General features: G+C 47.5%; 1 protein-coding gene across 1 annotated transcript; it reads left to right on the top strand.

Annotated features, from left to right (window-relative positions):
* The first annotated feature begins 19,440 nt into the window (after positions 1–19,440).
* LOC123066067 (lipase-like) lies at positions 19,441–41,462 on the top strand. Its single transcript, XM_044489227.1, has 8 exons — positions 19,441–19,902; positions 19,982–20,076; positions 20,169–20,272; positions 20,368–20,468; positions 23,611–23,714; positions 40,019–40,453; positions 40,579–40,710; positions 41,156–41,462. The coding sequence occupies exons 1-8, from the start codon at positions 19,660–19,662 to the stop codon at positions 41,313–41,315; spliced, it is 1,374 nt and encodes a 457-aa protein (XP_044345162.1). The 5' UTR covers positions 19,441–19,659; the 3' UTR covers positions 41,316–41,462.
* The last annotated feature ends 30,627 nt before the right edge of the window (positions 41,463–72,089 follow it).

Genomic DNA, 72,089 nt, shown 5'->3' on the forward strand with positions numbered 1-72,089 from the left:
CGAAGCCGGAGAGCTGGACGATGGCGCCGACACCAAGATGATGCGACTGGAGCCCGAAGAACTCCAGGGGAACGCGTGGAAGAAGGTGCTCGCCGGCAGCTCGAACCCGTGCTCGAAGTGCGTGTGGAAGACCACGCGCTCCTGCCCCTCGGGCCGAGGCCTCTGCTCGCCGTGCGGCAGGCGGACGCCGACGTCTGTCTCCCGCGGCAGGCACCGCGTCGCCCGGAGTTGGGTGATGTCCTCGGTGGTGACATTCGAACCCATCCAGGAGCCCGATGGCAGCGCCATGATCAAAGGAAGGAGGAAGAAGATGAACGGCGAAGGAGTTCTGCTCGGAGCAGCGGGCGACGCAGTGCGTCAGTTGCAAAGAGCGGAGCGAGGGCAAAGGGATAGGAGGATGCGAGCGAGAATAATGTCCGCCGCCCCTTGCCCCCTGATTTATAACCCTCAGTTTGAACGTGGGGAAGTGGGGAAGTGGGATCATCTGCACACGCCCATTCCACTACCCCGCAATAAGTGCACACGTACACGTGCAGTTACTGCCAAGGGAAGTGCAACCGACCCCCGGACGCTGCAATAAATCCACGCGCGTGGGCCAAGGGCGCGCGGCGGCGGGCTCCAGCTCGTCGCCCAGTCCCGTCATGTGCGTGGCCTGTCAGGACCCTCCGACTTCCGGGCACCACATGGCGCCCACGCGAAGCCCGAGGGATCGCCCCAAGATTCGACGGACTCCTCGGTTCCCGCCACGACCGGGATGCCGCGATCCGGTTTCCGAGGAAACTGGCACACAGTGGGTGTTGCCGGACCCGGCGCTCGCAGAATCCGCCTTGCTTAAGAGGGAAACTACGAAGGCCCACTCATCCAAACACGGCGGACCTTCACAACTTCGGGGACTACTGTCGGGGGAATGGACCCCGGGCAGGCAACGGAACCCGGATCCTCTTCAAAAACAATGGGGCCGGCACCGCCCCTCAAAACCGGCACGCGCTTGGCCGGGTCGCTCGACCCAGCCAAGCCCCGCAGGCCGGCCAGACTCGCCGACCCGGCAAGTCACGTCAACTCGGCCCCAACAACTAGTGCAAGACAGCCAAACCCGGTACGACCGAAGCTTCCTCGACAAGCCAGCGCCACCCGTGGTGTGCTACGCAACCCAGCCGCGGGTCAGCTCCCGTCCCATCCAGGCCGTACGACGGGGACGGGTCTTCAATCACAATGACCGAGGCAATAGTGCCCCGCCCATGCCTCTGGTCAGTCGGGCCATGGCAATAGTGCCCCTCACCTACCCGCTGACCAGGGCCGGCGTGGCTACAGTGCCCCCGCCCTCACCGCTGACGACAACAAGCGGCAGCCTGACGGAGAGCACTGTACGCGACTCGACTCGGCCACGCCCTAACGATCGACAAGACGTTGCACAGTCCCCTAGGCACATGGGGCCCGCACCTAGGGGAACCTGGCGAACCACAAGCCCTCAGCGGGACCCAGCCTGGGTCCCTGGACACTGACAATACAGACCCACCGACTTGTAACATTGCCATTGTATCCCCGGGGGGTTGGTCTATAAAACCCCCCGGGAACCCACGATCATGAAAGAGGTGCAAGCAGGCAAGAAACAGATACGAGAGAAAAGCAAGTAAGCATAGGACTAGCCACCAAACAGCAACACCGGAGAGAAGGAGCAGCCCAAGCCTTGGCCAGCTTCCTTCCTCCTCCATACAGCTCCAGGAGCAACATTGTACTATCGATCGTCCAACTACACTCAGCAGGACTAGGGGTATTATCTCTCCTGAGAGCCCCGAACCTGGGTATGTCCAGCGTCCCACGCGCGCTCATGCCAACCTCGCCTCTGGAGTCCACCAGCGCCCTCGAGCCTCCTCCTCTCTTTAGCCATCCCTTGGCATCTGCCGTGCGCCCACCAAGACACCTTCCATAAGTGTCGGAGGGGGAAGGAAGGAGGAGGGGGAGGGAAGGAAGGGGGAGGCCGAATCCCTCCCCTCCCCCCAATTCGGCCTACATGGGGACGCAACAGCCCCTTAGGGTCTGGTGTGTCCCCCTCTTGGCCCATTAGGCCCATGTAGTTTGTCGGGGGTTGCCCGGAACCCCTTCCGGTGACCCGATACGTACCCGGAACACTTCTGGTGTCTGAATACTATCGTCCTATATATGAATCTTTACCTTTCGACCATTTCGAGACTCCTCGTCATGTACGTGATCTCATTCATGACTCCGAACAACATTTGGTCACCAAATCACATAACTCATATAATACAAAATCGTCATCGAACGTTAAGCGTGCGGACCCTACAGGTTCGAGAACTATGTAGACATGACCGAGACACCTCTCTGGTGAATAACTAATAGCGGAACCTGGATGCTCATATTGGCTCCCACATATTCTACGAAGATCTTTATTGGTCGAACCATTATGACAACATACGTTGTTCCCTTTGTCATTGGTATGTTACTTATCCGAGATTCGATCGTCGGTATCTTCATACCTAGTTCAATCTCGTTACCGGCAAGTCTCTTTACTCGTTTTGTAATGCATCATCCTGCAACTAACTCATTAGTCACTTTTCTTGCAAGGCTTCTTATGGTGTGCATTACCTAGAGGACCCAGAGATACCTCTCCGATACTCGGAGTGACAAATCCTAATCTCGATCTATGCCAACCCAACAAACACCTTCGGAGATAACTGTAGAGCATCTTTATAATCACCCCGTTACGTTGTGACATTTGATAGCACACAAGGCATTCCTCCGGTATCCGGGAGTTGCATAATCCCATAGTCGGAGGAATATGTATTTGACATGAAGAAAGCAGTAGCAATAAAACTGAACGATCATAATGCTAAGCTAATGAATGGGTCTTGTCCATAACAACATTATCCTAATGATGTGATCCCGTCCATCAAATGACAACTCATATCTATGGCTAGGAAACTTAACCATTTTTTATTAACGAGCTAGTCAAGTAGAGGCATACTAGGGACACAGTGTTTTGTCTATGTATCCACACATGTATCAAGTTTAGGGTTAATACAATTCTACCATGAATAATAAGCATTTATCACGAAATTAGAAATATAAAAGAACAACTTTATTATTGCCTCTAGGGCATATTTCCTTCAGTATCCCACTTGCACTAGAGTCAATAATCTAGTTCACATCGCCATGTGATTTAACACCAATACTTCACATCTTTATGTGAATAACACCCATAGTTCACATCGCCATGTGACCAACACCCAAAGGGTTTACTAGAGTCAATAATTTAGTTCACATCGCTTATGTGATTAACACCCAAAGATTAGTAAGGTGTGATCATGTTTTGCTTGTGAGATAAGTTTAGTCAACGGGTCTGCCACATTCAGATCCGTATGTATTTTGCAAATTTCTATGTCTACAATGCTCTGCATGGAGCTACTCTAGCTAATTGCTCCTTCGTTGAATACATATCTAGATTGAGACTTGGAGTCATCTAGATCAGTGTCAAAGCTTGCATCGACGTAACTCTTTACGACGAACTCTTTATCACCTCCATAACCGAGAAACATTTCCTTAGTCCTCTTAGGTAACTAAGGATAATTTTGACCGATGTCCAGTGATCTACTCCTGGATCACTATTGTACCCCCTTGCCAAACTCATGGCAAGGAACATAATAGGTCTGGTACACAACATGGCATACTTTATATAACCTATGGCTGAGGTATAGGGAATGACTTTCATTCTCTCTCTATCTTCTGCCGTGGTCGGGCTTTCAGTCTTACTCAATTTCACACTTTACAATACAGGCTAGAACTCCTTCTTTGACTGATCCATTTTGAAATCCTTCAAAATCGTATCAAGGTGTGTGCTTTGTGAAATTCCTATCAAGCGTCTCAATCTATCTATATAGATCTTGATGCCCAATACATAAGTAGCTTTACCGAGGTATTTTATTGAAAAAAAATTCTTATTCAAGTATCCTTTCATGCTATCCAGAAATTCTATATCATTTCCAATCAACAATATGTCATCCAAATATAATATCAGAAATGCTACAGAGCTCTCACTCACTTTCTTGTAAATACAGGTTTCACTGTAAGTCTGTATAAAACCGTATGCTTTGATCACCTCATCAAAGCGTATATTCCAACTCCGAGATGCTTGCACCAGTCCATTGATGGATCGCTGGAGCTTTCACACTTTGTTAGCACATTTAGGATCGACAAAAACTTCTGGTTGCATCATATACAACTCTTCTTAGAGATATCCATTTAAGGAATGCAGTTTTGACATCCATTTGCCAGATTTCATAAAATGTGGCAATTGCTAATATGAACTTGTCGAAAACCTTCTGCGACAAGTTGAGCTTTATAGATAGTAACATTACCATCAGCGTCAGTCTTCTTCTTAAAGATCCACTTATTCTCTATGGCTTGCCGATCATTGAGCAAATCCACCAAAGTCCATACTTTGTTCTCATACATGGATCCTATCTCAAATTTCATGGCCTCAAGCCATTTATCGGAATCTGGGCTCATCATAGCTTCTTCATATTTTGTAGGTTCGTCATGTTCTAATAACATAACTTCTAGAGCAGGATTACCGTACCACTCTGGTGTCGATCGTGTTCTGGTTGACCTACGAGGTTCAGTAGTAACTTGATCTGAATTTTCATGATCATCATCATTAGCTTCCTCTCTAGTTGGTGTAGGCATCACGGGAACGGATTTCTCGGATGAGCTACTTTCCAGATTGAGAGAAGGTACAATTACCTCATCAAGTTCTACTTTCCTCCCACTCACTTATTTCGAGCGAAACTCCTTCTCTAGAAAGGTTCCATTCTTGGCAACAAAGATCTTGTCTTCGGATCTTGTGATAGAAGGTGTACCCAATTGTTTCCTTTGGGTATTCTATGAAGATGCACTTCTTTGATTTGGGTTTGAGCTTGTCAGGCTGAAGCCTTTTGACATAAGCATCGCAACCCCAAACTTTAAGAAATGACAACTTAGGTTTATTGCCAAACCACAGTTCATACGGTGTCGTCTCAACGAATTTTGATGGTGCCCTATTTAACGTGAATGCAGTTGTCTCTAATGCATAACCCCAAAACGGTAGTGGTAAATTGGTAAGAGACATCATAATCGCACCATATATCTAATAAAGTACGGTTACGATGTTCGGACACACCATTATGCTGTGGTGTTCCAGGTGGCGTAAGCTGTGAAACTATTCCACATTGTTTTAAATGAAGGTCAAACTCGTAGCTCAAATATTCACATCCGCAATCAGATCATAGAAACTTTATTTTCTTGTTGTGATGATTCTCCACTTCACTCTAAAATTCTTTGAACTTTTCAAATGTTTCAGACTTGTGTTTCATTAAGTAGATATACCCATATATGCTCAAATCATCTGTGAAGGTCAGAAAATAATGATACCTGCCGCGAGCCTCAACACTTACCGGACCGCATACATCAGTATGTATTATTTTCAATAAGTCATTGGCTCACTCCATTATTCCGGAGAACAGAGTTTTAGTCATCTTGCCCATGAGGCATGGTTCACAAGTATCAAATGATTCATAATCAAGTGATTCCAAAAGTCCATCCATCTGGATGGAGTTTCTTCATGCGCTTTACACCAATATGACCTAAATGGCAGTGCCACAAATATGTTGCACTATCATTATCAACTTTGCATCTTCACCGCATCACTATTATGAATATGTGCATCACTACGATCGAGATTTAATAAACCATTCACTTTAGTGTATGACCATAGAAGGTTTTATTCATGTAAACAGAACAAAAAATAGGATCGTGTTTATTCACTTAAATGAATAGCCGTATTGCAATAAACATGATCCAATCATATTCATGCTCAACGCAAACACCAAATAACATTTATTTAGGTTCAACACTAATCCCAAAGTTAGAGGGAGTATGCGATGGTGATCTTATCAACCTTGGAATCACTTCCAACACACATCGTCACGTCGCCCTTAACTAGTCTCTGTTCATTTTGCAACTCCTATTTCGAGTTACTAATCTTATCAACTAAACCAGTATCAAATACCCTGGGGTTACTATGAACACTAGTAAAGTACACATCAATAACATGTATATAAAATATACCTTTGTTCACTTTGCCATCCTTATTATCCGCCAAGTATTTGGGCAGTTCCGCTTCTAGTGATCATTTCCTTTGCAGTAGAAGCACTCAGTTTTAGGCTTGGGTCCAGCTTTGGGCTTTTCATGGGAGTGGCAACTTGCTTGCCATTCTTCTTGAAGTTCCGTTTCTTTCCCTTTGCCCTTTTCTTGAAACTAGTGGTCTTGTCAATCATCAACACTTGATGCTCTTTCTTGATTTCTACCTTTGTTGATTTCATCATCACGAAGAGCTCGGGAATCGTTGTCGTCATCCCTTGCATATTATAGTTCATCACGAAGTTCCAGTAACTTGGTGATAGTGACTAGAGAACTTTCTCAATCACTATCTTATCTGGAAGGTTAACTCCCACTTGATTCAAGCGATTGTAGTACTCAGACATTCCGAGCACATGCTCACTGGTTGAGCTATTCTCCTCCATCTTGTAGGCGAAGTAATTGTCAGAGGTTTCATACCTCTCGATACGAGCATGAGCCTGAAATACCAATTTCAGCTCTTGGAACATCTCATATGCTCCGTGGCATTCAAAACGTTTTGAAGCCCTAGTTCTAAGCCGTAAAGCATGGTGCACTAAACTATCAAGTAGTCATCATATCGAGCTTGCCAAACATTAATAACGTCTGCATCTGCTCCTGTAATAGGTCTGTCACCTATCGGTGCATTAAGGACACAATTCTTCTATGCAGCAATGAGGATAATCCTCAGATCACGGACCTAGTCCGCATATTGGTACTATCATCTTTCAACTTAGTTTTCTCTAGGAACATAATAAACATAGGGGAGCGACAACACGAGCTATTGATCTACAACATAATTTGCAAATACCATCAGGACTAAGTTCATGATAAATTAAATTTTAATTGATCATATTACTTAAGAACTCCCACTTAGATAGACATCCCTGAAGTCATCTAAATGATACGTGATCCAAATCAACTAAAGCATGTCTGATCATCATGTGAGATGGAGTAGTCATCAATGGTGAACATCTCTATGTTGATTATATCTACTACATGATTCACGTTCGACCTTTCAGTCTCCATTGTTTCGAGGCCATGTCTGGACATGCTAGGCTCATCAAGTTTAACCCGAGTATTCTGCATGTGCAAAACTGGCTTGCACCCGTTGTATGTGAACATAGAGCCTATCACACCTGATCATCACGTGGTGTCTCATCATGAAGAACCGTCGCAACGGTGCATACTCTGGGAGAACACTTATACCTTGAAGTTTAGTTAAGGGATCATCTTATAATGCTACCGATGTACTAAGCAAAATAAGATGCATAAAGATAAACATCACATGCAATCAAAATATGTTACATGATATGGCCATCATCATCTTGTGTTTTTATCTCCATCTCCAAAGCAACGTCATGATCTCCATCGTCATTGGCTCGACACCTTGATCTCCATCGTAGCGTCGTGGTTGTCTCGCCAACTATTGCTTCTACAACTGTCACTACCGCTTAGTGATAAAGTAAAGCAATTACATAGCATTTGCATTTCATACAATAAAGCGACAACCCTAAGGCTCCTGCCAGTTGTCGATAACTTCTACAAAACATGATCATCTCATACAACAAAGTATACCACATCATGTCTTGACCATATCACATCACAAGCAAGATCTATCTAGGTGATGCATAGCAACGAGAGGGGAGAGTGTGTCTACGTGCCCTCGTAGACCGAAAGCGGAAGCGTTAAGTAACATGGTTGATGTAGTCGAATGTCTTCGCGATCCAACCGATCAAGTACCAAACGCACGACACCTCCGCGACCTGCACACGTTCAAATGTTTCAGACTTGTGTTTCATTAAGTAGATATACCCATATCTGCTCAAATCATCTGTGAAGGTCAGAAAATAACGAATCCCATCACAAGCATCAATACCCATTGGACCACATACATTGGTAGGTATTATTTCCAATAAGTCACTACCTCGTCCCATTGTTCCGGAGAACGGAGTTTTAGTCATCTTGCCCATAAGGCACGATTCGCAAGTATCAAATGATTCATAATCAAGTGATTCCAAAAGTCCATCTTTATGGAGTTTCTTCATGCATTTTACACCGATATGACCCAAACGGCAGTGCCACAAATAAGTTGCACTATCATTATCAACTTTGCATCTTTTGGCATCAATATTATGTGTATCATTACAATCGAGATTCAATAAACCATCAACATTGGGTGTATGACCATAAAAGGTTTTACTCATGTAAAAATAATAACAATTATCCTCTATCTTAAATGAATAATCGTATTGCAATACACATGATCTAATCATATTCATGCTTAACGCAAACACCAAATAACATTTATTTAGGTTCAACACTAATCATTAAAGTATAGGGGGTGTGCGATGTTGATCATATCAATCTTGTAACTACTTCCAACACACATCATCACTTCATCCTTAACTAGTCTCTGTTTATTTTGTAACTCCTGTTTCGAGTTACTAATCTTAGCAACCGAACAAGTATCAAATACCCAGGTGTTACTATGAACACTAGTAAAGTACACATCAATAATATGTATATCAAATATACCTTTATTCACTTTGTCATCCTTCTTATCCACCAAGTATTTGGGGTAGTTCCGCTTACAGTGACCATTTCCTTTGCAGTAAAAACACTTAGTTTCAGGCTTAGGTTTAGCTTTGGGCTTCTTCACGGGAGTGACAACTTACTTGCCATTCTATTTGAAGTTCCCTTTCTTTCCCTTTGCCCTTTTTCTTGAAACTAGTGGTCTTGTCAATCAACACTTAATACTTTTCTTGATTTCTACCTTCGTCGATTTCTGCATCAGAAGAGCTCGGGAATCATTTTCGTCATCCCTTGCATACTATAGTTCATCATGAAGTTCCAGTAACTTGGTGATGGCAACTAGAGAACTCTGTCAATCATTATCTTATCTGGAAGATTAACTCCTACTTGATTCAAGTGATTGTAGTACCCAAACATTCTGAGTACATGCTCTAGCTGAGTAATTCTTCTCCATCTTTTAGGCGAAGTATTTACCTGAGGTCTCATACCTCTCAGCATGGACATGAGTCTGAAATACCAATTTCAGCTCTTGGAACATGTCATATGCTCCGTGGTGTTGAAAAACATTTTTGAAGTCCCGGTACTAAGTCGTAAAGCATGGTGCACTAAACTATCAAGTAGTCATCATATTGAGCTAGCCAAACGTTTATAACGTCTGAATCTGCTCCTGAACTAGGTCTGTCACCTAGCGGTGCATCAAGGACATAATTCTTCTAATGCAGCAATGAGGATAAACCTCAGATCATGGACCCAGTCCGCATCATTGCTACTATCATCTTTCAACTTATTTTTCTCTAGGAACATATCAAAAATAAAGAGAAGCTAGAACGCGAGCTATTGATCTACAACATAATGTGCAAAATACTATCAGGACTAAGTTCATGATAAATTGAAGTTCAATTAATCATATTACTTAAGTACTCCCACTTAGATAGACATCCCTTTAGTTATCTAAATGATCACGTGATCCCTATCAAACTAAACCATGTCCAATCAGCACGTGAGATGGAGTAGTTTTCAATGGTGAACATCACTATGTTGATCATATCTACCATATGATTCATGCTTAACCTTTCGGTCTCCAGTGTTCCGAGGCCATATCTGCATATGCTAGGCTCGTCAAGTTTAACCCGAGTATTATGCGTGTGCAAAACTAGCTTGCACCAGTTGTATGTGAACGTAGAACTTATCACACCCGTTCATCACGTGGTGTCTCGGCACGACGAACTATAGCAATGGTGCATACTCAGGGAGAACACTTGTACCATGGAATTTAGTAAGGGATCATCTTATTATGCTACTGCCATACTAAGCAAAATAAGATGCATAAAAGATAAACATCACATGCAACCAAAATATGTGACATGATATGGCCATCATCATCTTGTGCTCATGATCCCCATCACCGAAGCATCGTCATGATCTCCATCGTCACCGGCATGACACCTTGATCTCCATTGTAGCATCGTTGTCGTCTCACCAACTATTGTTACTACAACTATCACTATCGCTTAGTGATAAAGTAAAACAATTACATGGCGGTTGCATTGCATACAATAAAGCGACAACCATATGGCTCATGCTAGTTGTCGATAACTTTGTTACAAAACATGATCATCTCATACAACAATTTATATCACATCATGCCTTGACCATATCACATCACAACAAGCCCTGCAAAAACAAGTTAGGCGTCCTCTACTTTGTTGTTGCAAGTTTTACATGGCTGCTACAGGCTTCTAGCAAGAACTGTTCTTACCTACGCATCAAAACCACAACGATTTTTCATCAAGTGTGCTATTTTAACCTTCAACAAGGACCGGACATAGTCAAACTTGATTCAACTAAAGTTAAAGAAACAGACACCCGCCAACCACCTATGTGCAAAAGCACGTCGGTAGAACCAGTCTCATGAACGCGGTCATGTAATGCCGGTCCGGGCCGCTTCATTCAACAATAACACCAAATCAAAGTAGGATGTTGGTGGTAAGCAGTATGACTATTATCGCCCACAACTCTTTGTGTTCTACTCGTGCATATAACATCTACGCATAGACCTGGCTCGGATGCCACTGTTGGGGAATGCAGTAGTTTCAAAATTTTCCTACAATCACGCAAGAACTATCTAGGTGATGCATAGCAACGAGAGGGGAGAGTGTGTCTACGTACCCTCGTAGATAGAAAGTGGAAGCGTTAAGTAAAGCGGTTGATGTAGTCGAACGTCTTCGCGATCCAACCGATCAAGTACCGAACGCACGGCACCTCCGCGATCTGCACACGTTCAGCTCGGTGACGTCCCTTGAAATCTAGATCCAGCTGAGGCCGAGGGAGAGTTCCATCAGCACGACGGCATGGTGACGGTGATGATGAAGTTACTGGCGCAGGGCTTTGCCTAAGCACTACGATGATATGACCGAGGTGGAAAACTGTGGAGGGGGCACCGCACACGACTAAAGGATCAACTTTTGTGTCATTGGGGAGCTCCCCTCCCCCGTATATAAAGGAGGGAGGGAGGAGGCGGCCGGCTTAGGGGGTGCGCCAAGCATAGGGAGTCCTACTAGGACTCCTAAGTCCTAGTAGGATTCCTTTCCTATTCGGAGTAGGAGAGAAGGAAAGAGAGGGAGAGGGAGACGGAAAGGGGGGTTGCGCCCCCACCCCTTGTCCAATTCGGTTTGGGCAGGGGGGAGGCGCGCGCCACCTCTTGGCCCTTCTCCCCTCTCTCCACTAAAGCCCAATAAGGCACATTACTTCTCCCAGTGAATTCCCGTAACTCCCCGGTACTCCAAAAATACCCGAATCACTCGGAACCTTTCCGATGTCCGAATATAGCATTCCAATATATCGATCTTTACATCTCGACCTTTTCATGACTCCTCATCACGTCTGTGATCTCATCCGGGACTCCGAACAAACTTCGGTCATCAAATCACATAACTCATAATACAAATCGCCATCGAACGCTAAGCGTGAGGACCCTATGGGTTCGAGAACTATGTAGACATGACCGAGACACATCTCCGGTCAATAACCAATAGCGGAACCTGGATGCTCATATTGGCTCCTACATTTTCTACAAAGATCTTTATCGGTCAAACCACATAACAACATACATTGTTCCCTTTGTCATCGGTATGTTACTTGCCCGAGATTCAATCGTCGGTATCATCATACCTAGTTCAATATCATTACCGGCAAGTCTCTTTACTCATTCTGTAATGCTTCATCACGCAACTAACTCATTAGTCACATTGCTTGCAAGGCTTATAGTGATGAGCATTACCGAGAGGGCCTAGAGATACCTCTCCGAAACATGGAGTGACAAATCCTAATCTCAATCTATGCCAACCCAACAAACACCTTCGGAGACACCTATAGAGCATCTTTATAATCACCCATTTACATTGTGATGTTTGATAGCACACAAGGTGTTCCTCCGGTATTCGGGAGTTGCATAATCTCATAGTCTAAGGAACATGTATAAGTCATGAAGAAAGCAGTAGCAATGAAACTGTAACGATCATGATGCTAAGCTAACGGATGGGTCATGTCCATCACATCATTCTCCTAATGATGTGATCTCGCTCATCAAATGACAACACATGTCTATGGCCAGGAAACATAACCATCTTTGATTAACGAGCTAGTCAAGTAGAGGCATACTAGGGACACTTTGTTTTGTCTATGTATTTACACATGTACTAAGTTTACGGTTAATACAATTCTAGCATGAATAATAAACATTTATCATGATATAAGGAAATATAAATAACAACTTTATTATTGCCTTTAGGGAAAATTTCCTTCAAAGCATGACCTGCAAAAACAAGTTAGACGTCCTCTACTTTGTTGTTGCAAGTTTTACGTGGCAGCTACGGGCTTCTAACAAGAACCGTTCTTACCTACGGCACAAACCACAACGGTGATTTATCAAGTTTGTTGTTTTAACCTTCAACAAGGACCGATCGCAGTCAAATTCGATTCAACGAAAGTAGGAGAAACAGACACCCGCCAACCACCTTTATGCAAAACTAGTTGCATGTCTGTCGATGGAACCGGTCTCATGGACGTGGTCATGTAAGGTTGGTTCGGGCCGCTTCATCCAACAATACCGCCAAATCAAAATAAGACATTGGTGGTAAGCAGTATGACAATCACCACCCATAACTCTTGGTGTTTTACTCGTGCATATCATCTATGCATAGACCTGGCTCGGATGCCACTGTTGGGAAACATAGTATGTAATTTCAAAAAAAATCCTACGCTCACGCAAGATCTATCTAGGAGATGCATAGCAACGAGAGGGGGAGAGTGTGTCCATGTACCCTCGTAGACAGAAAGCAGAAGCATTTGTTAACGCGGTTGATGTAGTCGAACTTCTTCTTGTTCTGACCGATCAAACACTGAACGTACGGTACCTCTGATTTCCACACACTTCAGCTCGATGACGTCCCTCGAACTTGATCCAGCAAAGTGTCGAGGGTGAGTTGCGTCAGCATGACGCCGTGGTGAAGGTGATGGTGAAGTGATCGGCGCAGGGCTTCGCCTAAGCACAACGTGAATATGACCGGAGGCGTAAACTGTGGAGGGGGGCGCCGCACACGGCTAGGAATCAATGATGTGTGTTCTAGTGCTGCCCCCCCCCACACACACAGATATATATATATATATATATATATATATATATATATATATATATATATATATATATATATATATATATATGGGAGAAGGGCAGCAAGGGGCACCCCAATTAGGAGTAATCCTACTTGGGCGCCTCCCACAACCCCTCTTCCATAAGTGTCGGAGGGGGAAGGAAGGAGGAGGGGGGAGGGGGAGGCTGAATCCCTCCCCTTCCTTCTCTCTTCCCCGCTTTCCTCCCCTCCCCCCAATTCGGCCTACATTGTCACATCCCTAGCTGCTGGCTTTGCTCTAGGCTAGCTTCATGTGTGCATCATGTCTATATTTTTGAAACTTGAATTGAGGAATATTGGAAGCCTCAAAACCCTAAATAAAAGAGGGGCAAAAACCCTGGAAATCTCATTCATTGCTCCAAAGTGCTCCTCTTAAATGTTTGATAATTTTTGGTAAGGGTTCTGGTCCCAACCAAAATATTGAACATTTTTAAGGATTTATTTTTGGGACTTTGAATTTAAATCACTAGCTATTTGAATTTGAATTATATTCAAATAATTAGAATATAATTTAAATACCCCTGAAATATTCTATAAGCTTTTGGAAAAGTCCATCCAGCAATATAAAAATATTCAGAGGAGCTTTGGCATTGTTTGAATTATTATTTTTAATTCAAACAGTGGCAAAAGAATTAAATAAAGAAAACAGAACAAAAATAAAAAAAAGAGCAAAGCATCTTACCTGGCGCTTACCTGGTGGCCCAACAGGACCGGCCCAGCTCCCCCACCTGGCCGGCCCAGCCCGCCACCGCTACCCCCTGTCGTCTTCCCCCCCCCCTCGCCCCGAAGCTGCTCGGTGGCGCGCGCGGCCACGCGCCCCGGCCACCTCCTCCCTCCCAGCCTGCCTGGCTCCTCCTCGACGCCCCGGTGACGCCACGCACCTCCCCGACCCCCCTCTCACTTCTCCCTCGCTCTCTGGACCTCCCTCCCCCCCTCGCTCCTCTGTTTCTCCCCCATGACCGAGAGTCGCCGTCGCCGCCGCTCGCCAAACCACGGCCACCGGGCCTCCCTCGCTCCCCCGACTAGCCCAGAGGCTCCGCCTCGACCCCCTCTTTCTCTCCACCGAGCCACGAGGCCCCGGACGCGCTGCAACGCCGCCACCATCGTCGTTTCCGTCGCCGGCCACCGAAGCTCACCGCCGTCGATTCGCGACGTCTGGCGCGTCTCCGAGCCCACTGAGCCACCCTGCCGCCTCCCTGTGAGCTTGCCGTCATTTCCCCTCACTTCTCTCTCTCGCGCGCGCCCTGTAGCCGCCGCCCCACGAGCACCCGAAGCCGCCGTCCGCCATGGCCGGTGAGCTTCGTGCTCCCGGGCTCCTCCACCTGCGCTCGTTGCCTTCGAGTGCCCCTGACGACCCCAGTAATCCGTAGAGGCCCTCCGCTGACCTCGCCGTGCCGTGTAACACCGAACCCGAGCACGCCCGAGCTCCGGCCGCCGCTGCCGAGCTCGGGGCCGTCGTCTCCGGCCGCCCTAGCTGCTGCTGCTTGCTGAAACGGGCGTGGGTGAGCTCCAGCTCTCCGTAGCCGCTCTCCTCCGTCCAGTTGGACGCCGGAGGAGTGAGCCCGAGCCCTCCGCCGCGCCTGTTGCCACCGGCGACGAGCCGCCGGCGGGTTAGGCCCCGCTGACCAGGGGTTTGACCCCCCTGGGTCGATGACAGGTGGGGCCAGCCCCCCTGCTAATTAGTTTAGTCTATTTTAACTAATTACCCCCTCTGCTGACACTGACATGCGGGCCCAGGCTCTAATTAAATTAGGTTAGTTAGTTAGTCACTGACGTGTGGACCCCACACGTCAGGTTTGACTCTGGGCGACCCAGTTGACCTGCTGACGTCATGATGATGTCAGGCTGACGCAATAAGTATTTCTGGATTTAAAAATAATCAGGAAATTCCAGAAAATGCTTAAAACTTCAATAAATCATAGAAAATTAACCGTAACTCCAAATTAAATAAATTATATATGAAAAATTATCAGAAAAATTCAAGGAATCCATCTGTACCATTTTCATGCATGTTAGAACAACTTATCACTACTGTTTAGGGCAAATGAATTAAATGGCATTTGAATAATCACATATGGAGTTTGAATTTGAATCTTGTATTCAAACCAACTTCATTTAATCTGTTGCTAGCTGCATTAGCCCAAAACACATTCATTTTGCCATGTCATGATCATGCATCATATTGTGCATTGCATTGATTGTGTTCCTTTCTGTGTTGCCGGTATTTGTCCCCTCTCGATAGACGTGATACCGATGATGTGATCGTTGACACTGATGAAGACTCAATGTTATCTTCAGAAGTGCCAGGCAAGCAAAACCCCCTTGTTCATTCCGATAAAATCCCACTCTCTCGCTCCTGCTCTCTTTTACTGCATTAGGACAACAACGACATATTTGATACTTGCTGCGGTAGCTGAACCCTTTATCCTTTGCATGACCTGTCATTGCCACAGTAAATAGATGAAACCCACTAGCATGAGTAGGAGTTGTTTGAGCCCTGTTGTGCCTACTCATTCATGCTTGTTTGTCATGCCTGCTACTGCTTAGAGTTGAGTCAGGTCTGATTCATCGGGGATGAATCAGAGGCGTGTGAACATGTCCTACTGTGTGTGAGCTAAGTGTGTGAACACGATTTGGTAAAGGTAGCGGTGAGAGGCCATGTAGGAGTACATGGTGGGTTGTCTCATTGCAGCCGTCCTCAGGAACTGAGTTCTGTGTTTGTGATCCATGATCAGTTACTACCACACATTGGGCTCCGGGCGCTCCAAGCCCTCTCGACTTATTAATCTACTTGATCTCTGTCCAGGAGTTGCAACTAGTTTCTGGTGTTTGTAGGTAGTGTTAGTAGTCTACCAAGTGGCACCCGGTACAGGTGGGCTTGGGACAGACTAGGCACAGTGGCCCGGTGTACCAAGTGGCACCCGGTTGGTGGGCTTGGGAACCCTGCACACATCGTTTGGGGCCGTAAGAGACACCCCGGCCGGATCTCCTTGCGGATGGAACCCGAATAGGCGATAAACCTGGACTAGAGACTTGTTCGGTTAGTCAGGTCGTGGCCGACTCCCTCGCCCGGCTTCCGCTTGAAGGTTGCCGAGGTACATGACGTGTACAGGGCGGTAAGTGGCGAGAGCGTGTGTGAAGAAGTACACCCCTGCAGGGTTAACATCATCTATTCGAATAGCCGGATTCCTCGGATATGGAAACTTGGACCCCATTGCATAGTTCATAGACAAGTGAAAGTGGATACTCTAAAATACGCAAGATAAGCGTGAGTGCTATGGATGGCGTTCTCGTAGGGAGACGGGAGCGGATCCATAGTGGTGTATTGATATGGTGAATATGTGGACTCGTGTGCGCCACCTCAAAAGAGTTACTTGCAGTCGTAGTTCAGGATAGCCACCGAGTCAAAGCTGGCTTGCTGCAGTTAAACTCCACCACCCCCTTGTGATAATGATGCATATGTAGATAGATCTGATGTAAGTCTTGCTGGGTACATTTGTACTCACGTTTGCCTATTTTATGTTTTTGCAGAGAGACTTCGGTCTCACTAGTAGTTTCGCGTGGACTTCGACGTTTAGCTTGATACCTCAGCTACGATCTTGTGCCCTCGGCAGGATCTGATAGATAGTCAGGCTTCTCAGCCTTTTTCATTTATAGATGTCTGTACTCAGACATGATAGCTTCCGCATGTGCTTTGATTTGTATGCTCTGATTGTTGGGTCATGAGACCCATGTTTGTAATGTCTCGCTCCTCGGAGCCTATTGAATAAACTACTTGAGCCGTAGAGTCATTTTGTGATGCCATGTTGTATTGCACATATCGAGTATATTGTGTGTATGTTATTGAAATGCTTGGTATGTGTGGGATCTGACTATCTAGTTGTTTATCTTTAGTAGCCTCTCTTACCGGGAAATGTCTCCTAGTGTTTCCACCGAGCCATGGTAGCTTGCTACTGCTCCGGAACACTTAGGCTGGCCGGCATGTGTCCTTCTTCGTTCCTGTGTCTGTCCCTTCGGGGAAATGTCACGCGATGAATACCGGAGTCCTGCTAGCCCGCTACAGCCCAGTGCTACAGCCTGGATTCACTCGCTGATGACCGACACGTTCGATGCTGGGTCATGGATGCCTGTCCCTGTAAGTCTGTGCCGCTTTGGGTTTACGACTAGCCATGTCAGCCCGGGCTCCTTATCATATGGATGCTAGCGACACTATCATATACGTATGCCAAAAGGCGCAAACGGTCCCGGGCAAAAGTAAGGCGACACCCGTGGGATTACCGTGCGTGAGGCCGCAAAGTGATATGAGGTGTTACATGCTAGATCGATGTGGCATTGAGTCGGGGTCCTGACATACATGGGGGCGCACCGGCCCCTTAGGGGATGGTCTGTCCCCCTCTTGGCCCATTAGGCCCATGTAGTTTGCCGGGGGTTGCCCGGAACCCCTTCCGGTGACCCGATACGTACCCGGTACCCCTGGAACACTTTGGTGTCCGAATACTATCGTCCTATATATGAATCTTTACCTCTCGACCATTTCGAGACTCATCGTCATGTCCGTGATCTCATCCGGGACTCCCAACAACATTCGGTCACCAAATCACATAACTCATATAATACAAAATCGTCATTGAATGTTAAGCGTGCGGACCCTACGGGTTCGAGAACTATGTATACATGACCGAGACAACTCTCCGGTTAATAACCAATAGCGGAATCTGGATGCTCATATTGGCTCCCACATATTTACGAAGATCTTTATCGGTCGAACCGTTATGACAACATATGTTATTCCCTTTGTCATCGGTATGTTACTTGCCCGAGATTCGATCATCGGTATCTCATACCTAGTTCAATCTCGTTACCGGCAAGTCTCTTTACTTGTTCCGTAATGCATCATCCTGTAACTAACTCATTAGTCACTTTGCTTGCAAGCCTTCTTATGATGTGCATTACCGAGAGGGCCCAGAGATACCTCTCCGATACTTGGAGTTACAAATCCTAATCTCGATCTATGCCAACCCAACAAACACCTTCAAAGATACCTATAGAGCATCTTTATAATCACCCAATTACGTTGTGACGTTTGATAGCACATAAGGCATTCGTCCGGTATCCGGGAGTTGCATAATCTCATAGTCGAAGGAATATGTATTTGACATGAAGAAAGCAGTAGCCATAAAACTAAACCATCATAATGCTAAGCTAACGAATGGGTCTTGTCCATCACATCATTCTCCTAATGAGGCGATCCCGTTCATCAAATGACAACACATGTCTATGACTAGGAAACTTAACCATCTTTGGTTAACGAGCTAGTCAAGTAAAGGCATACTAGGACACGGTGTTTTGTCTACGTATCCACACATGTATCAAGTTTCCGGTTAATACAATTCTAGCATGAATAATAAAAATTTATCATGAAATAAGGAAATATAAAATAACAACTTTATTATTGCCTCTAGGGCATATTTCCTACATCCTTGGCTAGTGTGTGCGTCGCACAGTTATGCAAATTGGTGAGTTACAAGTTATCAACACGACCCTATAAGAGGGGGGTATTCCTCTCGAGAGAGTCACCACTCAAAACACCCTTATCTTCTCTTATGCGTTTACCGTCGCCGAGTCTAGCCGATACTCTCCCATTCACGCAACAGGGTGAGGACGCAACAATAGTACTCGGCGATCGACGACCTACATAGTATTCGGGTGCAAGCGTCTCTTGGAAGTTCTCACATTTGTGCTTCACCTTCTTCTGCGGCCTCGTCTTCGTACAGTAAGAAAACTTCACCACACGATGGTTGATTGTGGTTATCTACGAAACTAGGGTTTATCTCGTTGATGGATGCCATGCTAGTTTTGTTCTGCCCTCACAAACCTTATTCCTCTTACAACCGGGATCCACTTGTCCAATCAATCCACAATGCGCCAAAGAGCTCCATTTCTATGGAGCCAGGAGCATAATATCTTTAGAGATATCCATTTCCAAATCCCACACGGAAAGGAACCAAGCGTGTTTCTCGTGGCTTGGGCCCATACATACGGAAGCACACGAGAATGGCGCGGAGTCGCAGCCCACTCAGCTTCACGGAGAATCCTCTTGGATCGGACAGAATTTGCAACGCCAAAGAAACCAAGCACCGAAGCAACATCATCTTCTCAGCGAACTAAAAAGCTGGCCTGTTGAGCTACTCGATCGATACCTACGAACCGAAGCAGAGCAGAGCAGAGAACTCGACTGGCAACAAGAAAGAGAGATCGCAGCAGTATGAGGAAGCTGGTGAGGGCGTGGCTGCTAGGCGCCCTGGGGCTGGCCGAGCTGCTCGTCATCGCGGTCGTCCACCTGACCTACGGGTTCTACCTCTTCACCACCGCCATCCGCCGCGACCTCTCCCGGCTGGCCGGCGCGCCGAAGGACGCCGCCGTCGGCCACGCCCAAGCGGAGGCCCTGCTCGACGGCGCGGTGCCGCCGATCGTGCTGGTCCACGGCGTATTGGGGTTCGGCAAGGGCGTACGTGGTCTACTCTAGTCTCAAGTGCCCGCCTGACCTGTGAATCTTGCGTCTTGCTAAGGATTCTGGTTTGTCTCAGAGGATGGCCGGGATGTCGTACTTCGCCGGCGCGGAGGAGAAGGACGACCGGGTGCTAGTGCCCGACCTGGGCTCGCTCACCAGCGTGCACGACAGGTGATCGATCCATGCATTTGCTGGATGACCTAGCTCGCATAACATGTAGTACTACGTAGGTGCGGTTTCAGCAGCAGCACACATGCATGCAGGGCTCGGGAGCTGTTCTACTACCTGAAAGGAGGGCGGGTGGACTACGGCGAGGAGCACAGCAGGACGTACGGGCACGCCCGCTTCGGCAGAGCATACGACCGCGGTGAGAATTGATAGTTACTACGTAGTTAGATAGATAGATCATCCATTATCCCTTGGTCTGTGGTTACATGGATTGTTTGTGACTGATGACTTCAGGGCACTACCCAATGTTGGACGAGGAGCACCCAGCCCACTTCGTGGGCCACTCGGCCGGCGCGCAGGTCGTCAGGCTCCTGCATCAGATGCTCCATGACAAGGTACTCCATAGAGTCAGTCACACGCAGTGAAAACCTCTTTAGGAATTCGATCGGTTGGTAATTACCGAAAATCCTATTCTTACATAAAGGTTCTACAAATTTACGCAGTGAAAACCTCTTTAGGAATTTGATCGGTTGGTAATTACCGAAAATCCTACTCCTACATAAAGGTTCTACAAAAAAATTTACGCACTAGTGTGTTCAGATCGGCAACCACCTCCCTGATTTTAGCTACGATAATCCTACACCAACGTGCCCGCTATGATCGAAGACCTCTTTTAGCTATCTGCTACCGGAATGAACTGGTGCGATCTACTTTTATTTTTTAACTATCTCCTCTATTCATTGATCAAAATAATGGCATCGCTTAAAAGAAAGGGAATAACCGCACTAAGGGCAGTATCCATCCAACAACCAGGGGGAGAAAACTTAGCTAACCTAGCCAATTCGTGAGCTACTTGATTGCTCTCTCTCTATTTTTTTTAGAACGAAGTCTCGCGAGGAGCCCGGCTTTGAATTAACAAAGCCATCAACCGGCCAGGAGTTACAGCAAACAACCAAATTACAGCGGTCAGAAGGATACAATGGAAACACTGGACTGAAACGCTAACTACAACCTCCACAAGCAGCTAATGCAAAGGAAATTAAGATTACAGCTTGCAAAGGCCGAGCACTCCACACTAGGATCATATGAGGAAAAGCAGAGCAGCAAAGCAGGGCATATCCGACCTTCAAAGATGGCCATGCTCCAGGAACACCTAGAGAAGAAGGGGAACAACATCTTCCATCTCAATCACCGAAGAGGGACCCTACCCCCTCGCCATGGCTCGTAGGCGCCGCACCGTCGGGGTTTCGAGGAGCTCACCCTAGAGCTCGAAGAATGCCGCCCTCACATCGGAAGGTGGACATAGTGCGGCCACTTCAATTTGGGATATCCCTAGCCGGCCGCTCCGCCATGGTCCATGCCCAGCTAGGTGGAAATACGCTTCGTGGAATCGGACGATGAAGAGGAGGCACCTCCGTCCCTCACCTGCAGCGCCTCCCGACCGCATCCCGCCTCCCTAACGGCGCCTCCAGCAAGGTCATGGCGCGCAAGGCGCCGCCGCCGCCAAATCCGAGAGGATATAAGGTTTTCACCCGGGCAGGGTGGGTCGGGGTGGAAGCAGGGGACCTCGGCTGCGCCCCCATGGAGGAAAGCAGCGCCCTTGGGCGTTGCCGCCGCCGGACCGGCCGGACCGGCCAAGGTTTGCCCCGGTCCCCTAGCTGGCCACCAACTCGCACCAACGCCAGGGCCAGAGAGAAAATCACAAGCCACCGCCGACGGCGAGAGAGAGGTAGCCGGGAAGGGATTTCGAACCTCCAGATCTGACGAAGAATCTTCGTGCCGCGGCCGGATTCCACCAACCACCCGCCGCCCGCGCGGCCAGGCACACTGGCCAGCACCCCTGCGAACGCCGCCCACCGCCCGACGACGCCGCCTCTCCGGTTGGGGCCGCCGCCCTAGGAACCGCAGGCCTCCGAGAGGGGATGGAGCGCCGAGATCCTCGCCGCCACCTTCACCGGCGTCCGCGCAGGCTTCCCGGCGGCCGTCTCCGGTAGCGGCGAGGGGAAGAAGGGAGTGGAGGGGGGTGGCGGCGGCCGCGGAACCCTAGTCGCCCCCGAGTCGCCCAGGGGGGCGACGTGAGGGCCGGGAGGGGGGGGGGGAGTTACTGTATCCTCTCTCTCTATTACAGTACATAAATGACATGATTGAAATCTAATGACATGAAATAACAATCATCGAATATAGCACTAGCAACTGAAGAAGAGTTGCCCTCCTATAGAGCTTCCACCACCTCTACACTGTCGGAGTTGATTTCAATCTTGCTACATCCAGCAGTATGCACTAGATTCATTCCAAATCTTACCGCACATACTCTGCTGTAACTGAATCAAAGCATATGTCTATTTTTTTTTGTTTGTAGCAGCAATGAGCGTGTCGTGGTGATCACAAAGGACTCCTCCCACCGGTCCTTCAAGTGTATCCATATCAAATCCAGCGTCCACATTCAACTTAGCATATCTGTACCTTGGTCTACTCCACCTGCCTACCTTATGTTTAGCTTTGGGCATACAAGAGATAACGTAACTGATTAATCATGGGTAACTTTCCCTCACTAATTCTCTCACCCCCTGATTTTCATAGGGTGGGCCCCTTCCACCCTTAACCAATCCAATGCTAAAGTTCCACGTCAAATGTTATGTAAAACCCATAAGTATTTTATGTAGGTGTAGCATCTCTCGTCAAAAATTTCATAGAACTCATACGTACGAATAGGATCGTTCGGTAATTAATTACCCAATTAAGGGAGGAGCTAGGCCAAGCAATACATGCAGTCTTTTTTTTCGAGCGACGGCACATGTAGTCTAATAAACACGTTGTCATGCGATATACGTTGCTAGGGTTTGTTAGGATTCACCCATATGAATGCACGCATGCACCTTACCCCTATGAGTATCTCTGAGATACTCAGCTGGCATGACATCTAAGATTAACGAAGCTATTGTAGACTTCTTCGTAGTCGGCGGAAATATCTTCTCCCACTAAACAAGCTTCGTCGAAAAGTCCGAAATAATCTAGAAAAATGAGAGCACCGGTGTGAAATTTAGGACTTGAATCTTGATGGGCTGGTTCCACCACAAGAAACCTAACCATCTACGCTATGCTCAGTTTGACAGTTTGCCATCATGTCATGTTCATAAGTCAAAACTAATTAAAGACAACATATGTGCATCGTGCATATTGTCTTTATAAACTCTCGATGCACGCAATGATGCAAATGCTTACGAAAGTACTTTGCGGCCGACACTCTTGGCCCAATTTTAAGATGACGCGTGATCCTACGGCCGTGTGACAATTACTCCTACCCATGCATGGCTGGATCCATAGCGTTGTCCAAAAATCGTCGAGCAGTGTCGTCCGTCTAGCAGCACTCAATGCTTAAGAGTAAGCGTCAAGGCTTATGGATGTTGAAAATTTATACTTGGATAGCCAAAATTCGATCTGCTCTGCACAATCACCATATACATTCCAAAAATTGTCTGCCCACCTAACCAGCATGCACACGCACAAATACTGACAAATTGCGTCATCTCTCCACAGGCATTTGACGGGTACGAGAACACCTCTGAGAACTGGGTGCTGAGCGTCACCTCCCTCTCTGGCGTGCTCAATGGTTCCACGACAGCCTACCTCGGCGGAATACGGTGAGTCCCTTCTGCCTCAAGATGGGAACGGGTAGTGGTCACCCTGATCGATACACGCGACCATGCTGCAAAATAGCAGGTGGCGACAACCAAACAACATCAGCTCCAAGAACAAAGAAAATGACGTACCGAAGTCGAAAATACAATGGTGAGCATGGGTCCACGTCCACCCCTTATAAACTTTATTAAAAAACTAAAAACTCGATTAGAAAAGTGGAAAAGCCTAAGATTTTAGAGCATCTCCAACAGCCGCGCTATAGCGCCGCGCGCAAAAAACCTTTTAGCGCGCGCGCTGCGGCTGGTTTTGCGCGCCCGCCTGCGCTGGCTCCAGCAGCCGCGCCATAATGCAGCGCGCGCGCGCCGTTCCAGCAGAGCGCAAAAATACAGCGCGCGCGACTCGCCGGGCGTTTTGCATATATGGATATTTTGGACAAAAATGAACATGTAAAATTTGACACAAACAAGTTGATGAATAAAAGTTTATGCCCACAAATTCATCAAAATCATGCCCACAAGTTCATCCAACCAAGTTCAAATGCAAACTAAAAGTTCAAGACATGAAAGACACATCAAGCTTCATCTTCATCTTCCTCTTCTTCGTCTTCGTCCTCATCTTCCGAAGACGACTCTTCCGCCTCCGAAGATGAACCTTCCTCCCTATCCTCATCACGCACCGCATCACGCACCGCATCATGTGAAGCTCCGACGGTGTTGGCAAGATCTTCAACGGCATCTTCATGGGAATGTGTGTGAGAAGCCATGGCGGCCGGAGGTGCACCCATGCCTCCCATGAGAGAAGCAAAACTCATGCCTCCCATGGCGGCCATAGCATCGGAGGGTGCTCCAAAGCCACTCATGCCTCCCATGGCGGCCGGAGGTGCACCCATGCCTCCCATGGCGGCCATAGCGTCGGAGGGTGCTCCAAAGCCACCCATGCCTCCCATGGCGGCCGGAGGTGCACCCATGTCTCCCATGCCTCCAAAGCCACCAATGCCTCCCATGGTGCCGAGGCCACCGCCTCCCATGGCGCCGAGGCCACCCATGCCTCCCATGGCGCCGAGGCCACCGCCTCCCATGGCGCCGAAGCCACCCATGCCTCCCATGGCGCCGAGGCCATCGCCACCCATTGCACGAACCAAGGCTCTTTTTCGGATCAAGACTTCTTGTTGGGCAAGATTGACATACTCCTTTTGCGCCGCATTGAGGTTAGATGTGTCCATGAAGAACAAGTGCTTCTCCCATTCCAACAACTTAGCTCGCTCCTCGTTGCTCACTTTCCTCTCCTCCAAAGTCACCTTTCTCTCCTCGGCCGCCATCCTTCTCTCCTCGGCCGCCAACCTCCTCTCCTCGGCCACGGCATCTTGGTTCCTTGCCATTTTCCTCACCTCATTCGCTTCGACCCTTGCCTTCACAATAGCTTCCATAGCATTTTTGAGCTCATCATCTCCTTTCTTCTTCTTCTTTTCGGTTTTGTCTTTCTTGCACCCATCCGGTCGTTTTGGCTTCGAGTATGAAACCGAGTTGGGTGTGGGGCTTCTCTTGCCGTCATCACTTGATGCATCATCCTCCTCATCATCATCATTCATCTCAATTGCTCGCTTCCGTTTGTTGCTCAAATGCAAATCCTCCAAACCATCACGCTTCTTCCATTTCTCATCATCCTTTAACACTTCATAGCAATGAGGCAAGGTAAAGATCCTGCCTTTCTTGATCTTCCCCTTCTTGGTTGTCCTTATCTCTTGTTTGAACAAGTTTTGTGCAATGTTGTACTACAAGAAAAACAAAACAAGTTAGCACTTCGGTCACCAAAAACAAGTATGATGAACATATATGAGATGCCACTTACTCGATCATCCTCATTTGTGCCACTTGGGTTAATCTTGTCCACCGACTTTTGCGCGGCCGCCCACTTTTGACAATCCGAGTTGATTGTCGACCATCGGGACCGAAGTGATCTCTCGGAGCGGTAAATTCCGCTCTTGTTGTGAGCATTAAAGTGTTCTATCATTCGCCCCCAATACGCGTCTCTACTTTGATCACCTCCAATGGATGGATCCTTCGACACATGCAAATAAGTGTAGCATAGTAACTTGTCATCGGTGGTGGAGTAATTGCCCGCTCTTCCTCTCGGCGCCTCGACAATTCCCTCACCCTCCTCGTCCACCTCAAACTCATGGTCTTCGAAATGGATGTCATTGGTTTGAGACCAATGCGAATTGTTGGACCCAACACCCATAGTGGACATGTATGCATCATCGTTGAGACTACAATTTTTTTGAACAATGCAAATAAGCTATCTATATGTAAAATGATGATGCATTGAACAAATAAGAAGAAAAAAATACTTGGCAATTTTTTCACCTTGGGGGCATTTCGTCGAACATGTGGTGCGCGTCGGCGGCCGGCTCAACGAGTGAGCTCGCCGGCGCTTCGGTAGCTGATGGGGTCATGTACCTAGGGTAGGGTCACAGACCTGATCTAAGTACCCTGCCCAAAGACACCCTTAGAAGAGGTCACCTTCCAGTCGACCAACGAGGGACTCACTCGACTGACTTGAAGGACTCGACCACGAAGACTCACTCGACCACCAGAAGGTCAAGAGGCACTCTGCACTGCAACGACCTGTAATTAAGTAGACTTTATGATAGTAAAGACACTTTATGTGGGGCGTTACCAGTAACGCCCCAGACTTAACTCACCTTAAACCCTCTCCTACGTGGGCTGGCAGGGGTCCTGGCGCACTCTATATAAGCCACCCCCCTCCACAGGTAGTAGGGTTCGGCACCTTGTAACTCATATACACATAATCCACTCGACCGCCTCTGGGCTCCGAGACGTAGGGCTTTTACTTCTTCCGAGAAGGGCCTGAACTCGTACATCCCTTGTGTTTACAACCTCTCCATAGCTAGGACCTTGCCTCTCCATACCTACCCCCCACTCTACTGTCAGGCTTAGAACCACGACAGTTGGCGCCCACCGTGGGGCAGGTGTTTTAGCGATTTTGTGGGGAAGTTGCGATTCTTCCGAGTACTTTCATCATGGTGGCCGCTGGAGTTTTGGTCGAGGGTCGAGAGATCCGTCTCGGCGCTCTCATCTTCATCGCCGACGACTCCGCCTGGCTCCAGGAGGCTCCACTCGACGTTGATGCGCTCCCCGTCCGCGGTGCGACGCATTTTCGCGCATGTGTCCGCGGCGTTCTGCTGCGGCAACCGTCGACCCCGTATCGGTCGACATCCCCATCGACCACCTTCCTGGTCTCCCGCCAGCGCAAGCGCTCGGGTCGGTCGAGGATTCAGCGGTGGGTGAGGCACGCGGTGGCTCGCCAGATGGCCACCACCCAAGTTGCAGCAATCGAGCCCGACGAATCTCTCTACGGCCCGTTCGATCTGTCGACTGGCTCCGTAGAGACCGCATCCGAGTGCGATAGCAGTGATCCAGCGGCGGAAATCCTGATGGTCGACGGGCCCCGCAGTCCCCCTGGCTTCGACCGTGATGGTGGAGCAGGCAACGGAGGTGACCCCGCACGAGATCACGAAGAGTACCAGCCCGAGCCACTCGACTCTCTGCAAAGAGAAGAACTTCGCCGCAGGAATGTGGATGTCCTGCGTACTCCCATCGCAGGAGAAACCCCCGAGGCTCGCGCCTTGGAGGAGGCACGTTTGGCCAATTTGGCCGAACGCACTCGACTGGAGAATCTTCAGCGAGCACTCGACGAGCGTGCGCGGCAACGAGTTCCCGACACCAGTCGACGTCAACTCTTCCCGCCGACTCAGGTATATCGAACCCCAATCCAGAATTTAGCAGCTGCGACCCGTATAGCAGAGTCCATCCAGCCCTCTCAGTCGGAAGCTGGCAGAGGCTTGATGCAGATCAGGGATCTGCTCCGGGCAGCAGGAGATCAGAATTCGGCCGTGTCGCAGTCGCGCAACAGAATTCACAGTCGATCCGTCGCTGCGAATACGGTTCAGTCGGCTCACAGCCCCAGATCGCCTCCGCGGCGTGAAGGGCGTGAGAATCGACGAGACCAACATGGTGACCGACTCGACCGAGATGATAGGCGTCGAGTACCCAATTCCCCTCCGAGAGATGGGTCTTACGCTCCTCGGCAGCAAGATGACAGACGTCAGCTCAGTGCGGGGCGAAGAGTTCTAGTCGACCCCAGAGAACCAGGCTTCGACGCGCGATCCATTATCGTGCAAGGTTTGGTTGACCGGAACAGAGCCCATCGAGGTGGACTCGACAGAGATGCGCCCACAAGTAGTCGAGTGCATGTTTCTGGTCCTGAATGTTTCAGCAGAGCTACCAGAGCCGCAGTTATCCCTCCCAATTTCAGGTTGGCAACAGGAGTCAGCAAGTTCACTAGTGAGTCTAAGCTTGAAACTTGGCTTGAGGACTACCGAGTGGCAGTTCAGATTGGTGGTGGGAACGATGAGGTGGCCATGAAGCATTTGCCTCTCATGCTGGAAGGTTCTGCCAGGGCATGGTTGACTCAATTACCTCCTAGCAGCATTTACACTTGGGAAGATCTGTCCCGAGTGTTCATCAGAACGTTTGAAGGAACTTGCAAGCGACCAGCTGGACTGACAGAGTTGCAAGTCTGTGTGCAGAAGACCAATGAGACTCTCAGAGAGTATATTCAGAGATGGATCACTTTGCACCATACTGTGGAGAATGTGTCTGATCATCAGGCAGTCTGCGCCTTTAAAGATGGTGTCAAGAACAGAGAATTGAGTTTGAAGTTTGGTCGAACCGGTGACATGACCTTGAGTCGGATGATGGAGATTGCTACCAAGTACGCCAACGGCGAAGAAGAAGACCGACTTCGAAGCGGCAAGCACAAGCCGAGTCAGTCGGAAAAAGGAAACACCAGTCGGAAACAGAAGCGGAAGGCTGAACCGGCAGCTCCTGGAGAGGCTCTGGCTGTGACTCAGGGAAAGTTTAAAGGGAAACCAAAAGGATCCTGGAACCCTAACAAGGTAAAGGATAAAGAAGGGAACGATGTGATGGATATGCCGTGTCACATCCACACAAAGAAAGACGAAGAGGGGAATATCATCTACCCGAAGCACACCACTCGCCAATGTCGACTCCTGATCCAGCAGTTTCATGGAAAACAGTCTAATAACAAGGAGAAGGAGTCGGACAAGGTCGAAGACAAGGAGGACAGTGAGGAAGGATATCCTCATATCAACTCTACTCTAATGATCTTTGCAGATGTGGAGAGCAAGAGTCGATTGAAAGTTATTAACCGTGAGGTGAACATGGTTGCCCCAGCAAAAGCAAACTATCTGAAATGGTCCCAAACACCCATCACCTTCCACCAATCTGATCACCCGACTCATATTGCCACCCCTGGGAGGCAAGCTTTGGTGGTCGATCCAGTTGTTGAAGGCACTCGACTGACAAAAGTGCTTATGGACGGTGGTAGTGGGTTGAATTTGCTGTATGCAGACACACTGAAAGGAATGGGCATTCCGATGTCCCGACTGAGCACCAGTAACATGAGCTTTCATGGAGTTATACCAGGAAAGAAAGCCGAGTCACTCGGCCAAATAGCTCTGGACGTGATGTTTGGCGATTCGAAACATTTTCGCAAAGAGAAGTTGACGTTCGAGGTCGTGGATTTTCAGAGTGCATATCATGCCATTTTGGGGAGACCAGCTTATGCACGATTCATGGCTCGACCATGTTACGTGTACCTCAAATTGAAGATGCCCGGCCCCAAAGGAGTGATCACTGTCACCGGTGATCGGAAAAAGGCAGAAGAGTGCTTCCAGAAAGGCTCAAAGATTGCTGATTCCCAGGTGACAGCGGTCGATTTCGAAGAGTACAAGCAAAACGCAGATCCGAGTGACTTGCTGCGATCCAAGAAACCCGCCACAGAGTCTGCATTTCAGTCGTCCGGTGAGACGAAGCCTGTTCACATTCACCCGACCGACCCCGATGCAGCTCCGACCCACATCTCCACAACACTCGACCCGAAATAGGAAGAAGCGCTCATCCAGTTCCTCCGTGAGAACTGGGACATTTTTGCATGGAAGCCCGCTGACATGCCAGGTGTTCCCAGGGGACTGGCTGAGCATCGCCTAAGAGTCGACTCATCTGCAAAACCAGTCAAAGAGCATCTTCGGCGGTCCGCCGTCCAGAAGAGAAAAGCCATTGGTGAGGAAGTGGCTCGACTGTTGGCGGCAGGATTTATCCGAGAGATATACCACTCCGAGTGGCTCGCTAATGTCGTCATGGTTCCTAAGAAGGACAAATCACTCCGAATGTGCATTGATTTGAAGCACATCAACCGGGCCTGCCCGAAAGATAATTTTCCTCTCCCTCGCATAGATCAAATTGTTGACTCGACCGCGGGATGCGAGAGACTGTCTTTTCTAGACACCTACTCTGGGTACCACCAGATCCGTCTGTACGGACCCGACGAGGTAAAAACAGCTTTCATCACTCCATTCGGGTGCTTCTGCTATATCACCATGCCATTCGGCCTCAAGAATGCCGGAGCCACATTTATGTGAATGATTCAGAAGTGTCTACTCACTCAAATCAGTCGGAATGTGGAAGCGTATATGGATGACATCGTCGTCAAGTCACGAAAAGGTTCCGACCTGCTCGCTGACCTCGCCGAAACATTTGCCAACCTCAGAAGGTATGATATCAGGCTCAATCCATCGAAGTGCACATTTGGTGTTCCTGGTGGCAAGTTACTCGGTTTTCTCGTTTCCGAACGAGGAATCGACGCTAATCCAGAGAAGATTGGCACTATTCTCCAAATGAAACGCCCTGTGCGAGTGCACGATGTCCAGAAGCTTACTGGATGCTTGGCCGCATTAAGTCGATTCATCTCACGACTCGGTGAAAAGGCATTGCCTCTTTACCGACTGATGAAGCAGGCAGACAAGTTTGAGTGGACTCCAGAAGCTGATGCAGCGTTTGCCGAGCTAAAAGCTCTGCTCTCCACCCAGTCGGTGCTTGCTGCTCCAATCAGCAAAGAGCCTCTGTTGCTCTATATCGCAGCCACATGACAAGTCGTCAGTACTGTGCTTACGGTCGAGCGGGAAGAAGAAGGAAAAGCTCTCAAACTTCAGCGCCCAGTGTATTATTTGTCTGAGGTCTTGACTCCATCCAAGCAGAGATATCCTCATTATCAGAAGATTGTGTATGGAATATACATGACCACAAAGAAGGTTGCTCATTATTTCTCTGATCATTCCATCACAGTCGTCAGTGACGCTCCACTATCAGAGATTTTGCACAACAGAGATGCAACTGGTCGAGCGGCCAAATGGGCGAGTGAGAGGTCGAGCCTTCCAGGAAGGAGATTTGGTTCTCCGAGTGGATCAGCACAAACCACACAAGCTTGCTCCTTCTTGGGAAGGTCCCTTCATCGTCACCAAGGTTCTCCACAATGGGGCGTACCGTCTTTACAACGTCGAGCATAATATCGACGAGCCCCGAGCTTGGAACGCGGAACTACTCCGCCCATTTTACACTTAAGGTTTATCACTCCGATGAGTTGCAATGAAGTACTTCTGTAGTTCATGGACCTCAAAATAATAGTGTCATAGTTCCTCCATAATTTTTGTCACTTTTTATTTTTGTCCAATAAAATTCCCCTCAGTGGGTGACTTAGCCGCGAATCCGTTCCGCCTAAGTTTGTAAAAAATCCTACCGAGTGGTGAGCCAGACTCCCACTCGGAGGCTTAGCTGCGAATCCGTTTCGCCTAAGTTATCTAAAATCCTACCGAGTGGTAAGCCGGACTTCCACTCGGGGGCTTAGCTGCAGTCCAAGTACTCGCCTAAGTTATCAAAAATCCTACCGAGTGAAGAGCAAACCTCTCACTCGGGGGCTTAGCTGCAGTCCAAGTACTCGCCTAAGTTATCGAAATCCTACCGAGTGAAGAGCAAACCTTCCACTCGGGGGCTTAGCTGCAGCCCAGTGCTCGCCTAAGTTATCAAAAATCCTACCGAGTGAAGAACAAACCTCTCACTCGGAGGCTTAGCTGCAGTCCAAGTACTCGCCTAAGTTATCAAAAATCCTACCGAGTGAAGAGCAAACCTCTCACTCGGGGGCTTAGCTGCAGTCCAAGTACTCGCCTAAGTTATCGAAATCCTACCGAGTGAAGAGCAAACCTCTCACTCGGGGGCTTAGCTGCAGTCCAAGTACTCGCCTAAGTTATCAAAAATCCTACCGAGTGAAGAGCAAACCTCTCACTCGGGAGCTTAGCTGCAGTCCAAGTACTCGCCTAAGTTATCAAAAAACCTACAGAGTGAAGAGCAAACCTTCCACTCGGGGGCTTAGCTGCAGTCCAAGTACTCGCCTAAGTTATCAAAAATCCTACCGAGTGAAGAGCAAACCTCTCACTCGGGGGCTTAGCTGCAGTCCAAGTACTCGCCTAAGTTATCAAAAAACCTATCGAGTGAAGAGCAAACCTCTCACTCGGGGGCTTAGCTGCAGTCCAAGTACTCGCCTAAGTTATCAAAAAACCTACTGAGTGAAGAGCAAACCTCTCACTCCGGGGCTTAGCTGCAGTCCAAGTACTCGCCTAAGTTATCAAAAATCCTACCGAGTGAAGAGCAAACCTCTCACTCGGGGGCTTAGCTGTAGTCCAAGTACTCGCCTAAGTTATCAAAAAACCTACCGAGTGAAGAGCAAACCTCTCACTCGGGGGCTTAGCTGCAGTCCAAGTACTCGCCTAAGTTATCAAAAAACCTACCGAGTGAAGAGCAAACCTCTCACTCGGGGCTTAGCTGCAGCCCAGTGCTCGCCTAAGTTATCAAAAATCCTACCGAGTGAAGAGCAAACCTCTCACTCGGAGGCTTAGCTGCAGTCCAAGTACTCGCCTAAGTTATCAGAAAACCTACCGAGTGGTAAGCCGGACTTCCACTCGGGGGCTTAGCTGCAGCCCAGTGCTCGCCTAAGTTATCAAAAATCCTACCGAGTGAAGAACAAACCTCTCACTCGGAGGCTTAGCTGCAGTCCAAGTACTCGCCTAAGTTATCAAAAATCCTACCGAGTGAAGAGCAAACCTATCACTCGGGGGCTTAGCTGCAGTCCAAGTACTCGCCTAAGTTATCGAAATCCTACCGAGTGAAGAGCAAACCTCTCACTCGGGGGCTTAGCTGCAGCCCAGTGCTCGCCTAAGATATAAAAATCCTACCGAGTGGTAAGCCGGACTTCCACTCGGAGGCTTAGCTGCAGTCCAAGTACTCGCCTAAGTTATCGAAATCCTACCGAGTGAAGAGCAAGCCTCTCACTCGGGGCTTAGCTGCAGCTCAGTGCTCGCCTAAGATATAAAACCCTACCGAGTGAAGAGCAAACCTCTCACTCGGAGGCTTAGTTGCAGCCCAGTACTCGCCTAAGTTATAAAAATCCTGTCGAGTGGTAAGCCAGACTTCCACTTGGGGGCTTAGCTGCAGCCCAGCGCTCACCTAAGTGGACTAAGGAATAAGTCGATTGCAGTAAGCGCCCTGCTTTGAACCTACAAAAGACATTTCGAGCCAAAAGCAATCATATTCAAACGACAAATTCAAGTTCGGATCGATACCTAAAGGAACCGAAAGTGCTCGGGTGCTAAGCCCGTTAAGGTTTATCGGTTACAACTCCACTCGGCATACCGAGGCAAATTTAAAGCGTCGAGCTTAGAAGAAGTTTTTCACCACTCCTGTGGAGGGCTGGAAGGTGCAACGAACTCATCAAGATCAATTCCATCTGCGATCCGAGTGGCAGCCGCAAGGAAAGTTTCCATAAAGGACCTGAAGTCATGTTTCTTGGTGTTGGCCACCCGGAGGGCCGCCAGCTTCTCTTCTCGCGCATCTTTGCAGTGGACTCGGGCCAGACACAGAGCGACATCTGCACCGCATCGAGCCGAGGACTTCTTCCACTCCTGCACTCGACCAGGGATCGTGTTCAAGCGAGCCATCAGCGACTCAAGGTCATTTTGAAGTGTCTCCCCGGGCCAGAGCGTCGAGTCGATGCGAGATGTGGCGACCTTCAGCCTTGCAAGATAGTCCACGGCAGCTGCAACACGGGACTCCAGTCGGAAAACATTCATGGCAACTTCGTCGTTCACCGGAGAATTGACGGGGTCGAGGTTTGGTTCCAGCCGGCTAGTTTCTTCTTCAAAGTTTTGACAAAATTCTGCAAGGACGATCACCGAGTCAAGGCGATGGTCGAATGGAAAAACCACGATTGGAAATGATTGCCGAGCATAGAGGTTTACCTTCAAGCATAAGAAACAGCTTCTTAGCAAGACCACTCAGGAAGGCCTCCAGATCATTTTTCTTCCCAGTCAACTTACTGACTTGGTCGGTCAGGGCAGTTTTATCAGTTTTCAGTCGACTGACTTCCTTGTTGGCGATCCCAAGAGCAGTTTTCAGATTGGTATTGTCTTGTTCAAGCTTGGTGACTGAAGCTAACTTCTCGTCAGCAAGCTTGATCTTCTCAGCTAGTTCAAGGTCTTTTTTCTGTTGGGCCTCCCTTACCTTACCTGCAAGTAACAGCAAGATCAGATTTTGAAACAAACGAAGGGAAAAATCAGTCGTCAAGGTCTCACCAAACATATCTTCGGTCTCCTCCTTTGCCTTCGTCAGTTTCTCCTGAACCAGCTTCAAATTCAGCTCGAGCTGAACGTGCTTGTTTTCCAGCTCAGAGTAACGAGCCACAAGATCACAGAAGTTCTGCGAAGAACCAATCGACTAAATGTCAAATATAATTCACTTCTGAGTGAAAAAGGAAAAATCACACGTTTCTAAGACTACAGCCGAATACAAGCATTCGACCGTAGTCTCGGGGACTACACCCAGTGGCTGCACTCAGCGTGCCCCCACTAATTCTATCGAAGACAGAGTCGACCAGTCGACCTCAAAAAAAGGGAGAGATGTATTCTTTAAGACTGTAATCGACTGCCAGCAGTCGACCACAGTCTCGGGGACTACACCCAGTGGGTGCACTCAGCGTGCCCCCACCGGTTTGCAAAATCCATTTGACATAGTCGAATGACGGAAAGCCTGAAGTTATAAAGCCTAAAGCCGACTGCCAGCAGTCGACCTTAGCCTTGGATACTACACCCAGTGGGAGCACTCAGCGTGCCCCCACTAATCCTATTGAAGACAGAGTCGACCAGTCGACCAGTTTGCGAAATCCAGTCGACATAGTCGAATGACGCAAAGACTGAAATTATAAAGCCTAAGGCCGACTGCCAGCAGTCGACCTTAGCCTCGGGGACTACACCCAGTGGGTGCACTCAGCGTGCCCCCGCTAACACGGAGTCTAAGTCGACACACCCACTGGGTGACTACCGTAGATGTTGGAAAGAAAAGTTTTTGATAGCATATCCTAACAAAATAGACGATGGTCGACTGACCTGAACATTGCTTTGAAGGGCGGAACTGGCGTCGTAAGCTGCCTGGCTCGCATCCCGGATGGTCCTCAACTGCTCCATCATGATCCCTGCCTGGCGTATCGCCTCCTTCGCGGCGCCAGCTTGGTCCTCTGGGACGTGGTGCGTCGTGAAGAGGGAGGGCTGCTGAGCACTCGTCAGTGGATCTGCGAAGGACACGGTGTGTCGAGTGGTGTTCTCCTCCTCCGCAACCAGAGTCTCAGGCGACGTCACATCCTGGGGCACCCTGCTGGCAGACGTTTTCCTACTCCTTCTGTGCTTCAACGGTTCCTCATCTTCATCATCATCTGGGAGAGTGATAACAACATTGGGTGGAGCTACAGAGAAGAATCAGGATTATAGGTCATAAGTCAGTCGACTAAAAACGGCGTTAAGAGTATAGTACCTGGCTTTGAGGTTGCTGCGTCCTCCATCTCATGGTCATCAGCCCGGGCTGAGGTCTCGGAAGTAGCAGCACTGCAACTCCAAAGAATCAGTCGACTAATCCCAGCGCCAGCCAGAGATAAAGTTCGTACAAAATAAGAAGACTTAAGAAGTACGATTACCCTGATATGGTGGGGATGGACACCTTCATCTTCGGCAGGAGCTTGGTCGGCTTTGACGGAGCCGCCCTGGGCTGCTTCGACGCCTTTTCAGTCGGCGCCGGAGAGGTGGTCCGAGGGCGCTTGGTCGACTGTGCAACGGTCGCAACCCCTTTGCCACGTTCAGTCGCAGGGTCGTGGACAAGCTTCGACCACCTTTCTGAGCGCGGTGGTACGACCTCCTCCTCCTGTTCTTCCTCGTCTTCAGCATCATCTTCATCACCGTCATCGTCGTCATCGTCATCATCATCCTCAGCAACGTCCGAGTCCCACTCCTCCTCCTGGCTCTCGCCCCCACTCGCCTCACCCTCCTCAGTCGGAGCCTGTGCTCCATTGGGCATCGAGTACAGCTCGGTGAGGGCCTGATAGACATCAAGACAAAAATCAATCGACCGATTGGCAGAATAAACAGAAATGAATATGACAAGAACACAGTGGAGAGCAGAGCAGGCATACTTTGTTTGGATCACTGTGGTGGTCGAGTGGAGGAATCCTTCTGGCTCCGTGTGGGTTATCCTTGTTTCCGGTAACGGCGGCCATCCACCTTTCCAGAGTGACATCGTCGACTGCTTCTGGATGGACCCGAGTCTCGTCCTCAGTCCCACAGTACAACCACATACAGTGGCTCCGAAACTTAAGGGGCTGGATACGACGCCTAAGGAAAACCTCCAGGAGATCCATGCCCGTCACTCCCTCCCGAACCAACTGTACTACGCGCTCCATCAACATCTTCACGTCAGCTTTCTCCTCCGGAATCAACTTCAGAGAGGAGGGCTTGTTCACTCGGTCCATGGTAAACTGAGGGAGTCCACTCGACTGCCCCGGCGTCGACTGATCCTGGCAGTAGAACCAGGTCGACTGCCAGCCTCTGACTGACTCGGGAAAAGTCATGGCTGGGAAGGTGCTCTTATTCCTCACCTGGATCCCCAGGCCCCCACACATTTGGACAACTCGGGTCCTTTCGTCGCCTGGGATCGCCTTCTTCACGGTCTGAGAGCGACACGTGAATATATGCTTGAACAAGCCCCAGTGCGGTCGACAGCCCAGAAAACCCTCACACATGGACACGAACGCGGCAAGATAGGCGATAGAATTTGGGGTAAAGTGATGGAGTTGCGCTCCAAAGAAGTTCAAGAACCCACGAAAGAAAATACTCGGCGGCAAAGAAAATCCACGGTCGACATGGGTAGCTAGGAGCACGCACTCACCCTCTTCTGGCTGGGGCTGCCACTCCTTCCCCGGAAGTCTCGCAGCTCCATGAGGGATCAGGCCCTCGTTGGCCATGTCGAGGAGATCTTTCTCCGTGATGGTCGACTGGATCCAATCTCCTTGGACCCAGCCCTTCGGCAGGCGGGATCTAGACGAAGACCCGCCGCGGCTGGTGGATCTCCCCTTCGCCTTCTCCGTCGCCGACGCCTTCTTTGCGCGTTCCAGCGCCGTCGTCTTCTCCTTGGCCATGGTTGCCGGTGAGACGCGCGAGGAGAAGTTGTGTGGAGGCGAGAGCGAGCGCGCTGGACGGAAACGAAGGGAGCAGAGAAAGAGAATGCTGAGGCACTGTACAAAAAACCCTCGCCGGGCGTATTTATAAGGTCGCTTCCGAGTGGATGACAGGTGGGCCCGGTCGATCTAATCATATCCAGGAACAGTTATGCAGGCGGGATACGTGGCGAAGAAAGCGGCGCGGGGATCGAGGCGTCTATGTCCCGTCCTATCCGAACGCCGCGGTCCGCTCCGCTTCGCGCGCTTCCCCAAATTTCGCATCCCGCGGAATCCGCGAACGGCAGATCGGTCTGTCAGACGCGGGATTTCCTGCGATCCGTCGCTCGGAAATCGTCAAAACCCGAAAGATCACTCGACGAAAGAAGAGAATGGATCGAGTCGACTGAAGACAAGTTGGTCACTATCAACGAAGAGATTCTTTGGTCCAGAACAACGCACGACCAGTGTGCAAAAGTTAATCGGAAACAACATCAACTCCTTCCTCACTCGAAGCCTCAATCCATTCGGGGGCTAATGATGGGGTCATGTACCTAGGGTAGGGTCACAGACCTGATCTAAGTACCCTGCCCAAAGACACCCTTAGAAGAGGTCACCTTCCAGTCGACCAACGAGGGACTCACTCGACTGACTTGAAGGACTCGACCACGAAGACTCACTCGACCACCAGAAGGTCAAGAGGCACTCTGCACTGCAACGACCTGTAATTAAGTAGACTTTATGATAGTAAAGACACTTTATGTGGGGCGTTACCAGTAACGCCCCAGACTTAACTCACCTTAAACCCTCTCCTACGTGGGCTGGCAGGGGTCCTGGCGCACTCTATATAAGCCACCCCCCTCCACAGGTAGTAGGGTTCGGCACCTTGTAACTCATATACACATAATCCACTCGACCGCCTCTGGGCTCCGAGACGTAGGGCTTTTACTTCTTCTGAGAAGGGCCTGAACTCGTACATCCCTTGTGTTTACAACCTCTCCATAGCTAGGACCTTGTCTCTCCATACCTACCCCCCACTCTACTGTCAGGCTTAGAACCACGACAGTAGCCGCCGCGGCCGTCGAACGCCCTGCAAGCTTTTTCCCCCTCGCCATGCCGGAGCCGTCCGCCGCTTTGTTCTTCTTCGCGGATGTTTTGCCCTTCTTCGCCCGCGGCGCATTGGGTACCTTCTTCGACGGTGCGGCGGCGGCACGGGATGGCGTCGGCGCGACGCCACCCGGCGCCGGCGCCGTAGTCATCCGCGGCGGCAAGAAGAGGCTGCGCGCGAGGCCGACGCTCGGCGGAGCTCCAGCGGTGGCGACGCCAGCGCTCGCCGCGCTAGGGTTTTCGGCGGCGGCGGCGGCGGCTGCGGCGGCGGCGGCTGCGGCGGCGGCGGCGGGGGGGTCGCAGATGTACAACGGGGTGAGCGGGGCGCCGGTGTGCGCGTCCATGGCGGGGGGCAGGGCGCCGGTGCCGGCGCGCGCGGGGCGTAGGACGAGGAGAGGGAGAGAGTGCGGGCGCGAGCGCTCAAGTGTGCCGCGCGCTGTAGCTGGCGCTCCAAATACACCGCGCGGATAAGTGTTTTTGACCGCGCGCCCAACCCGTTATCGCGCGCGCGCCATTTTTGCGCGCCCGCTGGAGCGAGCCGCCGCGTTGCGCGCGCGCTAAAAAGGCCTATTTTACGGCGCGGCGCTAGTTTAGCGCGGCTGTTGGAGATGCGCTTAGGTCAGCAAACCTAGTCAACTGTTCTACTCATACTGAGGTTCCTCTGACATGTTATTTTCTATACCGCGGACTTTGTCTTTTTTTCCTAGAATACTCAAGCATGTTTGTTTAACAATAATTCTAAATCTAAATCGTGCTTATGGGCGAGGCACCCTGCGGACTCTGCAGTATTTTTTTAGGGAATTCTTGACATACATCACTTTATAGGGAATTCTTCACATACATCATTATAAAGGTGTGCGTGGACACATGTTCCGAAAATCAGTATAAAAGCTCAAAATTTAAAGTTTTGGGAAATATTTATTGGTGCAGCAACATTCTTCACATGCAACATTTTTTAGGGAATTCTTCACATACATCATAGTTTAAATGATATATAGCACCAAGTCAGGCTAATTTGTAGTTACCATAGGTAACTACAATTATGGACCCACAGATAATGTGTAGTTACCCATAGTTTAAATAACATATCCGCAAAAAAGTTTAAATAACATGTAGCACATCTAAATAAATTGACGTGGTACGATCATGGCCCACAAATCAGTGCTAATGTGTAGTTACCCATAGGTAACGGGGGACTGATGGAACATACCAATCCCTGTGACCCCCGATGGATGCTACTCCCTTCGTTTCAAAATAATCAAAGTTCTAGATTTGTCTTAAATCAAATTTTCATACGTTTGACCAAGTTTACTGAAAAATATGCAAAGATCTACAACACCAAATATATTTCACAAAAAAAATCACATGAGTCTAATTTAGTATTCTATATGTCATATTTTTTTAATAGACTTGGCCAGACTTAGATACGTTTAGCTTGTGGTAAACCCAAACTTCAATTATTTGGGAATGGAGGTACTCCCTCCGTTTCAAAATAGATGACCCAACTTTATATAAGTTGGGTCATCTGTTTTGGAATGGAGGGAGTAATACTTTTGACATATATGCGTACCCATAGGTAGTTAATCTCACCCAAACTTGTCACTTAATAGCATCCATGCATAACCGGGTAAGAGGTATCCATCGCCATCTTGATTTCATACCTTCATCTCGTCGCACCACGACACCTTGTATACACTGGTCCTCTACTCAAATAGTGTCGTCTACAACGTGGCAGTCCAGAAGATGGCCGGTCTATGAGCCTGGTCTGCCTCGCCCAGATCTACCGAGTGGGTACCACCATCTACCACTGGCTCGACATACCCTGGCTCAAGCGCTACTACGACTTCGGCTTCGACCACTTTGGCATGTCTTGGCGCACAGTCGGTGTGTCAGGCCTACCCAGCCTGCTCGCTGGCACATCGGGGCCGTTCGCCACGGGAGACTGGATCCTGCCGGACCTCACCATCCAGAACGCCGCCAGGATGAACGCCGATGTGCGCACGTTCCCTGGCACGTTCTACTTCAGCTACGCTACCAGGCGGACGACCAAGTTTTGCGGCGTCACCGTGCCGTCCGGCGTGATGCGCATTCACCCTCTTGTGTTCATACATGTCATGCAGTTGTGCCGGTGGCGCCACTTCGCCGCCGAGCCCCCTTGCAAAGGTTACAGGTCAGCCGTCTTACTTAGATGGTACATTTGGAGTTTAATAACGTTCAGAATTGGACCCATTTTTTGTGAGGTTTTGCTATTTCTCAGTCACAATTAGGTAAGTCTCACTTTGGACGTGATGGTAGGGATGAAGATTGGGAGGATAATGATGGTGCGTTGAACACCATCTCCATGACGCATCCTCGGATTCCGGTAGAACATCCGAGCATCTTGGTAGAGGATGATTCAGATTGCCATCGACTTCAACCGGGAATCTGGTATGACATATCACAATCAAGCCTATGTAATGTGACACGATTTTGTATTTTGTTCCAGGCGGGCTCGCTTGTTTGGGACTGTGGAATGACAAATATTTTTTAGTTAAAACCTTGTTCTACTTTCTGCAGAAAGCAATTTTTTCCTTTTGAAAACTTTGTTCTACTTTCTACAGAAGCAGTGGCGGATCTAGTAGGGGTGCCACGACACCCCTCTAAAATGCAATCTAATTTTTAATATACACTAGACACTATTCATATATGAATTATATGTTGTTTGAGAAGTATTTGCTAGGATTATGATGATATTTGGACCAAATTGCACAATTTAGCACCCTCGGGGCTACGATTCTAGGTCCACAAATGTGCATAAGCTGTACGAAATTTCTCTATCTCAAAACAAGAGCACTTACATTCTTGTGTTTTTGTTGTGGCAATACAAACTCAGGTATTATAAGATCGTGGAGGCAGATCACATGACGTTTGTGATCAACCGGCCTAGAGGAGGCATGCAATTCGATCTCATATACGATAACATCTTTAGGAACTGCAGGAAAAATGTGTTTAGGACAGCCTCACTTACGCTACCAAATAAAAACTCGACCTAGGTTAACATATTTGTTTATTGTACTCATAGAATACATGATATTGGGTGTACAATTTCTACAACTTGGTAGAACTTGAGGCTCTCCTCGAAAATGTTGGGAAGATGATATGTGTGCAATATATGTGTTTCTATACAGGTTTTGAGTTCACACGTACCTTTCAACACGGACCCCCTCTTAATAATATGAATTTCCTACGACCAAAGAAATAAAAGCGTCGGAAACACCGTCTTCGGTCTTTTCCTTCCAGAGGGGAGCATATCTGTCTTGTGCCACTTTTGAATATGCGTGTTTAGCTCAAGCACATGGTTAGTCCACAAATTACGTTGTCATGAACACCAGGCATGGAAATGGTGACTAGCTTTCCTTCAAGAAAGTGTCGGGGTACATCTTCATCTCTAGGTCGTTGGTTGTCCCTAGCCAAACTCCCTACTTGTGGTTTACTTTGGTCACTTGACCTGCATTTGTTGTAACTTTTTTTTTCTCGAATACGCACGAGTGTACGTATCATATATTATAGAAGGAAAGGGTAGAAACCCTCCACACTTGATGTTACAATGTTATTTACAGATAGCCTTCGGCCACCCCACCTGTCTAGCTCGCTATTAAGGCCTACTCACTATTCTCCCACAATGCAAGGCCAACCAACAACGCCTCGACTTCTGTAGGATTGAAAGTATGTCTAGATGGGGGGGGGGGGGTGATTAGACTACTTGACCAAATAAAAATCTAGCCTTTTCCCAATTTTAGATCTTGGCAGATTTTAGCAACTTAGCACAAGTCAAGCAATCAACCTACACATGCAATTCTAAGAGTATAGCAGCGGAATGTAAAACAATTGCATATGAAGGTAAAGGGGAGAAGTTCGAGAAAGCAAACGCAATAGGAGACACGGATGTTTTTGTCGTGGTTCCGATAGGTGGTGCTATCATACATCCACGTTGATGGAGACTTCAACCCACGAAGGGTAACGGCTGCGTGAGTCCACGGAGGGCTCCATCCACGAAGGGTCCATGAAGAAGCAACCTTGTCTATCCCACCATGGTCGTCGCCCATGAAGGACTTGCCTCACTAGGGTAGATCTTCACGAAGTAGGCGATCTCCTTGCCCTTACAAACTCCTTGGTTCAACTCCACAATCTTGATTGTAACACCCCAAAATTTAACCATGATTTGTTTATTAAAATTCTGCCAGGAAATTAAATTTTTATTTTCCGGGGTTATCTTTTGATTTCAGAACCTTTCTTTTCTTTGATATTATGGAGTTTTTGCCCCAAGTGAAAACTTTTCAAAAAAAATGTAGTTGGACTTGTATACCCTCCCTTGAAACAATGCTTTTATCAATGGAGTCATTTATATGATTATTTTCCCTGAGCTTTATTTCTTTCAAAAATGATTTTTATAAGCTTTAGAGCCACTTTTGCACTGCAACCCTTTTATAAATTTATTTAAAAATTCCACCAAAATTTGGGGATGACAAGTGATGTTCCTAAATCACTTTTATGCAAAAATATCCTTTAGTCATTTGGAGATTTTGAGCTCTACACTAAATTTTCCAATCTGGTCCAGATGGCACTTTTTGCACTACAACTTATTTAAATATTCTTTTAAAAATGCCACAAAAATTAGGGGTGGTCAGTAGGAGTGTATTATTCAACTTTGTGCAAAAATCCACTGATGTGTTTTGAAAAATTTGAGCAAAACATCCTCTTTTGCTCTCTGGTCCAGTCTGGCTTTTTTCTACAGCAACTCTAATTTTTGTTGCTCTAATGCCCATGATCCTTCTCTTGCTTATCAACCACCCTGCAAAACCCTTAAGTCCAGGAGAATGGACCTATTGGAGTATTTTTGGTACATGAAACTATGCCTTTTACTTTCTGTCCAGAATTGGTTTTCTCAAAAACATCCACTAACAAGTTTCTGTCTTTGCCAAACTAACCTTACCACCCTATTTTGCATCTAAAGAGACACTAGTCTGGAGAGTTTGGCCACCCCAAGAAATGGCTAGCTGCTCTTGGCATTTTTTCAAGCACCTTGTGTGCATGGTCAGATTTGACATAAGTTTTAGTTTGCACACTGGACCTGCTTGCTTTGCCTAACCACCATGTCCACTAAAATCCTAACTACCACTAACCTAGGCCTGTTTACTACCAGCATTATTCGTGCTCTCTAACACGCACTGGCATTTCGCCGAGCACCTGGTGGGCGTGCTCTGGGCGCGGCCAGAGCGCGCGTTTTGCACGTGCGTGCGCCCGAGTCGCCGCGTCTCGTTGCCGCCTCCCCTGCGCCCGTTCTGATCCTTTCCCACTCGCAGCCAACGCGCCCAACCCCTCCCTCGTCGCAGAGCCGCCCCTGGAGCTCCATAGCGCCATCGTCAGGTCGGCCGTGGCCACTAGCGGCCGGCCACAACATGCCCCTGCCCTGGATGACGCCGCCTGAGCCACCTGCGCTCGCCAGCTCGCCCCTGGAGCAGTTCCCGCTCGTCCGCTAGCCCTTGCCGCCATCCCCAACCTCGACACATCGTTCTGCGAGCTACAGAACGGCGGTTCACCGATCTTATCCGCGACCGCCGTCGGAGCCGACCTTGGCCGCCTATATAAAGGAGCCCCGAGCTCGTTTAGTCCCTCAGGCAGCCTCATGCCATTCCCCTAGGGCCCCCACAGCCAGCAAACGACGACGGGAGGTCGTCTTCCTCGCCTCTGGCCGGTTCGGCCGCCGCCATGCTCAGGCTCCGTTTGTCGCCAGCAGGCCCTTCCCCGCCCTTCTAGCAGCACCACCCGACTCCACTGGGTCTTGCGGAGCCGCCCAAACCCTCAGCTCCGTCGGGGAGCCACCGTAGCCCAAACCCCCAATCCACCCATAGCTGCCGTCCGCCGCGGAGCTCGCCGCTGGTGACTCCCTTTGTCCCCACCTACCTAACGACCACCGGGAGGACCGCCCCGAACTGGCGGATCCATCCCTGCCCTCCGGAGCCTGCGAGGAGCCGCCAATCGCCGGCGACGATCACCGGAGCCCCGCCCCTGTTCGGCCAGAGGAGGAAGGAGGCGGGGGCGACTGGTCAAACCTGACCAGTGGGCCCCCTGGACCCACTGTCAGTGACCCAGTGCCGGCCCACGCTAGCGTAAGTGGAGGCGCAAATGCAAAGTACGTCTTCGACATGTATTTATTTCGAAACGTTTTCTTTTGTTTTCTGTTTTATTTAAAATCAAAACTTTGAGTAAACTTTGACTCGGCATATCTTTTAAAATAAAACTCCAAATGAGTTGATTCTTTTTCGTATATCTCTCAAATTTGGTCTAGTTTATTTTCATATTTATTTGAAAAAATTTCAGACAACTTTTTTGCACTGTTTTGAAACTATGGGTTAATTTGAATATTTTCTAAAATAGGATTTTTGGAGAGAGAAGAAAACTTCCAAAAGTTTTGGGAATGCACCCTGCCTCTCCACAACTTGAAGGCAAGCATTCTGAACCCTGGCATAATATTTTTGTGTGTTGTTTGACACGATTATAACACCACCCTAATACGGAGAACTCGTTATTTTATGTGGTGATACGATCATTTGCATGAATGCATATTGGAGATTTCCTTGCTGTATGAAATGGATATACTTGTGATGGTAATCGTCCTCATATGCCTTGCATGCCTGCCGGAAAGAAATACGGGAAAGCCTCTTCGTCGGGTAGGCATGAGCTTGTCCCCGGTCTTCGTCGAGACGGTTATGTCCGGTATGGCATAGTAAGGTATGATGAGTGGTGATTCTGTTGGTTGAAATATAGTTGTTATACATATATGCAGGGAAATTTTAAACCTCCTGAGTCAACCGTAGATCGAGTCTTGTTCCAGTAACCCCCATACTTGTTTCATACTACCACTTGTCCCAGCCACAGGTAGGGTACAGTTCAGTAAATTGTCAACCCCTTTCTTGGCACACACCATACAGAGAGGCCATGGTGGAAGATACCGGCTGCATCCAGTAGGCAGGCCACCTAGTCCGGGGGCATGGGTGTTTCCGGTTGGGACCGAGAGGGGGGCACCCCTTAGAGCGCGCGATATAAATTTGATCCCATGCTAATCGAGGTTGTAGCCTCCCCACTTAGAGTTTTGCTTAACAAGTGTCGTGGGTGATTCCAGGCGCCGGTAAGTTAAGCTGGTGTGTGCGGGTCAGGTGTGTTTTCAATTAAAAGGCTGTAGATGGAATTAGTCCCGATGGACTAAAGGAATCCATTACTCGTGGGTAAAGAGTTAACCCTCTGCAGAGGTCAAATCTATTCGAATAGCCGTGTCCATGGTTAAGGACTACAGTCTGGGATGGGTCAAGTGTCGGTCTTCGGAGGAGAAACTGCTAAACCAGAACATGGATCATGACGTGTGACTTATGATGATTATGATTATTATTATCATGGGCTAACTCTTTATATTATTTGAAGTATTGAGTATCCGTGGGACGGTTCAACCTCCTGGGTATTCATTGGGATTGTTTTCTTATAAGCCCTTTATGTGGTGTCGCTGAGACGCCCGACTGTGGCATGCTTGTTATTTCTGTTATTTATAAGCCCTTTATGTGGTGTCGCTGAGACGCCCGACTGTGGCCTGCTTGTTATTTCTATTATTTATAAGCCCTTTATGTGGTGTCGCTGAGATGCCCGACTGTGGCCTGCTTGTTAATTATCTACTCTATAAGCCCTTTATGTGGTGTCGCTCAGACGCCCGACTGAGGCATGCTCGTTATTTACTATCCTTTCGAGGCATCGCTTCAGACACCCAATCGCTGCTTTTTATTACTACTCTGTTATTGCACATTCATGTTGTATATAAATAACCTGCTTGCATGCCTCAGGGATTTTATTTTATGACTGACGTTGTGATCATAGAATATTTCAGAGCATGATTATCGTTTGTGATATTATACCCGTGTTCAAAATGTTTGCGAGTACATTCAAAGTATTCACTGGCTTGTCCCTGGCTATTGTCTTGGCCAGATTTCTTTCTTGGAGAGGAGCGTTGCGATGTCAGCCCCGGAACCCACGCAATGGTGACAACAGCCTCGCGAAGATAGGAGTTAACCTGGTCAACTGTTCCTGTGGGAAATGGAGTCCCATAGATGCTGATGAACCACAAACCACTTCCGCCATCAGCCACTAGAAACCAATTGTTGTACTCATAGGCTAGAATGGTCTTGTACTACATATTTTGTATTTTGCTTGGAAATGTCTGTATCAAGTTGGTGCCTCATCAGCTAACAATAATCCTGGGGCTGGTGAGCACAAGGACCATTCTTTGGGAAATCAATACCCGGAAAACCGGTCGTGACAAACTTGGTATCAGAGCCAGGCTGGCCATTGGCTAATCCTATCTTAGCCAGGTCGAAAAACCTAGGTTAACCAACCCACCAGACCTTAACCTAACCCCGGCCAAGCTTCTCGTGTAAGATAGCCACACCAAGTGACCCCGACAGCTTTTGGCAGTCGGTGCCCAACCTATCAGCCTAGCCTGTCGATCACGCGCCAGTGACCGACAGCTAAATTGTCTCATTCGCAAGCGTGCGAAGGAAGACTCCGTCCCCTTTTTCCTATAAAAAGGACACGCTAGCCTCAACCCAGCATAACCCAGCCTTTTCCCGCAAATCGAGCTAAAATGCCTGGCCCCGTCGTGCACAATGAGACCACAGCAACCAACCTTGGAGGTTTTGTGACCGTGCTCGCAAACCTCACCCACCGTGCCTTTGCATTAGAAGAGCCCCCAGAGTATGTTGTGTACCAAGGACCCATAAGCGGTGAAAGCCGTCAATTCTGGGCCACTGTGCACGTCTATGGTAGGGGTCTATCGCCCGAACGCCCCTACCGATTCACCGGAAGGACGACTTCCTTTGAGCCACAAGCCATCCAACTAGCGGCTCGAGAGGCTATAGTTCAACTCCGGCACTTGTCGCCCAGAGTTAACTGTCGCTCGTTCTACTACTACCCCAGTCGTGATGGGTATGGTAGGCCACCCCAAGTTGCCAACGGAGATCACGAGACGGATCCTGCTTTGTTGCATCTAGTGCGCTATGTAGGTGCACTAGAGGAACTGTTCGATCAAATCACCCTTGATCTGATCGCAGCTCGTGGAGAGCTGGTCCGCCGAGCCCCGGCGAGAGGAGAAGAAGAACCCGACGCCAACAACCCAGTCGTGATGTTCGGACACCCAATCAAGTCCTTGAGGTCTGCCCCAGCCATCGACCAAAATACTTTGGTGTCCCCAGAAGTGCTTCGTCGCCTTTTGGGAACACGCTCTAGCGGGATTGTGGCCAACAATCCCCGGGATAGTCATCATCGCTACCCCGACCCAGCAGCTCCTCAACCCCCTCCAGCTAATCCCGATGGTGAAACCCGTGGAGAAGCCTCGACGTCCACAAGGCAGGCCCGCTTAGATATTAACGAGGTAGACTAAGTCACTTGAGTAGTACCGAGTCTTAGTATGCCCACACCCGGTAATTATGTAATCTTGCATCGCCTTGTATTAACGCATCCTACTTGTGTGCCTCTGTTTTGAATAGTAGCCTTGCATAAACATGTTAGATTGCGGTTGCATTTTCAATCCCGGGCACAACTACCAAAAAACCACCCTGACCACACCCACAGTAATGCGTCACTTTTGTGAGATATGTGTATCTATAGCGTTGACCCCGACCCCACAGAGCAGAACCGACGGACTAGTTACTCTTCACCGCGGTAAAAGACCCCGCCCAGGTGCTACATAAAAGGCCATCTCCTGACCTTGCCAAGTACCCCTCACCTTGTGCACAACTCTCACAGCCATTTCTCTACCATGCCGAGACCCAACATTTATCTGAGAACTCCAGATGCAACCCCAGGTAGTTTTGTTAAAATTTTGTGGGACTTTACCTGCAGTACCATGAGTGTCATCCGTCCACCCCAGTACGAGTTACTCAAATCGAGGATCACACCATCCACCTTGAAATATTGGGCAGTGGTACACATCCCTCCCACAAACCCAAATCAAGATCCAACGGAAGTCTCCTTCGTGGGGAAATCTATGCCAACTCCGCATATGGCCATAGAAGCTGCTGCGTATGAAGCACTTACTCGCCTTCGATTCGCGGTGCCCTATGCCAGCGATCGGGGGTATTATTACTTTCCGAGTCGCGCAGCACCCGGAGAAGTAGCAACTTTTCCCGGTGGACGAATCGAGAGAGACCCAGTACTGGCCAACCTGGTCCAGTATGTCATCGCTCAAGAACGTTTGACCCAGCGAGTGATGGGTTATCTCCAGAGCCTCGCTGATTTGAATCCTCAGATCGCCATTGGCAGACCATTGAGGCCCGACCAGGAGAGACGCATTCACCGACTCGTCAATCCACTTCCTCCGATAGAAGAAGAGTGTGCCCCAATTCCAGAGACGTTTTCTCAGGACCCTGTCCATTTACCGTTGTCATCGTAGACATCACTGCTATGTTTATTAACTCAGCTTTTATCTTTGTGTTGCAATTTACGCTTGGTATCCTAAATTTGTGCGATGAATTAAATTCTTAGTTCCAATCAATGTGAGAAATTTTTACTGTGGTAAATTTTTACTAACTGTTTTCACTCTCGGTAAATCCTGAAGTGAGATGTTTCCCTGTGTTGTTGCGGCATGTGTCTCTCCACGACATAGGTTTTTATTCACGCAGCACCACGACAACAGACTCACCACCACAACCACTCGACCACTCGCACATTTTTGCACCTAACTGATCACCTCACTAGCACCACATACTCTGAAGGAGGGATTTGTGGGAAATTATTCGGGAGCAAGTTACCACCAGCACTCTGACAACAGTTAGGACCCGACACCACACTTACTCCGCATGATCCCCGCCACCGCGGGGAGCTAACACTCGAGTGGCCGCATCGCGACGATCATCGAAGATCATCACGCACAAGAGCACCGAGAACCCCAGCAACGCCGCCAACCCTCCACACACCAGGATCACGTACCAGTCCGGCATCACCTCCGCCATTGGAGCCTCGACTCGAGCTCCTGCAAGCAAAAATGGAGGAGAAGGAAGGAGAAGAAGAAGCGAAGCCAGGTGTGAGGAAGAATAAAGGAGCACCTCAGCCGTTTTATAGCTCGAGATCGATGTACAGTGGGCGAAGTCCACCAGTGCCGCTCGTCGCCCGATCACCGGTGTTCGGAGGCGAATCCGCGAGTAGTGCCGACAGTGCATTGGCCCACGAGGTGAGTGCACACTGCGCCGGCAGCTAGCACGCCGCGCACTACCGCAGTACGGCCTAGATGCCCTACGCGCTAGCCGTCGCCGGTGGAGAAAAGCGCGGGAAAGCATGCAAGAGAGAGGGAGAAGAGAGAGCCAGAGGAAGAAGAAGAGACCGACAGTGGGCCCCGGGTCCACCTGTCAGCCAGAGAGAGCACTGTGCTCTCGGGTACGACCAGTGTATTTTAGTAGTTTAGATTTTTAATCAAAATTTTACTGTATCTAACAGTAGAATTTACCGTAAAATTTCTCCATGCAACGCCAGCATGCCACACTGTAGTTTTGCACCACTTATTGCTCACTCACTGTAGCCACATCTTAATTACATAAGTATGATGGTTAATTTTGTGAGATTATTTTTTTGAAAAGTAGGAGTTTTTCTTTTCTAAACAGCCCTTAGCAAATCTCGAGGACGAGATTTTTCTTAAGGGGGGTAGTGTTGTAAACCCCCAAAAATTTAACCATGATTTGTTTATTAAAATTCTGCCAGGAAATTAAATTTTTATTTTTTGGGTTTATCTTTTAATTTCAGAACCTTTCTTTTCTTTGATATTATGGAGTTTTTGCCCCAAGTGAAAACTTTTCAAAAAAATGTTGTTGGACTTGTATACCCTCCCTTGAAACAATGCTTTTATCAATGGAGTTATTTATATGATTATTTTCCCTGAGCTTTATTTCTTTTAAAAATGATTTTATAAGCTTTAGAGCCACTTTTGCACTGCAACCCTTTTATAAATTTATTTAAAAATTCCACCAAAATTTGGGGATGACAAGTGATGTTCCTAAATCATTTTTATGCAAAAAATATCATTTAGTCATTTGGAGATTTTGAGCTCTACACTAAATTTTCCAATCTAGTCCAGATGGCACTTTTTGCACTACAACTCATTTAAATATTCTTTTAAAAATCCCACCAAAATTAGGGGAGGTCAGTAGGAGTGTATTACTCAACTTTGTGCAAAAAACCACTGATGTTCTTTGAAAAATTTGAGCAAAACATCCTCTTTTGCTCTCTGCTCTAGTCTGGCTTTTTTCTACAGCAACTCTAATTTTTGTTGCTCTAATGCCCATGATCCTTCTCTTGCTTATCAACCACCCTGCAAAACCCTTAAGTCCAGGAGAATGGACCTATTGAAGTATTTTTGGTACATGAAACTATGCCTTTACCTTTCTGTCCAGAATTGGTTTTCTCAAAAACTTCCACTAACAAGTTTCTGTCTTTGCCAAACTAACCTTACCACCCTCTTTTGCATCTAAAGAGACACTAGTCTGGAGAGTTTGGCCACCCCAAGAAATGCCTAGGTGCTCTTGGCATTTTGTCAAGCACCTTGTGTGCATGGTCAGATTTGACATAAGTTTTAGTTTGCACACTGGACATGCTCGCTTTGCCTAACCACCATGTCCACTCAACTCCTATCTACCACTAACCTAGGCCTGTTTACTACCAGCATCATTCGTGCTCTCTAACACGCACTGGCATTTCGCCGAGCACCTGGTGGGCGTGCTCTGGGCGCGGCCAGAGCGCGTGTTTTGCACGTGCATGCGCCCGAGTCGCCGCGTCTCGTTGCCGCCTCCCCCGCGCCCGTTCTGATCCTCTCCCACTCGCAGCCAACGCGCCCGACCCCTCCCTCGTTGCAGAGACGCCCCTGGAGCTCCACAGCGCCGCCGTCAGGTCGACCGTGGCCACTAGCGGCCGGCCACAGCACGCCCCTGCCCTGGACGGTGCCGCCTGAGCCACTCGCTCTCGCCAGCTCGCCCCTGGAGCAGTTCCCGCTCGTCCGCTAGCCCTTGCCGCCATCCCCAGCCTCGACACGTCGTTCTGCGAGCTACAAAACGGCGGTTCGCCGATCTTATCCGCGGCCGCCGTCGGAGCCGACCTTGGCCGCCTATATAAAGGAGCCCCGAGCTCGTTTAGTCCCTCAGGCAGCCTCGTGCCATTCCCCTAGGGCCCCCACAGCTAGCAGACGATGACGGGAGGCCGTCTTCCTCGCCTCCGGCCGGTTCGGCCGCCGCCATGCTCCGGCTCCGTTTGTCGCGAGCAGGCCCTTCCCCGCCCTTCTAGCACCACCACCCGACTCCACTTGGTCTTGCGGAGCCTCCCAAACCCTCAGCTCCGTCGGGGAGCCACCGTAGCCCAAACCCCCAATCCACCCGTAGCCGCCGTCCGCCGCAGAGCTCGCCGCCGGTGACCCCTTCGTCCCGACCTACCTAACGACCACCGGGAGGACCGCCCCGAACTGGCGGATCCATCCCTGCCCTCCGGAGCCCGTGAGGAGCCGCCAATCGCCGGCGACGATCGCCGGAGCCCCGCCCCTGTTCGTCCAGAAGAGGAAGGAGGCGGGAGCAACTGGTCAAACCTGACCAGTGGGCCCCCTGGACCCACTGTCAGTGACCCAGCGCCGGTCCACGCTGGTGTAAGTGGAGGCGCAAACACAAAGTACGTCTTCGACGTGTATTTATTTTGAAACATTTTCTTTTGTTTTATGTTTTATTTAAAATCGGAACTTTGACTAAACTTTGACTGGGCATATCTTTCAAAATAAAACTCCAAATGAGTTGATTCTTTTTCCTACATCTCTCAAATTTGGTCTAGTTTATTTTCATATTTATTTGAAAAAAATTCAGACAAATTTTTGCACTGTTTTGAAACTATGGGTTGATTTGAATATGTTCTAAAATAGGATTTTTGGAGAGAGAAGAAAACTATCAAAAGTTTTGGGAATGCACCCTGCCTCTCCACAACTTGAAGGCAAGCATTCCGAACCCCGGCATAATATTTTTGTGTGTTGTTTGAAACGATTATAACACCACCCTAATACGGAGAACTCGTTATTTTATGTGGTGATACGATCATTTGCGTGAATGCATATTGGAGATTTCCTTGCTGTTGGAAATGGATATACTTGTGATGGTAATCGTCCTCGTATGCCTTGCATGCCTACCGAAAAGCCTCTGCCTCGGGTAGGCATGAGCTTGTCCCCGGTATTCGTCGAGATGGTTATGTCTGGTATGGCATAGTAAGGTATGATGAGTGGTGATTCTGTTGGTTGAAATATAGTTGTTATACATATCATGCAGGGAAATTTTGAACCTCCTAAGTCGACCGTAGATCGAGTCTTGTTCCAGTAACCCCCATACTTGTTTCGTACTACCACTTGTCCCTGCCGTAGGTAGGGTACAGTTCAGTAAATTGTCAAACCCTTTCTTGGCACACACCGTACAGAGATGCCATGGTGGAAGATACCGGCTGCATCCGGTAGGCAGGCCACCTGGTCCGGGGGCATGGGTGTTTCCGGTTGGGACCGAGAGGGGGCACCCCTTAGAGCGTGCGATATAAATTTGATCCCATGCTAATCGAGGTTGTAGCCTCCCCACTTAGAGTTTTGCTTGACAGGTGTCGTGGGTGATTCCAGGCGTCGGTAAGTTAAGCTGGTGTGTGCGGGTCAGGTGTGTTTTCAATTAAAAGGCTGTAGATGGAATTAGTCCCGATGGACTAAAGGAATCCATTACTCGTGGGTAAAGAGTACACCCTCTGCAGAGTTCAAATATATTCGAATAGCCATGTCCATGGTTAAGGACTACAGTCTGGGATGGGTCAAGTGTCGGTCTTAGTGTCGGTCTTCGGAGGAGAAACTGCTAAACCAGAACATGGATCATGACGTGTGACTTATGATGATTATGATTATTATTATCATGGACTAACTCTTTATATTATTTGAAGTATTGAGTATCCCTGGGACGGTTCGACCTCCTGGGTATTCACTGGGATTGTTTTCTTATAAGCCCTTTATGTGGTGTCGCTGAGACGCCCGACTATGGCATGCTTGTTATTTCTGTTATTTATAAGCCCTTTATGTGGTGTCGCTGATACGCCCGACTGTGGCATGCTTGTTATTTCTATTATTTATAAGCCCTTTATGTGGTGTCGCTGAGACGCCCGATTGTGGCCTGCTTGTTAATTATCTACTCTATAAGCCCTTTATGTGGTGTCGCTTAGACGCCCGACTGAGGCATGCCCGTTATTTACTATCCTTTCGAGGCGTCGCTTCAGACACCCGATCGGTGCTTTTTATTACTACTCTGTTATTGCACATTCATGTTGTATATACATAACCTGCTTGCATGCCTCAGGGATTTTATTTTATGACTGACGTTGTGATCATAGAATATTTCAGAGCATGATTATCGTTTGTGATATTATACCCGTGTTCAAAATGTTTGTGAGTACATTCAAAGTACTCACTGGCTTGTCCCTGGCTATTGTCTTGGCCAGATTTCTTGCTTGGAGAGGAGCGTTGCGATGTCAGCCCCGGAACCCACGCAATGGTGACAACAGCCTCGCGAAGATAGGAGTTAACCTGGTCAACTGTTCCTGTGGGAAATGGAGTCCCATAGACGCAGATGAACCACAAACCGCTTCCGCCATCGGCCACTAGAAACCAATTGTTGTACTCATAGGCCAGAATGGTCTTGTACTACATATTTTGTATTTTGCTTGGAAATGTCTGTATCAAGTTGGTGCCTCATCAGCTAACAGTAATCCTGGGGCTGGTGAGCACAAGGACCATTCTCTGGGAAATCAATACCCAGAAAACCGGTCGTGACATTGATGGAGGCTCCCAAGTGACACCTAGCCAATCTAGGAGACACCACTCTCCAAGAAGTAACAAATTGTCCGTTGATGATGAACTCCTTGCTCTTGTGCTTCAAATGATAGTCTCCCCAACACTCAACTCTCTCTCACAGGATTTGGATTTGGTGGAAAGAAGATTTGAGTGGAAAGCAACTTGGGGAAGGCTAGAGATCAAGATTTATGTGGTAGGAATGGTATATGTTGATCTCAACACAAGTGTAGGTGGTTCTCTCTCAGAAAATGTATGTTGGAAGTGTAGGCATGTTCTGATGGCTCTCTCCACGAATGAAGAGTGGGTGGAGGGGTATATATAGCCTCCACACAAAATCTAACCATTACCCACAACTTACCAAATTTGGTGGGACCGAATCGTGAAACTTGGTCAGACCGATTTAGTTCATAATGTGACCGTTAGGAATTTTGGTGGGATCGACATGTCAACTCGGTGGGACCAATTCATTAGGGTTAGGGCATAACGTAATCTCGTTTAGACCGATTTTGGTAATAAGCTAACCAGAGAGTTGGTCAGGCAAACTCGGTGGGACCGATTCGCTCATCTCGGTTGGACCGAAATGTTACGGAAGGGAAACAGAGAGTTTGCATTGCAATCTCGGTGGGAGCGATCGCTCATCTCGGTTGGACCGAAATGTTACAAAGGGAAACAGAGAGATTACAATCTCATCTCAGTGAGACCGAGATCCCTATTGGTGAGACCGATTTGATTAGGGTTTGTGGCAATGGCTATGTCAACTGAACTCGGTGGCGCCGGATAGAAAGTTTTGGTAGGACCGAGTTTGACTTTTGGTTTGGGACATATGTGGATGTGAGAAAGTGGTTGAGGGCTTTGGAGCATATCACTAAGCACTTCAAGCAAGAAACTCATTAAGCAACACCTCACCCCCTCTTGATAGTATTGGCTTTTCCTATGGACTCAATGTGATCTTGGATCACTAAAATGGAAAATGTAGAGTCTTGTCCTTTGAGCTTGAGCCAATCCTTTTATCCTTAGCATTTTGAGGGGTCCATGTTTCTCATCCATGCCATGCCAAACATTGAGCTTTCCTGAAATATTTATCTTGAAATAGCATTAGCTCAATGAGCTATATGTTGTTAGGAATTACCAAAACCACCCAGGGATAGTTGCACTTTCAATCTCCCCCTTTTTGGTAATTGATGACAACATATAGATCAAAGCTTCGACAAATGATAATAAGAGTGAAAAAACATCGTCGCTTTGAGAAGTATGTGATAAGAAAGAGCTCCCTCTAAATTTGTGCATTATTTAAAATTTGCTTTGGACCGCAAATGCACAACGTGTTAGGATCATGGGTCACTGTTCCATGTCACATACATCTTGATGGAGCGCTCAAAATGATAATGATTGAACACATGCACTCATCACCAAAAGCAAAGTGAACGATCATATAAGGATATGAAGAATATATCATTCAAGCAACAAGTAGCTCAAAAAAGTACATAAGGTATCAAGCACACAATCAAGAAGTTCAACCAAAATCAAGAGAGATAAAAAGCAACACTCTCTCTCGAAGCCTATGATCTATACATTTTCTCCCCCTTTGGCAACAAGTTACCAAAAAGTTCAAAGAATGCATAGTGCTAAACGACTCTCAGGCTTGGTCTTCATGTGGTGGCATAGAGATGACTCCAAGGACGAAAGTATCAGTTGATGTAGTTGGAGCTGGTGGAGTGGATGCTGGAGCTGGTGGCACTGAGGCTGTAGCAGCTGGTGCAGATACTGTAGCTCTAGTATTTGTGACTGGCACTGCAGCAGATCTCTGTCCTCTGGGCACTCTAGCAAAAGCATATGTAGTAGACTGGCCCTTCTTCTCCTCCACTTCCTCCTGAAGTTGCTCAACAACTGACTGGATCTCATTGACCTTGACATGAAGACCATAGAATTTTTTCTCTATGATTCTCTACAAGCTCTCCTGGTTTTGAGTTAGGGTGGCCAAGCCCTTCTCAATTCTCAAGGTGGAGGTAATCAGATAGCCAAGCTGATCTTGCTTGCTCTTCAGGAACACTTGAGATGCCTCTTCAGCAGTTGGCATCTTTGCAGCTTTCTTTGCCCTTGCCTTCTCTCTCTTCTCATGTGCTTGTGCTGATGATGGTTCATTTTCATTCATTACAATTGTGTTTTCTTCAAATTCAGGGTAGATGGGCAGGTGCTCCTTATCCAATAGATATTTGCCTTTGCCCATCTTGGAGTTAATGAGCTCCTAAATTTGTGGGGCATACCCACAAGATCTCTTCTGATCAGCTGCAGTCCTTTTGATTGTTTCCACAATCAGACTCGTCACCTTAAACTTTTGAGGCACATCAAACAAATGGAGCAAGTTGATAGCATGTACTTTGATCATCTTGTGCCATAGTGTTATGGTCTTTCTTCTTTTCAGCATAAACATCCAAGTCATCTTCATTCTCTTATGGAGCATTGATCAATTGTGCCCATTCTTCCATAGAGGATTGCTACCTAGTACCTTCTGACACCCAAATGATCTTCCCATCCGGGTAGAAGTGGGCAGTTGAATAGAACTGCATGATCACCTCATCATTCCACCTGGTAAGCTTCTGAGCAACAAATGAATCAACACCACATGCTTTGAAGCTGTCATATACTCCTGGATAGTGATCTTCATTTTCCTTGATGTACTCCTAGTTAACCCATGTCATGTCATAGACAATAGGCTTCTTGTCAAGCAAAATTGTTTCATAAAAGTCTTGCTGTTCCTTAGTGTGAAACCTGTAGTCAACAACAATTCTTCTCGTGACAGCATATGGATCATACTGTCTCCACTGTCTCAGTCATGCATCCTTCCTGATTTTCATGTTCTCTGCAATAGGATGAGCATCATTGTGATCAGGGATCTTGGGCTTCATCTTCCTCAAAACAAGTGAATCATCTTCTTGTTCTTCAGCTTTAGGGACTGGGGCCTTGTTCTTCTCCTCAGCTGGTATACTTCTGGTGTTCCTCTTGGGTGCAGTCTTTTGAGATGGAGCATCAGCTTTGGGTGAAGCTTTGGGCTTAGATAGAGCAGCCCCTGAGTTGATTGCATCTCCCATGAGCTTTTGAGCTTTAGGTGCTGGTGTAGCATCCTCTTCCTCTTCAATATCATATCTCATCATGGAAGGCTTTCCAACAACTCTGGCAATGGTCTTCTTGACCCTTTCTTTCCTCTTCTTGCCTTCATGTCCTTCTTTGGATTCTGGAGTGAACTCCATTGTTGACTTAGAATCATCAGCAGTTGAGGCTCTGCCTTTTGACATTGGCACTCTTCTTGCTGGAGCCTTTGTTTTCATTCCAGGCTTTATTGCAGCGGCTATGGCATACTCCTTTTTCAGCACTTTCTTCTTTGAAGTGGCCTCATCCTCAGCAGCAATATAATCCTCATCTTCAGAATCTGAGGTTTTCTTCTTCCTTGTCCTAGTAGCTGCCTTGGGCAAGTTACTAGGTGTGCTCCTGCTGCCCTCATCATAGCTGCTTGATGGACTAGTGCCCTCACTCATATGAGCTTGTTCCTCTGACTTGTTCTAGATATCACTTTGATCAGACATTTTCAGGCAAACTCACTGACAGCAGACCCTGTGAATAGATATAGATGAGGTAGGGTAGATGAGCATCACAAAGTACATAGGTTTTGCAAAACAGATGACTTAAAAACTTAGTTTTAGTTCTCCATAGAAAGCATTTCGGAGCTACCGATTTGTAAACTCGGTGATACCGAAGCAGCTTTTGGAACCTAAACTAGTGAACTCGGTCAGACCGATTCACAGTTTGGTGGCACCGAGACTGCTAGAGTTTCACAGAGAATCAAACTCGGTCACACCGATTTGCAATTTTCGGTCAGACCGAAAATGCATGTGCAATAGCCTAAGCCAAATCGGTGAGACCGATTTCTACAACTCGGTCGGTCCGAGATGAGTTCGGCGGAGACCTAACCCTAAATTTTCAAATCAAGTCCAATCTACGGGACGTTTTAGCTGGACATGATGATTTCACATGAGGCAAGAATCATGGCAACGCAATGTGCTAAGAGTTGGAGTGAATGAATAGCACAAAGAACAAGTTCATACCCTAGTTTCAGCGGTGAACTTGCTACGGCGGCAACGGCAGGGCAGAATGCCATTGACGGCGGTGGAGACCAGTGGCGGGAGGTCGCTGGCGGCGAGAGGATGATCCGGAGACCCGAGGAGGCAAAGCAGGTTACGCGCGGGCGAAAGGGTTTCGGAATTTTTTCCAAAATTTGACCCGTTGGTATATATAACCTGACCCTGTCGGTGTGACCGAGTGGAACAACTCGGTTGCACCGAGATGCAAAACTGCGAGCAGTTACTGCATCTTGGTGTGACCGAAAGGTTCTAATCGATTGCACCGAGATTGAAAACCTAGATCAACCTAGATCCGAAAGGTTCTGCAGCCTCTAGATCCTCCACTGCCAACCGACTCCTTTTCTGTTTCTGTGGTTCTGCATGATCAAGGAATTCAGTTTGGTCTTTTGACCCAAGGCTCTGCTCTCCTATCTTTACTGATTGAAGATCCAATTCCCAGGCAGCGGCTCAACACGTTCATATTTGATGCTCTCCGGCCAATGATTGCCACTTTTGGGTCCGGGCGCAATGCTTTTGGTATGAGAAATGCGAGTGTTGAAGTCTCAGTTTTGGTTACTTCTGATCACACTAGAGTTCACTTCGAACAGCTTCCCTCATTGTCTGTGGTCATTCAGGAACTGCAACCTGAAGATGCTGTTTCACCATTTGTGCTGTCTGCTCTGCCATCTGCCCACTTTCAGTCGCCTGCTTCTGAAGATGTGACACTCCCAACTGCAGATCCTCATTCTGATGCTTCTGAACTTCTGCTTGTCACCCAACTGCTGACAAGCCCAGCTACTGAGGCATGCCTGCTGGACCCTGGCTCTTCCTCTTCACAACCGATAGAACTCCCGCATGATGGTTTGGGCCTGGCTACTGTCAACATTGAGATACCTTCTGGACCTTTGGTGACCCGTGGCCGTCGCTCCAAAACTGCTGGGGCGCCAATTTCCACTGTTGAAGTTCGTCGCAGCACCAGGACCAAGAAATACAATGGTTTCAAGGTCAACATGCCCACCGATACCCGCGCTGCCACTTCCAAGGTTAAGCCAAGAATCATACCTGAGGTGGACTCTTCCTCCTCCACCACCACTGTGTAGGTTTCTGATGATATCCCTCCCCCAACTCCCATTGCTACACTGCAACTTGTCAGCGTCAATAGGTGCACTATCCCAGCCGCAGAATTAACTGAAGAAGCTCTCTTGGCCGCATCATCTACTGGGACGCCTGTCGATGACACAGAAGCTGCTCCTGACATTGCAGCTGCCGGAGGCAGTCGTAATCCCACGTCTGCTTAATTTACTTGCATTACTATGTCGCTTTTGCACTCTTGGAATGTTCTCTCATGGAATATTCGCGGTCTGAACTCTAAACCTAAGCAGTTAGCGCTTCATAATGCTATCGTCACCAGTGGTTGTGCGATCGTTTGTTTACAAGAAACCAAAAAGACCTCGTTTGATCTTGCTTTTATCAAATCTTGTTGTCCCAGACAATTTGATCGTTTTGCTTTTGTGCCTTCTCGTGGCGCCTCGGGTGGTATTATTACGATCTGGAAGAGCTCAATGTTTACGGGCGCGGTTTTATTCTCCAATCATTTTGCGCTCGTTGTCCGTTTCACCAGTACGCAGTCTCGGCAAACTTGGACGCTAGCTAATATTTATGGGCCCTGTACTGGGGATGAACGGGTGACATACACAAATTGGCTATATGAGCTAGACATACTAGCCTCACAGGACTGGCATTTGCTGGGTGATTTCAACTATATTCGCGTGCCTGATAATCGCAATAAACCTGGCGGTAGTACCACTGACATGTTCACATTCAATGATATTATCTGCGCGCAAAACCTTCTTGAGCTTCCTGTTAAATGCCGAACCTATACATGGAGTAATATGCAACTTGATCCTCTACTCGAACAGTTAGATTTGTTTTTTACTTCACTGCATTGGACCAACCTATACCCAAAAACCCTGGTCAAGCCGCTTGGTAAGCCTGTCTCCGACCACATACCCTGCGTTGTCTCAATTGAAACATGCACACCACGCAGTAAGGTTTTCAGGTTCGAGTCTTATTGGCTACTACACCCTCGTTTCATGGATGTTGTGCATGTCTCTTGGAACAAACCGGTGAACTCGTCCAATGCAGCCACTGTCCTTTGTGCTAAATTCAAAAGGCCCAGACACGCCCTCAAGATTTGGAGCAAAAACATCTCTCGCCTAACGATCGCCATTGACAACTGTAACCAAACCTTGGCCCATCTTGATGAGCTGGAAAACAAAAGACCCCTTACCATCCCTGAATGCAACTTACGTAACATCCTCAAAAAACATATTCCGAGACTCTTACAGTATCAAAAACTCTACTGGAAGAAACGGTGCACAATACGTTGGATTAAATCCGGTGATGAGAACACGAAGTTTTTTCAGGCTGTGGCCACAGAACGCTACCATAATACTAATAATGCTAGCTTCCTGGATAATGAGGGCAAGCAAGTGGAGGATCACACTAGCAAAGAGACCCTACTCTTTCAGACATACAAAAATCGCCTGGGTTCTACATCACCTGCTGAGATGAAATTTGACTTACCTATGTTATTACGGCGCTCCAATAATCTTGATCACTTAACTGAACCATTCACACATGAAGAGATAGATGCTGTGGTAAAAGAGATGCCTTCTGACCGAGCGCCTGGCCCGGACGGGTTTAGTGGAGCATTCCTCAAGGCTTGCTGGCCTCTGATCAAGTATAATTTCTATACTCTATGCTCCCAATTCCACGCGGGTGACCTTGATCTAACAAGCATCAATGATGGTCTTATTACTCTGATCCCAAAGGTTCGCTCGCCTGAGTCAGTCAATGACTACAGACCGATTACGCTGCTAAACTGTTGCCTCAAACCGATCACCAAACTCTTGGCTAATCGTTTGCAAAAGATCATTTTGAGTCTAGTCCACCGCAACCAATACGGCTTCCTAAAGGGCCAGACCATCCAAGATTGCCTGGCTTGGGCCTTCCAATACATCCACCAATGTCATACATCCAAACAAAAAATTATATTTCTCAAGCTGGACTTCGCAAAAGCCTTTGACACTATTGGCCATGATCCTATGATCAACGTCATGCAGCATATGGGTTTCTCTGACAAGTGGCTCAATTGGATTTGCTGTATTTTTTCTTCTGGGAGATCATCCATTCTGCTAAATGGCTTTCCGGGCCGCCAATTTCATTGTAAGAGTGGGGTAAGATAGGGGGATCCTCTTTCCCCCCTGATCTTTGTCATTGTGGTTGATCTGCTTCAGGCTGCCATCAACGATGCGTTTAGACAGGGGAGGATCCTGCTGCGTTTCCCTTGCACTGGTCAATCTGGATATCCTGTCATCCAGTATGCAGACGATACCATCTTGGCCCTCCCCGCTTGCCCGCGTCAAGCTGAAATTATCAAGCAAATTCTCTCGGACTATGCACTGTCCATTGGTCTCAAAATCAACTTCAACAAGTCCACTCTTATCACGATAAATCTTGATGATGCTTCAGCTGCTGAGCTCGCTGCCATCTTTGACTGTTCGGTTGGCGCCATGCCTTTTATGTATCTTGGACTTCCCATGGGTACCTCAAAACCTACGGTGCAAGACCTCATGCCTCTCGTTTGCAGTGCCGAACGACGCCTCACTGCCACAATCTCCATGATGTCTTATGGGGGAAAGCTTTCCTGGCTTAATGCGACCATCACATCCCTGCTTATTTATGACATGTGCACACTAAAGTTACACCCGCGAATAGTTGAGATGTTGGATAAGATCTGTCGCCGCTGCCTGTGGAATAAGAAGACCGAACACGGAGATAAATGCAACTCACTAGCCGTGTGGGACCTGGTCTGCAAACCCAAGAAAAATGGAGGCCTAGGAGTGATTAATCTGAAACTTCAAAACGAAGCTTTGCTCATGAAATTCTTACACAAGTCCTACAACAAGAAGGATGTCCCATGGGTGCACCTGATTTGGGACACCTATTACGCAGGCAAAATTCCCCACGCCTTGGACGCGGTGGGCTCGTTCTGGTGGCGAGACGTGCTTAAACTTACACCTAAATACCGCGGCATCTCGTGTGTTCAAGTGGTTGACGGGACAACTGCTCTCATATGGAAAGATCTTTGGCTTGACAACACCCTCGAGACATCGCACCCTCGGGCCTTTTCCTTTGCTTTGCATGAAGATGCGTCCGTCAAGGATTTCATGGAGAGCACATCACTGCATGACCTTTTTCACCTACCTCTCTCTCCCGAAGCACTTTTGGAAGTCCGTGATATGCAAACCCTAACCACCCACATGCGCCCATCCATGACTACCACTAACGTTTGGCACTATACCTGGGGGAAAACTGAGTTTAAAGCTGCTGATTACTACAAATTCTGCTTTATACTTGCACCAAGACACCCAACCTTCAGGCTACTATGGAAATCTAAAAGCACCATGAAAATCAAAGTCTTTGGATGGCTACTGCTACTTGATCGCCTGAACACAAGGAACATGCTGAAGCGTCGTCACTACAACATTGGTGAGGTGTTTGACTGCCTTCTCTGTGGGCAACATATTGAAGAAACAGTGGACCATATGATCTTCACCTGCCCGTTCAGTAAAGCTTGCTGGGAGAAGATTAATGTTGCATGGCCGGAGTTTGACTCCAGACTGGATCTGATCGCACAAATCAATGAATCTGAGCGTAGACATCTCCTCATGGAAATTTTCCTCACAATAGCTTGGAGTTTGTGGAAGGAACGCAATAACAAACACTTCAGAGGGGTCACTCCTAGTACTGATTCATGGTTGACACGTTTCAATGATGATTTTGGCCTCCTCCAATACAGGGTGAAGGAGGCGCATAGATCTTTTGTAACTACTTTTTGTGACTCACTAGCCTAAACTCCCTCCCTGATCTCTGCGTAGTAAACACTTGTTTTGGTGCTCATCGGTAACTCCACTCCCCCGGGGATGGAGGGGTGGTAGAATGCCATCATGTATTATTCTCTGTATCACACATGTAACTAGTTACAAAGGAAGAAATATATACAACCAGTAGGAGCCTCTCCTACTGTCTTTTCAAAAAAAAACTTAGTGATCTCGGTATGACCGAAATGGATTTCTCGGTCAGACCGAAATGCACAAAGAGGTTTTGGAAGTTTAAGTCTATGACGAATCGGGGATTCCGAGTGCTCCTCACACAGAGTGGTTCGAATCTAACTTGATCAAACTTTGTGATGTAGCATGAATAGAGTTTGAGACGAGAAAGCATATATAGCTATAGAAGGTTCTTAGGCATTCTTGTCCATCCACTTGGCAAAAAGAAAGAAACCAAACATCAAAACAACAAGTGAATGTCCTCGAATGAGTAAAATATGCAACCAACATGCTCACACAATAAAATGACAAATTAAATATGTGGCAAAGCATGCACAACCAATTCCAGCATCTATCAAGCAATTGGCGATGACAGGTTCATCTATATATGAGTATATTGACTTAGGAGTCAAATGAGAACATTTGATCATAGGTCATACTCATCGTTTAAGCACAAGTGGGGTTACCACTTTTACATAAAGCATTCTTGTGTTCATACCATTAGAGTTGCTTTAGCTCAATTCTTTAGAGCAAAGCTCCCCCTAGATGTGAGACCCCCCCCAAAGAAGGATGAACTAACCTTGGGTTTTGTCGATGATGACTTCATGTAGGTGTTGAAGATGTGGATGCTCAAAGTTGATGTAGATCATTTGGAGCAACCCATTGGAGTGAGTTGCACTTTCAATACCTACACGGGTTAGTCCCACACGGAACAAACAAGGAAATCCATAGACATAGAGTGATGCACACACAAGATGATGTCCATGAATGCATTAGGTTACCTTGTCCCTTGTCTTACCAACAAGAGGGTTTGTGACTCCTTGAACTAGTGCAAGATGTGGAAGTTGGTTGCACTTGTCCTTGCCAAAATAATATGAGTGAAGTATGTTGGCGGAGTCACCCTCAAGAACTCTCTAGTTCTTCTTCTTTGGGAACCACATCATCTTGATGGGAATCCTTGGAGTTGTAGACATACTCGATGAAGTAGAACTTGATGTAGTATTGGGGACCCACTTGACCAAGGCCTTAGGAGCTTCTTCAAATGCATCAATCTCCTCTTGAAGCTTGTCCTTGCCTTTTTGCTTGTGCTCTTGTGGCGGAAGATCATCTTGAGCTTGTGTTCCTTTGTAAGAAGTAGGATCGTACTTCTCTTATTGAGGAACAAACTTCGTCTTGGGGTATTGATCTTCTTCCCACTCAACTCCATTGGCATTGAACTTTCGTTCAAAACCAACACCTTGATTCGTCCGGTGCCTTCCTTGCTTGCGTACAATCTCCTCGAATTGCTTACTTTCGGCAAGGCTCTTGTAAACACCTTTCTCTATAATTCCCTTCAATAAGCTATTTTCTTGCTCAAATGTAACTTGGCTAATAGAATCATTAGTGGAATCAAGAGAACTACTAGAAGCAACAACATTGGATTTAGCATGATTATTGTTACTACTAGAGGAAGAATCTTTCTTGTTCTTGTTACTAGACTTGACTTGTGGCATGTAAGTGGATAAGAGTAAACGCTTGACAATGTAAGAAGAACTTTTCTTGTGAAGATCATCATTGATTGCCTTTAAAACCTCATGCCCTTGCTCAAGGTTGAGCTTTTCAAAGCGTAACTTCTCATGAGTCTTTAAAAGTTCTCGATGATCTTCCAAGATAGTTTCATGAGCTAACTTAAGTGTGTTTAGTTCTTTAGTTAGGCACTCAATCTTCTCCTTATCATTGTCATTCATTTTATCTTGATTAGCATGATTAATTGGCGTTCCATCATAGTATTCATCACTAGAGTTTTCAACAAGTAAATCATCATCACCTAACAAGTCATCTTCATCACTATTGAAATAAACATACTCGGGGTGTGATGCCTTTGGGCTTTTAGCCATGAAGCATCTTACAATTCCTTCATTTGGTGAGTCAAATATGTTGTAGGAGTTGGTTGACACAAGTGCTAGACCGGCAACACCTTCATCTTGAGTATATTCAGAGTCGGAGTGATAGCTTCTCTCGGAGTGATTGTCGGAGTCGGAGCCGGATACCCGTTCACCAACATGAGCTTGACGTCTTCATTTTGTGTAGCTCTTTGATGACTTGTCCTTCCTTTCTGAATCCTTGCTTCTCCGGGATGTTCTTCGTTCACAACGATCATCTCTACTCCATCTTTATCTTGATGGTGATTCTTCTCTTCTACTTCTTATTTTTGGAGAATCTTCTCTTCTTTTTTAGGGAGCCGTACACTCATTGGAATAGTGTCTGGGTCTTCCACAATTGTAGCAATTACGCTCACGACTAGAAGATCTTTTGTCATTGTAGGACCTTGACTTGGAACTTCTTTCCTTGCTTCTACTCTTGTAGAACTTGTTGAAGTTCTTCACCATTAGGCACAATTCTTTATTGAAGGTTTGTTTCTCACCTGATGATTTGGGAGCTTCACATGAGGCTTTGTAAGCACCACTTGACTTGTTGTGGAGCTCTTCCTTATGCTTGAGTGACATCTCATGAGCAACAATTCTTCCAATGACATCCGTTGGATTGAGATCTTTGTAATTGAGCATCATTTGGATCAATGTGCACACGGTATCATATTTTCCATCCAAGGCTCTTAGGATCTTCTTGATGATGAATTTGTCGGTCATCTCTTCACTTCCTAAGCCGGCAATCTCATTTGCGATGAGAGCAAGCTTAGAGTACATTTCAGCGACTCCTTCACCATCCTTCATTTTGAACTTGTCAAGTTGGCTTTGAAGCACATCAGATTTGGATTCCTTGACGGAGTCGGTACCTTCGTCCATATCAATCAAAGTATCCCAAATTTCCTTTGCATTCTCAAGACGACTGATTTTGTTGAATTCTTCGGGGCACAATCCGTTGAAGAGAATACCACAAGCTTGAGCATTGTATTTCAGCATCTTCAACTCTTTCGCGGTAGCTTCATGGTTTGGTTCTCTCCCGTCAAAGAATTCACCTTGCAAGCCAATACAGACAATTGCCCAAACGGCGAGGTTATGTCCAAGAATATGCATTTTCATCTTATGCTTCCAACTAGCAAAATTAGTACCATCAAAGTAAGGACCTCTACGGTGGAAATTTCCCTCGCTAGACGCCATACTCTCCTAGGTTGTGAAACCAAGGCTATGACCACCAAAAGCTATGGAAATCAAATCAAATGGAGACAAAAGCTCTGATACCACTTGTAGGATCGAAAGTATGTCTAGAGGGGGGTGATTAGACTACTTGACAAAATAAAAATCTAGCCTTTTCCTAACTTTAGTTCTTGGCAGATTTTAGCATCTTAGCACAAGTCAAGCAATCAACCTACACATGCAATTCTAAGAGTATAGCAGCGGAGTGTAAAACAATTGCATATGAAGGTAAAGGGGAGTAGTTTGAGAAAGCAAACGCAATAGGAGACAGGGATGTTTTTGTCGTGGTTCCGATAGGTGGTGCTATCGTACATCCACGTTGATGGAGACTTCAACCCACGAAGGGTAATGGCTGCGCGAGTCCACGGAGGGCTCCACCCACGAAGGGTCCACGAAGAAGCAACCTTGTCTATCCCACCATGCCCGTCGCCCACGAAGGACTTGCCTCACTAGGGTAGATCTTCATGAAGTAGGCGATCTCCTTGCCCTTACAAACTCCTTGGTTCAACTCCACAATCTTGACAGAGGCTCCCAAGTGACACCTATCCAATCTAGGAGACACCACTCTCCAAGAAGTAACAAATGGTGTGTTGATGATGAACTCCTTGCTCTTGTTCTTCAAATGATAGTCTCCCCAACACTCAACTCTCTCTCATAGGATTTGGATTTGGTGGAAAGAAGATTTGAGTGGAAAGCAACTTGGGGAAGGCTAGGGATCAAGATTTATGTGGTAGGAATGGTATATTTTGATCTCAACACAAGTGTAGGTGGTTCTCTCTCAGAAAATGTATGTTGGAAGTGTAGGCATGTTCTGATGGCTCTCTCCACGAATGAAGAGTGGGTGGATGGGTATATATAGCCTCCACACAAAATCTAACCGTTACACACAAATTACCAAACTCGGCGGGACCGAATCGTGAAACTCGGTCAGACTGATTTAGTTCATAATGTGACCTTTAGGAATTTTGGTGGGATCGACATGTCAACTCGGTGGGAAAAATTTCATTGGGGTTAGGGCATAACGTAGGTGAGACCGATTACACAAACTCGGTGGGACCGATTTTGGTAATAAGCTAACCAAAGAGTTGGTCAGGCAAATTCGATGGGACCGATTCGCTCATCTCGGTTGGACCGAAATGTTACGAAAGGGAAACAGAGAGTTTGCATTGCAATCTCGGTGGGACCGATCGCTCATCTCGGTTGGACCGAAACATTACGAAGGGACACAGAGAGATTACAATCCCATCTCGGTGAGACCGAGATCCCTATCGGTGAGACCGATTTGATTTGGGTTTGTGGTAATGGCTATGTCAACTGAACTCAGTGGCGCCGGATAGAAAGTTTTGGTAGGGCCGAGTTTGACTTTTGGTTTGGGACATATGTGGATGTGATAAAGTGGTTGAGGGCTTTGGAGCATATCACTAAGAACTTCAAACAAGAAACTCATTAAGCAACACCTCACCCCCTCTTGATAGTATTGGCTTTTCCTATGGACTCAATGTGATCTTAGATCACTACAATGGAAAATGTAGTCTTGTGCTTTGAGCTTGAGCCAATCCTTTTGTCCTTAGCATTTTGAGGGGTCCACGTTTCTCATCCATGCCATGCCAAACATTGAGCTTTCCTGAAATATTTATCTTGAAATAGCATTAGCTCAATGAGCTATATGTTGTTAGGAATTACCAAAACCACCCAGGGATAGTTGCACTTTCAATCTCCCCCTTTTTGGTAATTGATGACAACATATAGATCAAAGCTTTGACAAATGATAGTAAGAGTGAAAAAACATCGTCACTTTGAGAAGTATGTGGTAAGCAAGAGCTACCCCTAAATTTGTGCATTATTTAAAATTTGCTTTGGACTGCAAATTCATAATGTGTTAGGGTCATGGGTCACTCTTCCATGTCACATACATCTTGGTGGAGCACTCAAAATGATAATGATTGAACACATGCACTCATCACCAAGCAAAGTGAATGATCATATAAGGATATGAAGAATATATCATTCAAGCACTCATTAAAGTAGCATATGATCAAACACATGATCGTCCAAGTAAACAAGTAGCTCAAAAAAGGACATAAGGTATCAAGCACACAATCAAGAAGTTCAACAAAAATCAAGAGAGATAAAAAGCAACACTCTCTCTCGAAGCCTATGATCTATACATTTTCTCCCCCTTTGGCAACAAGTTACCAAAAAGTTCAAAGAATGCATAGTGCTAAACGACTCTCAGGCTTGGTCTTCATGTGGTGGCGTAGAGATTACTCCAAGGATGAAAGCATCAGTTGATGTAGTTGGAGCTGGTGGAGTGGCTGCTGGAGCTAGTGGCACTGAGGCTGTAGCAGCTGGTGTAGATGATGTCGCTCTAGTATTTGTGATTGGCACTGCAGCAGATCTCTGTCCTCTGGGCACTCTAGCAAAAGCATCTGTAGTAGACTTGCCCTTCTTCTCCTCCACTTCCTCCTGAAGTTGCTCAACAACTGACTAGATCTCAGTGACCTTGACATCAAGACCATAGAATTTTTGCTCTATGATTCTCTCCAAGCTCTCCTGGTTTTGAGTCAGGGTGGCCAAGCCCTTCTCAATTCTCAAGCTGGAGGCAATCAGATAGCCAAGCTGATCTTGCTTGCTCTTCAGGAACACTTGAGATGCCTCTTCAGGAGTTGGCATATTTGCAGCTTTCTCTACCCTTGCCTTCTCTCTCTTCTCATGTGCTTGTGCTGATGATGGTTCATTTTCGTTCATGACAATTGTGTTGTCTTCAAATTCAGGATAGATCGGCAGGTGCTCCTTATCCAATAGATATTTTCCTTTGCCCATCTTGGAGTTAATGAGCTCCTGAATTTGCTGGGCATACCCACAAGATCTCTTCTGATCAGCTGCAGTCCTTTTGATTGTTTCCACAATCAGACTCATCACCTTATAATTTTGAGGCACATCAAACAAATGGAGCAAATTGATAGCATGTCTTCTGATCATCTTGTGATCACCTGACTTGGGTAGCAGTGTGTGCCTTAGGATCTAGTTGATAGTAGGCAATCCAGACAACAAGTAGTGGACAGATCCAAACTTGTGAGTTTCCAAAGCATCATCTAGGATCTCTTTGTACATGTGTGCCATAGTGTTACGGTATTTCTTCTTTTCAACATAAACATCCAAGTCATCTTCATTTTATTCTGGAGCATTGATCAATTGTGCCCATTCTTCCACAGAGGATTGGTACCTAGTACCTTCTGACATCCAAATGATCTTCCCATGTGGGTAGAAGTGGGCAGTTGAATAGAACTGCATGATCAGCTCATCATTCCACTTGGTAAGCTTATGAGCGACAAATGAATCAACACCACATGCTTTGAAGCTGTCATATACTCCTAGATAGTGATCTTCATTTTCCTTGATGTACTCCCAGTTAACCCATCTCATGTCACACAAAATAGGCTTCTTGTCAAGAAAAAGTGTTTCATAATAGTCTTGTTGTTCCTTAGAGTGAAACTTGTAGTCAACAGCAGTTCTTCTCTTGACAACATACGGATCAAACTGTCTCCACTATCTCAGTCATGCATCCTTCCTAATTTTCATGTTCTCTGCAATAGGATGAGCATCATTGTGATCATGGATCTTGGGCTTCAGCTTCCTCAAAACAAGTGAATCATCATCTTGTTCTTCAGCTTCAGGCACTGGGGCCTTGTTCTTCTCCTCAGTTGGTATACTTCTGGTCTTCCTCTTGGGTGCATTCTTTTGAGCTGGAGTAGCATCTTTGGGAGCAGCTTTGGGCTTAGACGGAGCAGCCCCTGACTTGATTGCATCTCCCATGAGCTTTTGAGCTTTAGGTGCTGGTGCAGCATCCTCTTCCTCTTCAATATCATCTCTCATCATGGAAGGCTTTCCAACAACTCTGGCAATGGTCTTCTTGACCCTTTATTTCCTCTTCTTTCCTTCACCGCCTTCTTTGGGTTCAAGAGTGAACTCAAATGTTGACTTAGAAGCATCAGTAGTTGAGGCTCTGGCTTTTGACACTGGCACTCTTCTTGCTGGAGCCTTTGTTTTCATTCCAGGCTTTGTTGCAGCAGCTGTGGCATACTCCTTTTTCGGCACTTTCTTCTTTGAAGTGGCTTCATCCTCAGCAGCAATATAATCCTCATCTTCAGAATCTGAGGTTTTCTTCTTCCTTGTCCTAGTAGATGCCTTGGGCAAGTTACTAGGTGTGCTCCTGCTGCCCTCATCATGGCTGCTTGAGGGACTAGTGCCCTCACTCATATGAGTTTGTTCCTCTGACTTTTTCTGGCTATCACTTTGATCAGACATTTTCAGGCAAACTCACTGACAGCAGACCCTGTGAATAGATATAGATGAGGTAGAGTAGATGAGCATCACAAAGGACAGAGGTTTTGCAAAACAGATGACTTAAAAACTTAGTTTTAGTTCTCCACACAAAGCATTTCGGAGCTACCGATTTGTAAACTCGGTGATACCGAAGCAGCTTTTGGAACCTAAACTAGTGAACTCGGTCAGACCGAGTCACAGTTCGGTGGCACCAGGACTGCTAGAGTTTCACAGAGAATCGAACTCGGTCACACCGATTTGCAATTTTCGGTCAGACCGAAAAGCATGTGCAATGGCCTAAGCCAAATTGGTGAGACCGATTTCTACAACTCGGTCGGTCCGAGATGAGTTCGGCGGAGAACTAACCCTAAATTTTCAAATCAAATCTAATCTACGGGACGTTTTAGCTAGACAGGATGATTTCACATGAGGCAAGAATCATGGCAACGCAATGTGCTAAGTGTTTGAGTGAATGAATAACACAAACATCAAGTTCATACCCTAGTTTCGGCGGTGAACTTGCTACGGCGGCAACGGCGGGGCACAATGCCGTTGACGGCGGCAGAGACCAGCGGCGGGAGGTCGCTGGCGGCAAGAGGACGATCCGGAGACCCGAGGAGGCAAAGCAGGTTACGCGTGGGCGAAAGGGTTTCGGAATTTTTTCCAGAATTTGACCCATTGGTATATATAACCTGACCCTGTCGGTGTGACCGAGTGGAACAACTCGGTGGCACCGAGATGCAAAACTGCGAGCAGTTACTGCAACTCGATGTGACCGAAAGGTTCTAATCAGTTGCACCGAGATTGAAGACCTAGATCAACTTAGTGATCTCGGTATGACCGAAATGGATTTCTCGGTCAGGCCGAAATGCACAAAGAGGTTTTGGAAGTTTAAGTCTATGACGAATCAGGGACTCCGAGTGCTCCTCACACAGAGTGGTTTGAATCCGACTTGATCAAACTTTGTGATGTAGCATGAATAGAGTTTGAGACGAGAAAGCATAGATAGCTAGAGAAGGTTCTTAGGCATTCTTGTCCATCCACTTGGCAAAAAGAAAGAAACCAAACAATCAAAACAACAAGTGGATGTCCTCGAATGAGTAAAATATGCAACCAACATGCTCACACAATAAAATGAAAAATGATATATGTGGCAAAGCATGCACAACCAATTCCAGCATCTATCAAGCAATTGGTGATGACTAGGTCA

Source organism: Triticum aestivum, chromosome 3B, assembly GCF_018294505.1.
Source record: "Triticum aestivum cultivar Chinese Spring chromosome 3B, IWGSC CS RefSeq v2.1, whole genome shotgun sequence".
In the NCBI taxonomy this organism is placed as follows: domain Eukaryota; kingdom Viridiplantae; phylum Streptophyta; class Magnoliopsida; order Poales; family Poaceae; genus Triticum; species Triticum aestivum.

What these genes read in the sequence shown, in the direction of transcription:
- LOC123066067 (XM_044489227.1), top strand. Translation starts at nt 19,660, where the DNA reads ATGAGGAAGCTGGTGAGGGCGTGGCTGCTAGGCGCCCTGGGGCTGGCC. An exon ending in TATTGGGGTTCGGCAAGGGC is followed by an intron (nt 19,903 to 19,981) that starts GTACGTGGTCTA and finishes GGTTTGTCTCAG; the next exon opens with AGGATGGCCGGGATGTCGTA. An exon ending in CTCACCAGCGTGCACGACAG is followed by an intron (nt 20,077 to 20,168) that starts GTGATCGATCCA and finishes ACATGCATGCAG; the next exon opens with GGCTCGGGAGCTGTTCTACT.